General features: G+C 40.4%; 2 protein-coding genes across 2 annotated transcripts in view; both read left to right on the top strand.

Moving 5' to 3' along the window:
* The first annotated feature begins 14,952 nt into the window (after positions 1-14,952).
* Positions 14,953-30,156, top strand: LOC109466282 (orexin receptor type 1-like). Its single transcript, XM_019763989.1, has 7 exons — positions 14,953-15,115; positions 21,272-21,450; positions 21,919-22,156; positions 25,893-26,015; positions 28,169-28,463; positions 29,097-29,218; positions 29,711-30,156. Exons 1-7 carry the CDS (start codon positions 14,953-14,955, stop codon positions 30,154-30,156), a joined length of 1,566 nt encoding a protein of 521 aa, XP_019619548.1.
* Positions 30,157-61,195: 31,039 nt separating this feature from the next.
* The window catches only part of LOC109466281 (orexin receptor type 2-like), an 8,891-nt gene continuing 2,360 nt past the window's right edge, over positions 61,196-67,726 (top strand). Inside the window, exon 1 of the mRNA XM_019763988.1 lies at positions 61,196-61,403. Coding sequence (XP_019619547.1) covers positions 61,244-61,403 — 160 coding nt within the window. The 5' untranslated portion in view covers positions 61,196-61,243. The remainder of the gene's footprint in view (positions 61,404-67,726) is intronic.

Below are 67,726 nucleotides of genomic sequence, written 5' to 3'. Positions count from 1 at the left end.
ATTTTCTGTTTTTTTTTTTTTTTTCAAAATCAGTCAAAAATCAATACGCGCGCTGATGTCATCCATAAGAATTACTTGCTGCAGCCAAGGAGCTTGGAGCAAGGAGCTGAACCTCTTTGCTATAGCCTACACAATTTTCCGTTTCGTAAACGGTCGATGCCATTTGAAGCGGTCAATGCCATATCCAAGCGTACCATAACCTTTAATTAAAGTTTGCCGTTCTGCGATGTGGCATCGACCGTGTTAAAAAGGCGACGACCGTTTTTTTTATTGAAACATACAATGTCAAGACGCGGTGGCAACACACTCAAGTTATAATTATATTCATGTCGCCACCAGACAAAACATAATACTAGAAAGTATACAATCAATCTATAAACTACAATCAATCTATAAACTAGTGAAACACATACATAAACACCGACAGGAGCAATCAAGACACTACAAGAAACGATTTGATTCCAACAAAAATGTCCGCACATGCAGCAGTATTTGAGTATTGTACATTGTTGACAGAAAAGATGAACCTCTTAAAAGTAAATGTACCAGAATATCATTTGAAAGATCATCCAAGTCAGTAATAAAGCCAATCAGTGTTTTCAAGTTGCCAAAAAGGGTATTTCGCTGTTGAGTGTAGTTAGGGCAGTGTAACAAAAAGTGACTAATATTTTCACATGGGTGACCACAGGAACAAGCTGGACTTGAAACTAAATTACGAGAGAATAAGCTTTGATTTAGACTGTGTGTACCGAGGCGAAAACATTTTTACAGTTTTTGACGACCGTTTACGAGACGGAAATTAGCGTAGCCTACCTGTACGTCATTGTAACATCATACAGCAACTAGACAGTTACGAAAGGTGATTCACACATCCAACGTTCAGACGCGATATGATCTCGTTAAACCTGATATATCTGATGTCTTCTTAGTAGCTTGGGGGCGGTTTCACCCGAAGGGAAAAAAATCTACGTCACAACGACGTCAGAAGTGAAAATATGTCTCTTATCGTTTGGCAAAAAGAGAGATATTAATCCGCATACAATCGCTCCCTAGTGTCTGTCAGAGAAGGTTATTGTTGGCATGAAATTGTGTCTAACATTAAAACGTTCCGGGTCGGGCTCAAATGACGAACGTTTACTGTCAGAATCTCTCTGACAGACGTCATTCTCTAGGTGCCAGACCATTTGGAAACTATCCAAAAGATGATCTAACTTTTGCTAATCGTTACCATGGGAGTTACATACAGTTATTTGTTGTTGCTGAATACCTTCCAACATTTACCGTGTCATGATGAAATGACGAACGTTCACTGTCCGATCTCTGACAGACGTCATTCTCTAACTGCCAGCCCCTTTGGAAACTATCCAAAAGATTATCTAACTTTTGCTAATCGCTACCATGGGAGTTACATACAGTTATTTGTTGTTGCTGAATACCTTCCAACCTTTACCGTCGAAAATATACAGATGATATATGAATTGACCTTTATTACACATTTCTGCCATACTTGGCTAAGTACAGGTCACAAAAAAACAAGATGAATGGACACGGTTAACAGATACAAAATTAACTAACTATCGTTATATAAACTCAACTTCTCCTCGCTTTTCAGTTATTGTAGAGATAAAGGTACAGATCTGTTTTTCGATGGGTGGATTTACCATAAAGGCCTTCAGTTAAGCCCCTGTCACACAGCAGAGAAAATATTACTGAAGTGATGATAAAACATATCATGACATTCTTCTTGGTTGTACAAATTGAACAATTTCTTAGTTGGCCAAATTGAACGATGACACGTTACCTGAAAATAGACATATAGGATTTCAGCACCAAGGACAGAGCTGTTTTTCTGTATCTGCATCTGTATCTGTATTTGTATATCCCGTATTACCCCGGTCTAGGTAGGGTTAAAACCCCTGTCACACATAGCCCAATATGGCCTCCCGAACTAGGGCCGAACTCTCCCCAACCATGGTTCGGAGTAGGTCGGGAGCAAGGTTGGCCGGTGTTCAGCCAGGTCGGCTACTGAATGTTACAAAGTGTTTAATACGTGAGAGTGTGGACAAGAGGTTCGGCAATGGTTAGCTGGTGGTTGGCTGGTGTTTGGAATAGTTCCCTGCGTGGTTGGCAGTAAATTTCACTCAAATTTCACTCAAATTCAAATTTGATACGCATACAAAGGTAGTCGTGGCCTAAACTTGGCCAGACTGCTCCCGAACTTCAGCCAACCTTAGTCGGCTGGTGTTCGGGTAATTTTTTTTTGTATAATCTCCAAGCAGATCATACGGTGTCAAGGCAGTATCCATTGCCTAGACCAGAGTCCATTAGTGGCTAATGGATACTGACTTGACACTGTGTGATTTGGTTGGTATGTTCTGAATGTGTGACAAGGGTTTTTATGAAGTGTCTGAAAAGACTAGCCTCCTTCGCAGACTTCATGAGGTGGTAGCGTTAATTCATTTCGGGAAGCGACGCGAGTTATAAATCACTCTATGTTCACGGTAGAAAAAGTTCACGGTCTGAGAAAAATGGACATGTGCACGGAACTATATATTCACGGTGACGACAGGTGCAGGAAAAAGAAAGTCCAGGAAGTATTTGTTAACTGTAATGATAAAGCTCACGGTACAGAAGTGACAGTGAAAACAGTGAACATAACAATACTGTGAAATAATCAGGAATTACAGTATGCGGGGAAACCGTCTCTGCCCGGCAAGTCCCTCGGTCATAACTCGGTCGCTCCTACCTGAAATATAAAAAAGATAACGACACCGCCTCAGAAGTCTGCGAAGAAGGCACACAAGATGTCATGTAGAACGCCTCACACTCATGAAATAAGTGCGCGACTGGGAATAAAAAGAGGCGTGTCAACCGATTGCAAAGCGTGCTGACGTGAACGCAATACCCGATCATCGTACGTACCCGCGCATGTACACACACACACGCAGACTGGCGCGCCTCAATAAAAAGGCAGCGCGTCAATTAAAAAAGCATTACTTTACCTGGCTGGCGGCATATGGCGGAGCCGAGGGAAGGGTGACTGCGCGCGGTTCACACTTAGCTGCGGCGTAACGGTAGGCTCTTCCCGTTGTTTTGTTTCTAAACTACTGAGCTTTGTTTTAATGGATAATGAATGAAAGACCTTTAGTGTACATTTTGCTCATTGCGAACTAAGTACAGGTCACGGCCAAATATATCTATAGTAAAGCTACATATGTACAGGTTCTGCTTCTTCTCGCTTCTTAAGACAGTTGTAAATGTAAGAACAGATGGAGCTTATAGTACGAGGGTTATCGAGTTTCATGAGGAATGTGAATTTTTCTTTTTTATCTAACATTCTAAAACTAGGGAAATAATCTTGTATACAATTCAAGAGAATCTTTCTCTCATTATTATATAGAATACAGTCCACAATAAAATAACTCTCGTCTTCAATCTCATTTAGGTAGTGAATGAATGAATGAATGAAGACCTTTGTTATACGTACATACCCACTGGGTTAGTTTACATGTATAACCTCAATAGGTCTTGCTTATAAACCTGCCTTTCTGCACATGTACAAGTTCTCTAGTGTCACTGAGGAAAGGTAGTGGATGCTACCTCAAACGTCTGACCGTTTCCAAAAATCATATCCAGTTGCTTCAGTAACCGTTTTTTTTGCGTATCTTATCACCTGGATGTCTAACCTTCTCCGATGCACATATATATACATGGTTAAGCTATCACTAGTACCACAGCCTATTAAGTGAATTCGACTTCTCGCTTTTCTATGGTTGTGAAAAAGATAAGATTGTACCGTTTCTTCATAGTTAATTTGTTCCCACTAGCTATGGAAAATTAAATTATATCATATTATCATATTTGTAGGTATATACGATGTTATTTCTATTATGAATGGATTGTCTCTATAGCCGGTCAGATGATGCTGATATGTTTACACTTAATTTCTGCAACACGTTCAAGTAGTTGTTTGTTTGTTTGTTTGTTTCTGTATGAAAAAAATGTCGCGAAGAATTCCAAGAGTATCAACACTCATCAATGAAAACGTAATTTTGCTTAGTTTGAACTATCCATATGTGCGACTGAATGATCCAAACGTGCCATATTGTTCGCGTCACATGTTACAGGTGTTCGTTAGGAATCAAGAAGGCGATCTCAAAGCAGATTCATTCGGTGGCAGGGGACCGTAAAATTGGCCACCCGAGCTACCTTTTTGCTCCCCTGAGTGGCGTATTGGATAAAGCCCGGCCGATTTGGCGCTGTCTTGCCAATTTGTTGTTGTCTTGTCAATTTGATACTGTATTGCAGCCACTAAAAGATCTGCTTGGCGATTATCAAGGACAGTCTTTCGCGCTTGTCGCCGCCTCATCGTGTAGGTTTCTTCATACACTCCTGTAATGTTGACCGAAGGAAAACATATTGTTGTTTGCTCTGTTTCCTCTTCTTCTTCTCCCAAACCAATAAGGTCAATGACCTGAACCAGACAGTCTATCACCATGGTAATTAGTGTTGGGTTACATAATGTTGCAATTTTATAGTAGGAGGGATTTAGACTCCTGTCACACACAATGTGTTTGAGTAAGAATTAACAGAGGAGACCATATGCGAACTCAAGGTAAACATTATGCATTTGCTTCGCGAATGTTACGTTTCTAGTTAGCATCGCCTCCTCTCACTATCTCACAACATACTATCTATTAATAATAGAGACATCCAATGCAATTTCACGGTGGCAAAAATTGATTTTCAATTTTCCAGTCATTCTTTAATGTAGTAAGTTGAATCAGCTCTAAGCCAAAGGTACTGATATCTGTGAGGCAAAAATGCGATGTCTCTGACGGTAAACGGTTGCTTGTTTTGTATCGTAGGCTGGTTCTAGCTATTTATGGGTGGTACCCAAAAATAAAGGGACTGCTCATATGTAGCTTGTTTTGGAGCTATTTGAAATACCAAAAAAGTATCAAATTTGGTCAGAAATGGCAATTGATATCAATATCAGACAAATATTCTCATCTAATATTTTGCTTTGCCGCCCTGAAATTGCATTGGCTGCCTTTAAAGTTTAATTTGACACACTCCTTTTATTAATACTATCCATACTATTCTGTACAGTTTCTCGTTCGCTCAGTCACTAACAATTTTGCCAGTGTTAGTATGCAAAACGTGATTGTATTGACTAAAGTAACGTTTTAAAAGCTTCAAGCTGACGCAGAGTAACCACCAGAGAACTGTGCAAAGTTAAGTAGTCCTGTAGGGGCATATGCCGTGGTGGCATCAGTCTGGTAAGTACGTTAAGCCACAGCAAGTTAATTTTATGGATGACATCATCCGCAGACTCCAAATCTTATGCGATAGGGCAAAAAAAAACAAGGCGGGCTGAAAAAACAAGATTCCTACATTTTCAAATTTTGACATTATAAACCTTGTTGAACAAGAAATGATACATAAATTTACTGCCAACTTTTGAAACATCCATTTGTCACTGAAACAAGTTTGAAAATTTTCAATCATTGAACAAATGGTTTTGATTCAGTGGGAACATCACATGTACACAGCCACCGTCACATATAAAAGGAATAAAATACTTCACTGCAACAATTTAGTAGCAGTAAAAGACAAATAAGAGACTTGACAAAGACAAATAAGAGTCTTGTCTCCTCTCTTCAAATTTATCTGCCATCCACGTTCCGGCATGATAACAGGCATCTTTGCCCATTTTAGTCATTTTGATCACTGTCAGAGGTCGCCAAAATTTATTTTTGTCTTGTCCAAAATCGGGCGAAAAGCAATGCAAGCGCTGATGTCATCCATAAATAAAAAATCACTTGCTGTGGCCTAAAGTCGTCATCTGTCAGACGTCAGTCGGAATGTATTCCCCTAATATGCTGCACCAGAGAAACACATTCCCTCAACCATTCGGCCATTTGAACATATAGCTTGATTTATCGCGACTTAGATAGGCAAAAGGCATGAGAGCTACGAAAATTTCATATCAAATCTTGTCATGCTTGTCAGCATCGTAGCTACCAGTGCCCCGTAGAAAGTCACGCGTTCTATGAGACGATTTTTCAACGGTTTATGATATATTTTATGTCATGAAATTGCCGACGTACCTTCCCACAAGATACGACCCATTTCATTACTGAAGCACCAGACATACTCTGTTAAGGAAATGAACTTATTTGAAAATTAACCGACAAAATCTGATTAATATCAGAACCGGCAACATATGTAATTTGAAAATCGAGGCCATGTAAATGAATGCAGCAGAATGTTATCATGAAAGTTCATCTGTGTTGGTAGTTACTCGTACATGTTTAGAGTTAAAACTTTTGATCCAAAACGTTCTCTCACCTAGAGCTTTTGACCAGTCACTCTGGTCTTCCTCAGTCAACTGACCCAGTGAGACTTGTCACGTGGCGTCTTTGAAGTGTGACGTCAACACTGGGTCAAAGATATCTGGTAGACGATGTCGGCCCCCGTCGCGGTTAAGTGAAGGGTGGTGGGCCCTGATGTAAATAGCCTCTTTCACCCCTCTCAGGAAATAGTCTTGTTTAGTGTCCAAAATCCTTAACAGTGTCCAAAATCCGTAACACTGGCTTCAGGAATAGGAGACAAGTGTTTTCAAAAATATGCCTTTGCTTTGAGAAAAAAACCTTAATAAATGTATTTCAAACAGTACCTCAGATCACGCCGGTTGTCTGTAGGATATTCTGACGCCTGAGGGTGCCGATTGACTGGCGCTACAGCTCGCCAGGGGAGGGTCTGTTGTCTGAGAGATAATATCTTTGCAGAGAAGTGTTGGCGATACATGTCAAGTACGTCAAGGCCACAGCAAGGAAATTTTATATCCTTCGTACAGACTCCAAATCTAATGCGACAGGGCGAAAAAGAAACAAGGCGGGTAAAATAAACAAGATTCCTACATGTTCAAATTTCGACTTCATAAATCTTGTTAAACGAGAAACTATGTCTATATTGTGCCAAGTTTACTGGAAACTGTAATAACATCCCTTTGGCACTGAAACAACTTTGAAAAAATTTAATTAAAAAGTTTTTGAATTTTTCTTTAATTAAAAAGTTTTTAATCATTATATAAATGGTTTTGATTTAGTCGTATACACCGCCACCACTACATATAAAAGAAATGAAATACATCACTGCACCAAAGTAAAAGACAAAACATTAAATCAGAGCCTTGTCTTGTCTCCTCTGTCCATATCTATCTGCCATCCACCTTCCGGCATGGCAACAGACATCTTTGCCCATTTTTGTCATGTTTACCACTGTCAGAGGGCAACAAATTTTTTTTTCAAAATCAGGCGAAAATTAATGCGCGCTGATGTCATCCATAAAAATTACTTGCTGTGGCCTTATGAAAAACACTCTAACCGCGTGGTTAGAGCAGTACGGCTCTCTAGAACGATAGGAAAATACATTTATCTCCATCCTCCCAGTGGATAGCTGGATTATTAAGTTGTCGGAGAGTTGTGAAGTAATTTGTCGGCACGTCGTGCGCAACGTGGGGAACAAATATCAGCGGAAATATGATTTAGAGTTCAATATCAGAATCTCTTGTTAAAGATAATTTTTCCATATTTTGTCTGTGTGAAAGTGTTTCTTGAGTGACAATATTTTGCGCTACATATATTTTAGAGAAATACTTCCTATTGAACTCAAATTGAACCCGGGAGTCCTCAACACGTACAGCGTATGTATTCACATTTGACAAATCAAGTAGAAAAGATATCAAAAACTTTTGCTAGCTATTAGGAAAAGGCTAAATGTACTGTAGGAAATAACAGTAAATGTCAGTATCAGACAGATTTTCTAACCCAGAATATTTCATGTTTTGCCGCCCTGAAACGCATCGGATGTCTTGAAGGCAAGTTTTTTTTTGCGTGTGTGAAAAATGCCACAGAGCTCGAATATCGTAGAGTTATGAATGCAGCTGGTATTCAACAGTTTCAACTCACGGACGATATGACAAAACATGTCCGACGTTTTTATTAGCTCAACTAAGAGGCCCAAACTAATATCACTTCTCTCCAAGCAAACAAGACCCTGGTTGGCGTCGTGTGGCGTAGCGACAGCGTGCTCGACTCGGAACCAAGAGGTCCCGGGTTCGAGTCCTGACATGCCAGCGATCTTGTGACCTTGGGAAAGGCAATTTACACGACTTTCCTGAGTATTGTCTTGTCCTGTATTCGTCCTCTGCGTTGGCGGCGGCATAAAATAACTTGATATAACTTGAGTGTGCTGTCACCATGTCTAGTCATGAAATGGTAAAATGCATTTTGTATTCAGACAAAAAAAACTCAAGTGCAGGAACAAAATATGGTATTTTGTATATGTATATACTCCATGATGATTGAACCCACGGATACAAACGCTGCTATCGACGTCTTTTTAGTTCTAGGTATCTGCACGTCAGACTTAAACGTAAGTGACGGCGAAACTTTCCAACGAGATCGACTAATGTTTCTCACTCATCGATTGGGAGCGGCCATCTCCCCGAAGTGCGTGTAAACAGTGGCGCCGAGCACACTAAGGCCACAGCAAGTAAATTTTATGGATGACGTCCTCCGCAGACTCCAAATCTAATGCGAGCGGGCGAAAAAAACAAGGTGGGCCAAGAAAACAAGATTCCTACATTTTCTTCAAATTTTGAGGTCATAAACCTTGTTAAACAGAAAATGGTACTTATATTGTGTATTGTGTAAGTTCACTGTCAACTATTACATCATCCATTTCTCACTGACACAACTTTGAAAAATACGTATACAAGGATAAAAGTTTTAAATTAATGTACGAATGGTTTTGATTCAGTGGGAACATCACATATACACAGCCACCATCTATACATATAAAAGGAATGAAATACATCACTGCATCAAAGTAAAAGGCAAAACAAGTCTTGTCTTGTCTCCTCTTGTCTTGTCTCCTCTCTTCATATCTATCTGCTATCCACGTTCCGACATGGCAACAGACATCTTTGCCCATTGTCGGCATGTTGACCACTGTCAGAGGGCGACAAAATTTCTTGCCTTTTTTTTTCAAAATAAGGCGAAAATTAATGCGTGCGCTGATACCATCCATAAAGATTACTTGCTGTGGCCTAATGTATCTGTGAGAATTAAAAAAAGCCCAGCTAATGCACTTGTATCTGCGTTAGCTTTCTGAATGGTTTACTGTGGGGATTTCACCTTTACTAACATCACCTTTGACATTGACTTGGCAGCCCGTAAAATCCTCTAATTCTCCCGATCCCTTTAGGCAGTACAGGCTTTGAATGTGAATAAAAGGTAATAAAGATGCATTATGTGCTAACATTAGGACGATACAAACATAAATTTTCTGGTCATTTCTTCGTGGAGTAAAGTTAAATCAACCCAACTTCATTGCAAATAGGTACCATTTAGGAGGTGAGGGGGGCCAAAATATGACTCCTTACGAGTGTGTTTAAAAGACACAGCTGTCAGCCATGTTTGTTTACATTTTGATAGTTTGTGGTGGCACCGCAAAACTGAGTGCACTTGGTATAATCCCTGGTCAGCTGCGATAACCACCGCATAAACCGTTTATCTACATTGTTAGCGCATCTAACATTGTTGCCATACAGTGCATCGTCCACAACTGTCGAGCAATAAAAGTCATTCACTCATCCAAAGTCATAAATGTCTGTATCTTTGTCGACGTGTAATAAAATATGTAAGACCGTCAACGAAAGTCATGAGCGTTTACAGACATCGACCCCGGGAAAAATAACGAAAGGCACCGACTAAGTTCAATAAACTGGCGCTGGGGATTGAGACGAGTGCTTCAGGGCAACGAGCTGAAGCCATTTGTGTTTGATGTATGAATGAGCGCTATTTCAAATATCAAAGTACCAACACCATTTAGTGCTCTCCCATAAAAAAGAGACGTAAGTTACCAAAAGACGTCACCAAAGTAAAACGTACTACAACGAGCTCCATGCTTCATCGACCAAAGTATTAATGGAACTTGCTGTGAATGGAAAGTTGCTTCGAGTACTTTTCCCCGGTTAGATTAAGACTCTACGTGCCAGGATTTTGCAATCCCAGGCGACGTCCTTGGCGCCGGGCGGCAAAACGTTTCCTTTCTCACCGCTTCCCTTTACTCAAGGCCCTGGGGATCCGTGTGGAGCGCACTGTTAGATGATTGAACGTTCTAATTCCTGGATGTCATGTCTAATCCTCTGTGAGTGTGGAGCCTACAAATGCTGGAGAACTCTTAGGATAAAAAGGGGGCTCAAATTTGAAGACCATCCAGACATCGATCACTGTGAATAAGTTTCAGTGTTAGAAACGAGAATTCGGAGATCTCAGACCTCCGTGAAAAAAATAGATCTTGTGTGATGGTAACTGTGTGTTCTTCTAATTCACCATGTTGTCTGGAAGCCATGACTTTTTAGGAAGGGATTGCGAGAGAGGGAGAGAGAGAGAGAGAGAGAGAGAGAGAGAGAGAGAGAGAGAGAAGAGGACAGAGAGAAAGGGAGAGTGGGAGAGAGAAGGAGAGTGGGAGGGAGAGGTTGAGGGAGAGGGAGAAACCAAAAACAACAACCCATTTTTCATTAACAACCAAACAGACAAGTTCCAATTTCTAACCACCCTTCGTACAAACTTTATGCTCCCTGTCCTTGGTGCTGATCACTCGGTTGCTGTTACCTCCTCCCCCAGACATAACGAAAACAATGCCTCCATTTTTCATGTATGAAGGTAAGTCATGGAGGCAATTATGGATTTCATCTACTGATCTTTTTAGCAATGTCAATGAAAATAGCGACGAGTGACGTTTGATGAGTTAAGCCAACAGTAGACTCCCATAATACATAAATCATTAAGCTCCAGTCAGACTTCCTCCCAGTCGCGACTCTTCGCAATCAGAGGAGGAAATTGGCGGTGGAAATCGATTCAGAGTATTTGGCATGAGACAGGAACTCGTTAAATCATTTGTGTGCCGGTGACCATGAAAAAAAACGAATTAAAAGTTAACGCTGATTCGGTTGCTCACACACATGTGAGGACATAAAATTTCTACGCCTAGCTTGGCGTGGGTGACTACACAGGTCAGGATTTAAGTCGCTACATTAAAGACTTTGATATACTCAACCCCCACCGCGTGCAAGTGTAAAAAGAAATGTGTTCTGATGATTCCTCAACGACGTGACCACTATTTACCTCCATGAAAAATGGAGGTATTGTTTTTGGCGTGCCTGTGTGTGTGTCCGTGTGTGTGTGTGTGTGTTTTCGCACGGCCCTTAGGTCAGGTTGTAATGAATATGACTGGGTTCAGTCTGTTCCAGAGGGTGAAAGACATAAATCACAATGTCATTATAGATGGTAGCACGCGTTGTTTTACATGACCTCCTTAACAGCTGATGTTTTCCTTTTCACGAATAAGAAGAGAATTGCAAAAGACGATTCCAAACGGAGCCCTCCTTTTACGACAGATTTTCAACCCCTTCCAAAAAAGTTTTGACTTGTAAACATCATAGTTTCATGGAGATCTGAGATCTCCTAATTCTTGTTTCGTGTCAGTTTTGTGACGATGTTGTAACACCTAACGTTGACGGGCAATACTTACTTTATATACCGGCGACATTAAGAGCTATGCTGTTATCGGTTGAGGGGTGTTTGTTTATGTCCAAGCCTAATGGTGCATCGTTTTGACGACGCCGTTTGCTCAGAAGCTCGCTATACAAGCTCAGCAGCAGACTAAAAATGCACTCACTCTGCCACTCTCAAACCCGGAAGGAGATCCTTATCGTGAGAGAAAAGTGCATTTTCCTTGAAACAAAAATGAGTTCTCAAGTGCAGTTAATGGATAGAAACCTTATAACATCCGCCGCACTTTACAAAGAAAAGAGGTTGAAAGCTGAAGGTGTTTTGGCATTTATTTATACTCATAGTGGCACATGCAATCTTCAACCTGAATTAGGCCATGCTGATTGTATTATGTGGATGGCATCCGCGCGTGCAAGAATTTTTGCCCGTTTAAAAAAAAAAACGAGCAAATATATGCCATAGATTGCAAAAAAAAGGAAAACAATACTCATGCGGTAGAATTCCAAAATCATTTCCAAAGGAAAAGAGGAAAATGTGAAAAAATGAGAATGAAATTCTTTTTCATTCGCCATACCATACTCTGTATGTTTGGACACGTAAGAGACAACTTTTTAAGCATTCTTTTATTGGCACGCTCGCATCAGTTTTGGTGTTCCCGGATGATGTCATCCATATAATCAAATCAACAGGGACTAATTCAATACAAGCAAACTTATGCATGTAACATCAATGTACTATCAAGGGTCCACTACTAGACAAAAAACGGGGCTTATATTTAAGCGTATATATCTTCCGAAGATTTGAAAAATCAATAAAAAGATTTTGTTTCAGCACACACCAACACCTTTGCGAACGATCCCCCGTGTGATTTTTATATAGATTTCATGAAAGGGTTTTATATCCGCAGGATATTGTAAACTATTCATCAAAAAGTGTTTTGATAGATTCACATCATCAATCCTACGTTTATGAGGCTTTCATACAGCTGTTTACAGCAAAGTGAAAAGGGTGTAATATTTCTCCAGCCTTTAAAGTAATCCAATGGGATTTCAGGGCAGCAAAACTGGAAATATTCTGAATAAGGCAATATTAACACATACTGCTTCTCATTAGCACGTTTAAATCAGCAATTTGGGCATTTAAAACTGCAGAAACAAGCCCCAAGATGAGTCCTTTATTTTCTGAATAAGGCAATATTTACACATGCTGCTTCTCATTTAGTATATTTAAATCAGCATTTTATACTTTAGGCGTCTAAAACTGCGGAAACAAGCCCCAAGATGAGTCCTTTATTTTCTGAATAAGGCAATATTTACACATAGTGCTTCTCATAAGCACGTTTAAATCAGCAATTTGGGCATTTGAAACTGCAGAAACAAGCCCCAAGATGAGTCCTTTATTTTCTGGGCGGTACCCTAAAAATCAGCCAAGAATTTGGGAATTTTTGCTCCATGAGGGTCAATATACTCGTACACTGGGATAGTGTGGTTTCAACACAGTATGTAGATAAATGACTAAAATATTGGCTTTTAAAAATCGAGTTTCCTAGCCCTAAACACTGCACTGGGTGCCTTTAGTATTCACAGTGCGTGTTTCTGGTTGGCCCAACTACAGTTGTCAGGCGGTTCAGCCAGCAAGGCGGCGGCAACAGTAAAATAGGCGAGGGGCAGTCGTCTAGAACATATAGTCTCCCAGGAGACAAGCAATCCACGTAATACCACAACCAAGCGTACCAACCCTGAAGGTAGGAATCTATTGATGTATTTGAAAGCCTGATAGTTATCACTAGAGAGAAAGATGGCTTAGCTCTCGTATGTTTGGATGTACGTTTTGTCTATAAAACGTTGACGACCGTACCACAACCAAGCGTACCAACCCTGAAAGTAGGAGTCTATTGATGTAAATCATTTTATTTGAAAGTCTGATAGTATCACTAGCGAAAGATGGCTTCGCTTTCCGTATGTTTGGATGTACGTTTTGTCTATAAAAAGGTTGACGACTTTACCACAACCAAGCGTACCAACCCTGAAAGTAGGAGTCTATTGACGTACATCTTCTATATCGTTTTATTTGAAAGTCTGATAGTATCACCAGAGAAAGATGGCTTAGCTTTCGCATGTTCGTATGTACGTTTCGTCTATAAAGGTCCACGACAGACATGGTATTTATACATACGTTTTATACGTTATGACATCAATGAAAGGCGGCATCTTCAGTGACTGGAGGCATCTTCTGCATCTGTTCTGGAAATCCCTCTGTAGCAGAGAGCTTAGGTAGTCTCCTAATGGAGTAGTTGAACTAAAACTTCCCAAAGTAAAACGTAATTGTTGCTTTACATCTGCAGGTATTTCAAAAGCCGGACGGATAGTCAAAAGAAATGGCATTCTTAGTTTTTAAAAAAGACATAATAATAAACAATGAGAGTGATGGTTGCTATTTTATCGGTACAATCCTCTTGAAAGCAAATCAGAAAAAAAGGCCTTTCATGGTTTCCTTTCAAATGTTCTTATGTTCATCATCCTCGCCAGTAAAACAAAGCACATGGTTAAGTATGAAATATTAAGTACACATTAATGCCAATTTAATGTCCTAAAATGTTCTTTTGGTCATCATCCTCGCCAGTAAAATAAAGCTGGCATAGGTACACGACGTCAATGTGAACAAATGACCATGAATGATTTAAATATCAGGCTTGTATCTTTTGATGAAACTAGTTGACGTATTGTCGGTGCTAATGGTTTAGTGTTCTCCGATAGTCCCAAGTTGTGCACACGCTTAGGCCATGTTGATTTGATTATATGGATGACATCCTCTGGGAACCCCAAAACTGACGCAAGAGTGCGAATAAAAGTTGGAAAAAGAGTTGTCTTCATTATCAAATCTACGTGGTTATGAAGGTTCAACAAGTGACACAGAGTATGTTATGGCGAATAATCAACTCTTGAAATTCATTTCTTTACATTTTCGTCTTTTTCGTCTTTGATTTTGGCATTCTACGACATTGATATCGTTTTCCAATATATATTTTTTGCAACTTACGGTATAAATTTGCTCATTTTGAAACTGTTTTGTATGATTTACAGTATGGTTGAAAACTTTTCTTTTGGAAACGGCCGAAAAATCATATGCGCGCGCGGATGTCATCCATATAATCAAATCAACACGGCCTTATGGAGTCTCTACATAGGACCACAGTCATTCACGACTTTACTGTCTTCCCCTTGAGGTATCCAGATGTCCGGCTGGCAACAGCGGGACGAAAAGAGTCCACAACAAAGTGCAGGCGAACGAAGATAGAGGGCCGTGAACACATATCGTCATGAGCAACAATAGTACGGCAGCGGCCACGGAAGGGGTCTTCAACATGTCCGAGGACGTGTACCCCACCTGGCTGCTGCTGCCCACCCCTCCTGACTATGATTTTGAGAGCTATCTGCTGGACTACCTGTACCCGAAACACTACGAGTGGGCGCTGATCGTGGGCTACATTCTCGTCTTCTTACTGGCTCTCATTGGCAACGGACTCGGTAAGTCACATTTCTTCAATTGTGTTGTGTTTGTGTGTGTGTGTGCGTGCGTGCGTGTGTGTATGTGTGTGTGTGTGTGTGTGTGTGTGTGTGTGTGTGCGTGCGTGTGTGTGTGCCTCTCTCTCTCTCTCTATCTATGGGTCTCATTGACACATTTTTCAAAACCTAAAAGTTACGATCATCTCTCAAACCACAGAAAACGTTGTATCCTTGGCATTCGCATTCCAATTCATACATCTCGCAAAATGTCGGCCATTTCATATACTCCACTGCGCAAAGAAAAGAAATTAAACCCAACAACAACTATATCCAAAGTAACATTAGCATCAATTAGTATCATTTTTACTGTTTATTTTCTTATCATGTTCTTGCAATTAGCCCTCGGGCGCGGGCATGAATTTGCAATAAACTTTCATAAGATTAAGATAGTGTGGCCTAACTGTATAGATCTGTCATTACACGATGATAGCACGATACCAATTCATCTTAATGTATTGCTGTATATATGCTAACTGTTGAAAACGATGTCATTTGTATGTGTGTGGGCTAGTCTCAAGAAGGAAACGCTCCCCAGAGATACCATTTAATTACCTTGATTCAAATGTTCGTAGTGTCTGATTAGTGATAGCGTATAAAGTATTAAGTACACACATCAATGTCAATTTTATATGCGAAGGGCGAAAAGTATTATTAAACGACTCATGCATGTGTGAGGGTTGTTAAAGGCATCCAATGCAATTTCAAGGCTTCAGAGGATTTTCAAAGTCAATTTACTGATCATTTGTTCTTTTAATGTAATAAGTTGAATCAGTCTTATCCCATAGCATACTGATATCTGTGTGTCAAAACTGCGATGCCTCTGACGGAAAACGATTGTTTTTTCGTATCGTATGCTGGTTCTTAAAATTTATTAGGGGTACCCCAAAAGTAAAGGTATTCCTCACGTACACGTCACTTGTTTGGGGGTTATTTGAAGCAAAGTTATTTGACGAAAATGTCAAGTAAATGTCAATATCAGGCAGATTTCCTTATCCAGAATAATCTAATGTTTACCTTCTGTGTTTCTTCTTCCTCCTGTTTACCTTCGCAGAAGGATAACATATTGTTTTGCTCTGTTTCTTCTTCCTCTTTCTGTTCTTTTCCAAACAAATAAGGTCAATGACCTGAACCAGACGTCTGTCACCATGGTAACTAGTTTTGGGTTACATCGTGTTGCAATTTTATAGCAGGAGGGATTTAGACTCCTGACCATATATATGAATGTGTTTCAGTACGAATTAAACAGAGCAGACCATGTGTGTAGGTAAACATTATGCATTTGCTTTGCAAATCTTACCTTTGTAGTTTTTGTTGTTGTTTTGCGGCTTAAAAGTGCATGAATGTCTTTCAAAGGACAGCAGATGACAAGGGATTTGCCTGGTATTTTGCGGTCTACGGTAGGGACGTCTCAGGCACATTACCGAGAGCGAATCGCCCACAACCCAGCGCCGCGTCGTCTTTCCTCGCAGCTCGTGACCACTCTCTGGTACTTAGGATCACCGCGAAATGTCAAATACCAAATGTTCAAATGTTCGATAACGTGACATCGGGTACAGGTACAAGTACAGAGGTACGGCCTGTAAAAGTCAACAAATTAACTTTTTTTTACATTCCAACATCTAATCACAAGACGTGGTGACGGCACAGCCCAATTTTTTTCAACTTATATTAATGCCGCCACCAGCACAGGGGAAATTACAATGCTCATTTTCGCCTGAGCGAAGTGAGGAAAGTCGTTTAAAGTGCCTTTCCCAAGGGCACAAGATCGGTGGCATGTCAGGACTCGAACCCGGGACCTCTTGTTTCCGAGTCGAGCACTCTGCCGCTACGCCGCACGACTCCACAAGTACAAGTTTGACAACTGTGCACCGAATACTTATAATGAATAACTGCTAGGCTAATAAAAATATGATACATAGGTCTAAAATGACAACATAGGCGTCATATTGACGTACAATAGAGAGTAGTGTAATGGAAAGATCGAATCTCTCTTAAAATATTAAAAAAAACTAATAATAAAAATCATCAAAGCGCCCGTAAACTCTCTGGTAGAGGAAGGAAAGCCATTTGAGACTTCCTCTACTTTCAAAGACGATTATAGTCTAAATTAGAAAGACATTCATTACATTCCTTAGGTAGTTATCAAAGTAGAATTGTATCTATCAAAGTCATACCAAAGTTTTATCGAATCTATGATGATCTATGATGTACTATAGGTGAATATGGCTTCCATTCCAATGTAAGGCCACAGCAAGTAATTTTCATTCATGACATCAGCGCGCGCATTAATTTTCGCCTGATTTTGGGGGAAAATAAGAAAATTTGTTACCCTCTGATAGTGGATAACATGTTGAAAGTTGGCGAAGATGTCAGTTGTCATGTCGGAACGTGGATGGCAGATAAATATGAAGAGAGGAGACGGGACAAGCCTCTGATTTAATGTTTTGTCTTTGGTGCAGTGATGTATTTCATTCCTTTTATATGGATGTTCTTGCTGAATCAAAACCATTTGAACAAAGATTAAAAACTTTTATTTTTCAAAGTTTTTTTCAGTGAGAAATGGATGTTGTAATAGTTGACAGTAAGCTTAGCACAATATAAGTATCATTTCACGTTTAACAGGGTTTATGATGTCGAAATCTAAAAATGTAGGAACCTTGTTTTTCTTGGCCAGCCCTCGTTTTTTGGCCCTATCGCATTAGATGTGGAGTCTGCGGAGAATGTCATCCATAAACTTTACTTGCTGTGACCTAATAATGGTCATGGGCCGATTCGAATTCTAACCGTACTTCGAAGAATGGCGAATATTAACGTCGTTACCCAACAAAAGCCTGACCATCATTAGATTTTTTACTGTAACATAATAGTGTGAAAGAAGCCCTTGCCTTTGAGGATCACTGTAACAAAATTTCGGTATCCGGTAAGAATAGATGCATAACCATTGCTGACTTGTGAACTCATTGCACTGATGCATTCTGTCCTAATAATATGGCAGAGCTTGTCACAAGGGTGATGATCATGATATATACGGCGGATTTTCTATCAAACATGCCGCGGGAGTTGACTTCCCATCTGTATTAATGATTACATTCATCTTGCTGACTCTTTGCCAATGTCTGCCATCAACGTAGGTACATGAGTCCATCGGTTTGCTTGTTAGATGGCGAACAAATCCCAAGTGACTGGCGTCTCTCCGCACGCATGAATCCTTGTGGCACATTCTGAGGTCTTAAGGCATAGCAAATAATTTTTATGGAAGCCATCGGTGTGGCCTGATTTCAGGGGGAAAATTTGTTGCACTTTAACGGTGGCCAACATCCCGAAAATGGGTGCGTAAGCGTCGATCGGTTCAGAGACCACCAGGGATCCAGCAAACTTGCCGCACAATTGCTCGCGTTTAATGACAAGTGTTGACGGTCTAAGGTGTTTCATCGTACATGAATACCCAGTGTAGTGTACTATTTCTTGTTCTAGTTCTGTATACACAGTACAAGGACAGCTGTCGAATTCAGGAATGAAAGTCTTAGTAATATCATGTTTCATTGCCCCAATTCTCGTATAGCAAAGTTTATGATCTCAAAATTTGAAAATGTAGGAATCTCGTTTTGTTGCCCGCCTTGCTTTTTTATTCGCCCTTTTGCATTAATTTTGGAGTCTCCGGAATATGGCATCCATGACATTTACTTAGTGTGGCCTTACTAGGATGTAGCGTATGACAGGGGTCCATTTGTGAATGGTCCCTGGAGGTGAGACATCACATTTGAACAGACTCACTCAAACTGTTCAGGGCCAACCGACTGACGTTAGACCGAGACGGGGGGCGACTCAGGTTGTCTGGCACGTCTAATCCGCACCTTGTGAAGTCACGTGTCATTGACGTAACGTACCTAACGTTAAAGGTTGAAGGAGTCAAATTTGAAAATCTGTGTAAGTCCCGATTTAGTTTCAATATCAAAACATGAAATTCAATCATCAGTTTGTGTTACAAGACTCAACTTTGGTAACAAAGTTAAAAACCCCCAAGATATAATGGTAGCTGTTGAGACGAAGCCATGATTGGTATCATGGGAGCTATAAGCTTCTTAAAAGGTTTTAAAAGTTTTCCAGCCCGAGGATATGACACTACTTGAACTTTTCGGGGAAATTTGAGGCATATCAACCTGGGGTCTGTCTAAAGTGGAGTTTACGCTGAAAGACATGATGCCCTGGGGCTTGACTGAAGTATGGTGGTCACTCAGTTTACGCGATAAAAATATTTCTCAAGGCCATGTTGATTTCATTATATGGTTGAACTTCTCTGGGAACCCTGAAACTGATGCGAGCGTGCGAATGAAAAAGTTTGACAAAAAATTTGCCTTCATTATGAAATCTACGTGGTCGTCAAAGTTGAAAAAAATGGCAAAACACACAAAGTATAGTATGGATATAATAGACTTCATGTTCATTTCTTCACATTCTTTCCTTTGGAATTGATTTCAGCATTCGACAACATGTTAATATCATTTTCCAATATTTGTTGTAACTTACGGCATACATTTCTTCATTTTTGCAGCTGCTTTATATCTACGCTTTACGCTTTGGTAGAAAACGTTTTTTTAGGAAACGGACTTTCGAAAATTCGTGCGCGCGAAATTAAAGATGTCACCAATATAATCAAATCAACATGGCCTTACTCCATGACGATGTGTCCTTGGTTGCACTCACAAGTGTTTTCTAGAACTAAACTTTGCAGACAAGTGACATGTTATAGATATAGCGAGCACCTCAAACATACGGCTAATAGCCATCCCGAGGGGGGCTCAGATAGCGTACATGGAGTCAGGTTTAACATGTCACACGTACAGATCACCGTAAAACGAAATGAAACACGAAAAAGAGACTTCCGGTAAGTTGCCGGAAAGACGAAAAGCTGCACGTTATCACCGCCGGCGTTAACGATAATCGTCTGAAATGTGGACATAAAATACAGGCGTGCTTTGAACTCGGCAATGTGCACTTCTGCCTAACGGCAAGTCATTTCTTTAGAATCGTGGACTTTCTTGAAGTTGAAGGAGCCAGACGCTACAGAGTTGATTCCTGGTCTTACTAGAGTTTCTTGGCTCTATGTGTCAGACCGTAAAAGTACCGGTCACTGACTCACCGTGGTTTAGCAGGATCTATAGAATGGAAAGACGTAAAACATCACTCAACTTCTCCTTCTTCACACACAATCATGACTTTGGACTGCCGAACACTAGCCAGACTCCCCACAACCATGGTTAGGAGTACGTCGGCGCCAAGTCGGCTGGTGTTCGACAAAATCGGCTACATGATCTCCTTGACAGCTGGTGTTGTTTCTCTTATACGATAAAGAAAGATGTGTAGACACCATGGTCAATGAGAAGAGGACACAGTTACTATCACACAAGATCTAAATTTGTAAACATTTCATGGAGGTCTGAGATATCTCAAAATTCTTAAGATATAGGGATTTTCTCTTTATGTTACCGGTAATGTTTCTTACCTGCCTACGTTTCGATGTCGTCTGACATTTTCCTCAGAGCTTCTCGCCGCTATTTGTAGGTAATGTAGGTGGCGCTTTTTCGGCGAGAAAACCATCCCAAACGTGGCTGAGTTTGTATTTCCCCTCACCCCCTTCAGTGGCTTTTTGAGCCGAGAATGTACCTTGCCCCTATCGATATCATGACCTGAAATTAGACAATTTTAGTGCAATTTCTCCGTGTATTTTTGCCTTGATGCAGATTTTGCACCAACAGGAAATTTGTTGGGTAAGAAAGAGCAAATCTTAAACCTGTGTTTAATGTTTTCCTAGCTCGGAATTCTTGTCATGTTTACCAAAGTAAAACATACTGTCTTTGCTCTCTTTTTCTTCCTCTTCCTCTCCAAACCAGAAAGGTCAATGACCTGAACCAGACTTTCTGTTACCATGGTAACTAGTGTTGGGTTACATCATGTTGCAATTTTATAGCAGGAGGGGTTGAGACTCCTGTCACCATATATATGAATGTGTTTGAGTAAGAAATAACAGAGCAGAGCGAAGGTAAACATTATGCATTTGCTTTGGAAATGTTACCAGTTTCTATATAGTTCTTTCCGTTTCGGCCTTGTTTTCTGCAGTTTGCTTCGTGGTGGCCAGGAACAGCCACATGCGGACGGTGACGAACTATTTCATCGCGAACCTGTCGGCAGGGGACCTGCTGGTCACCATCATCTGTCTGCCGCCCACCCTGGTGGTGGACATCATGGAGACATGGTTCTTCGGAGAGACCATGTGCAAGATCATACCCTACTTACAGGTAAGTAAACGTTTTCCACACCTAAATAGAAGTCGGTTATAGCAAAATGTTGAACATTATTCCAGCACAAAGTTACACAGATCAAATTTTCAACGACCACTGTCGCCTTCATCAGGATAATGAATGAACAATCACTTCAAAAACGTAATCTCGCGAGAGTTACGGTTACTAGACACGTGACCTTATTCACACGAGACTTTACTGATGATACATAAATAAGGTCACGTATCCGTCACCGTAACTCTCGCGAGATTACGTTTTGAAGAGATTGGTCATATTGGTGTAAAAATATTGTGTAAAAAATGCCAGCAGGACAAGGGTTAACATTGTCTTTGCAGTCACCAAAAGATCTTGTAGGAGATTAGCAATTCACTTGGAAGCTGTACAATATTGTGTCATCTTACATGTACAACACAAACATCTTAAAAACTACTTAAGGTGAACGAATTTCGTTTTCTGTTCATGTAGATGGTGTCCGTGTCCGTTTCGGTCCTGACCCTTTGCGCAATCGCAGTAGAGCGCTGGTACGCCATCGTCCATCCTCTGAAGTTCAAGAGCACCAACGCGCGTGCGCGCACCATCATCTGCCTGATCTGGGTGGTGTCGCTAAGCATCATGGCCCCGCTGGTGCCCATGTACAAAACCAGCCGCTTCTACCCGGAACACAAGACAGACCTCATGACGGTGTGCGACGAGCACTGGCCAGGTCAGGATGCCCACATGTCAGCTCGTTTATTCGTTTATTTCGATACCCTTTAGTCCATGACGACTAGTCTTCCAGGATTCAAAACATATGAATATACTGACAACAAAATAAAAGAGAATGAACATACATAATCATCACAAATTATACACAGGTTAAACAAAACGATCATGACTTAACTTAATATATACAACTTACTGTAACTTATGTACAACTGGTGGATGGCCTTTTTCAATTGATGCAGACTGGTCAGTGTTTTGATACTGGGTGGCAGGGTGTTCCATAGATTAATGGCGCGGTAGAGAAATGTTCGCTTTTTGCTTTTTGTTTTTGGTTTAGGTAGTTTGAAACTGCAAGAATTGGAAAATCTAGTTGAATACTTGTGGGTAGAATAAACAGTAACAATGGTTATCTATCCCATTTATTTAGCTTTGGGTATCTATCCCATTTATTTAGTACTGAAAAGTATTGTCCATCAAAAAACGTGCTATCTATTTTTACATGGGGTAGCTATAGGTAGCCTGATATTCTATCCCATTATATCACCTGGAGTTCTCTATATGGTGAATTAATGGGGGTGCTATTTTCTGGGTGGTACCACAAAAATCAATCGAGGATCTTACCAGTAATTCGTTTTCAGTCACAATTTTCGGCATCTTGCTCCAGTGAATGTCGCTATACATTGGGACGGTGTTGTTTCAACTTAGTAGGTAGATAAGTGACAAGAATATTGAATTTAGATAATCTGGTTTTCATGATCAAGCCCTAAAAACTGGATTGGGCACCTTTAACCTACACGTAGGGGGAGTATGCCCAGGCAGTTCACGGTAAATTATGGTGACAAAACGGTTACACACTTTTTCCAAACGAGTGTTGATGTTTTATATAGGCCACAGCAAGTAATTTTTATAGATGACTTCAGCGCGCGCATTAATTTTCACCTGATTTGGGGGAAAATTGTTGCATGTCATCTGACATTGGTCAACATGCCGAAAATAATGGGCAAAGATGTCTGTTGCCATGCCAGAACGTGGATGGCAGATGAATATGAAGAGAGGAGACAAGACGAGGCTCTGAGTTAATGTTTTGTCTTTTACTTTAATGTAGTGATGTATTTCGTTCCTTTTATACGTGATGGTGGCTGTGTATATGTTATATTTTAAGATGTAGGAATCTTGTTTTTTTTTGGCCCGCCTTGTTTTTTTTCGCCCTATCGCATTAGATTTGAAGTCTGTGGTGGATGTCATCCATAGAATTTACTTGTTGTGTCCATATGTCTATATATTTCTACTTCCGTCATGCATAAGAACATATACACAGAGGATCAGCCCCGTCTAAACGTGAATCATCTCCTTTATGATTCACATCATTCAGATGGCCGCTGCTCTGATGTCAAGGAAATTGCAACGCAGTCGTTTCCATAATCTCTCCCATTCAACTCAAATTTAGCAAAGCTCTCTTTTGAGATTTGTATTGCCCTTTCCGCTTGTTCATACGTCAGCGATTCAATCCGCGCACGGACGCAGTGGGATTCTTAGAACGGATTGATGGTTGAGTTTCTTCCTCAATCAGAGTTGAAGCTCTGCCGCGGATAGGTTCAAAGAGAGTCGTGATGGCAGATCGTGAAAAACCTCGGGGCAGTTTTCTGGCAGAAGCAGTCCAAGTCTTGTTATTATTCAACACGACGTCTATATTCTGCACTCGGAATACCTTATATCTTTATCTAAAGGCATCAAAAGGCAATTTTAGATTGGCAAAACTTGGAGTTTCAAAGTCAATTTTCTGGTCATTCCTTTAAAGTCATCCGTGCTTTTAAAAGGCTTGGAAACCAGATTTTTCAAGTCGATATTTTGGTTACTTATGTACATACTAAGCTGAAACAACAATGTCCCAATGTACAACGACACTCATGGAGCAAAAATCCCCAAAATTCTGACGAAAAAAACAGTTACTGGAAGGACCTGAATTGATTTTTAGGGTACCACCCTGAAAATAAAGGACTCATCTTGGGGATTGTTTCTGCAGTTTTAATTGCCTAAAGTATGAAATGCTGACGTGTGCTGATGTGTTACAGTATGTGTCAATATCATACAGATTGCCTCATTCAAAATATTTCTAGTTTTGCCGACCTGATATTGCATTGGAAGTTGAATCAATCCTATCCCACGGCATACTGATATCTGTGAGGCAAAAATGCGATGTCACCGACGGAAAACGGCTGCTTGTTTTAGAAATGGCAGAAATTTCAACATCAGACAGATTTCATCATGTACGGGGAAATTGCATTAGAAGCCTATAAGATGGTATCAGTTCATAAACGTACATCAAGGAGATTTAATCATTTAACCCTCCTCAGTGTACCTCAATGTCAATTGATCTAGAATCCTTCAGCTTTATTCTTGTGGAAAAAAGGATTTCACTGAGCGAAAAACAGAAATTGTAGATGTTTATGATCTTAAAGTCGCAGGAAAAAATTCGAGAGCATTCCTAATCTGTATGGATCTGAGCCTGATGGTCCTGATGTTGCCGAAAATTACCGTTTTCTTCAAATCGACCATGCGGCTGCGAAGTAATTTCTCTAACGAGCAACAATGTCAACAATATTTGTCATTACACGAAGCCAGCTGCCCTGGGAGACCGTTAACTACTACGGCCACAGCAGGTTAATTATATGGATGACATCCTCCGCAGACTCCAAATCTAATGCGAGCGGGCGAAAAAAAACAAGACGGGCTGAAAAAAACAAGGTTCCTACATTTTAAAATTTTGACTCAATCATTGTACAAATGGTTTTTATACATAGGGAACATCACATAAGCACAGCCAGCATCACGTATCACTGCATTAAATTAAGAATCAAAATGAGCCTTTTCTTGTCTCCTCTCTTCATAGTTATCTGCCATCCACCTTCCGGCATGGCAACAGACATCTTTTCCCATTTTCGGCAAGTTGACCATTGTAAGAAGGCAACAAAATTTCTTGTTTATTTTCCAAAATCAGGCGAAAATTAATGCGCGCTGATGTCATCCATAAAAATTACTTGATGTGGACTAATTGGAGATTCCCTGGGGTTTTAGGCAATCATAGCCTAACCAATATTCTTAAGTCGTCTCGGAAGATTGGCGACGCAGTTGGCGTGAAATTAAATGTCAACCGTGTCACATCAAAAAGGAAACGATTGAGACTTGTTTAAGACTTCCAATGGTTGTCAATTTCAAGAGGTGGATAGATCTACAGTTTACACCACGCACAGGTTTACTATCATAATGATACGACATTGCGAAATGTAGGAGTCATACTGTAGCTGCGTTATGAAACATTAGGACGATACAAAAGTCAATTTCCTGGTCAATTCTTTACAAAGTAAGTTGAGTCAATCATACTGCAGAAAACACACAGAGCAGATACAAATTACGAAATTTCAAAAATGCGATTAAGGATAAAAGGCTTTACATGAAATTTTGAAATTTAAATGAAATATTATGTACTCGGTGTGAAGGTAAGTACAATCATTTACAAGACAGTTCAAGACTAGTTGTACAGTTGAAAAGTGTAAGTCCAATTTCTTGTATTGGAAATTACAGTTTAAATTTGCTTCATAATAACTTTTACCAACCAAGGACATTATACAGTATAATGCCCTTGTACCAACACAGATGAACTTCCAAGATAATGTTTCTTTACAGCGACATTCTCTTCACACTAACGAAATAAATCTGTTGTCTGACTTCATAACTAGATCCCATTTACGGAAAGATCTACCACGCCGCGATCGTGATGGTGCTGTTTGGGATCCCGATCGTCCTCATGATGGTGTCCTACTGTATGATCGTGTGGAAACTCTGGAGCGACCAGGTGCCAGGTATGTGGTAACGTCCCCCGTCACACATAGCTGAATATGGCCTCCCGAACACTAGCCAAACTCCCCCCCAACCATGGTTAGGAGTAGGTTGGGAGCAAGGTTGGCTGCAGCTGGTGTTCGGCCAGGTTGGCTACTGTTCGGCTGCGCCAGCCGAATGTTTCAAAATGTTTCAAAACAATCGAGTGTGGACGGGAGGTTTAGCCATGGTTGGCAGTCAAATTTGACTCAAATTTAACTCAGATTCGATTCGCATAGTAAAGTGACCTAAATCTGAACAGTCCTTGGTCGGCTGCTGGTGTTGAGGGGAAGGTTATGAATGTGTGACGATCTTCAATGCCAAAATGCTTCCACCCCCACCCCCAAAAAAATGTCCCACCATTTTGCATGTAGTCAATATTGTAAGCGAGAAAACAATTCTTGCTAGAATCCTATATGCTGTCAAATTGTTCTGCTTTGTTTAATTGCTTCTGTTGGTAAACTTTTGTTGATCGCAAGCTGTAATGAACATGTAAATATAATGGAACTCAGACGACAACCTACACATGTGCTTTAGAAATGACCTCTCCCAGAGTGAGTGTGTTGCTGTGTGTGAGTACTAACCCTGCTCTCCGTTCTATCGCACAGTGATGCTTGCTATGCGAGTTGCTGGTGGCGAAGTAGTTCGCTACAGGAAACGAAAAGGAGGTCTGGTTTTGCCTTATAGACCCAAAGTTTCGTCGTGTCTATCTTATCTATTGGAGTTCAGTTCAGTTCAGTTCTTTTTTATTTCAAATGACCTTTCTTTTTACGTTTACCTTCGCAGAAGGAAAACATATTGTTTTTGCTCTGTTTCTTCTTCCTCTTCTTCTCCAAACAAATGACCTGAACCAGGTGTCTGTCACCATGGTAACTAGTGTTAGGTTACGTCATGTTGCAATTTTATAGCAGGAGGGACTTATGCCACCATATATATGAATGTGTTTGAGTAAGGATTAACAGAGCAGACCATATGCGAAGGTAATTTTGATTAGGTTTTTTTTTTCGTGAGATGACTACAGTCTTCCTTAGTACTGTCAGGAAATTTGTAGTTGTTTTGAAAGAGTGATTGTGACGCTTTTTTGACATTATTGATTACCATCCAATGCCACATGATCCAATCCATCCATTTCTCAGGATGCATAGCGTCAGGGTTAAAAATCCCCAGATTGCACCGCAACATTACAAGGTTATAGGCCACTAAAGAGCCTGTCAATGCACCTTTCCCCAATCCCGGGAAGCATAGCGCCAGGGGTCGATATTATAAGCTGTGTAATGTCAACCTTCTGTTGACATTTGAATGTCAACAGATTTTTTTGAGAGCCAATAGACTTTCGATAGTTGAGATACTCATATGCGTACGCCACCATTACAGATGAGGGCAATAGTTCACTTACCGAACCGAAATGATGATGATCTGTTGACAGTTTACAGCTTATAACGTCCAGTGACTTACTACGGGTCGGATTTGACAAGAAATAGAATGTGACATTCTTGTGTTTTTATAGTAGAAATTGAACATAAGGTTTATAACATCACTCTATACAGTGGTAACATTATTATCATACCGTCTGTTAATAGAAAAGGAATTACTATTACTTGAAATAATTCAACAGATGTTGTATTATGTAAACATTTAAGGAGAACCTTCATTATTTTAGATTCTGTCATCAACGAATGTAAAAACACCACGGGAACACATGATTCCGACCCCCTGGTGCTATGCATCCTGGGAATTGTTACCCCTGGCGCTATGAATCCTGGGAATTGTTACTCCTGGCGCTATATATATATGCATCCTGGGAATGGGAAATGGTGAATACTCCATTGGATCTGCTTGCTTCTGTTTCCCATACATTTTAATCTCCATATAAACTACTACTTCATCAGCCATTATAATTTTATTCATAGATCGGTATATACGTGTCAGATTCTTTTACCAGCTTCATCGCAAAACCTTTTTTTATACTGTTTTTTTTAAAGAATGATTTTGTCCTGTTCCATCATGGAGGTAGAATTTCAATTCTACCCCCATGGTTCCATAAACAACAGAGTCAAGCACATGTTGGTCAGGTTTCTCTCCAATTGTTTTCCTTTCCTCTTAATGTCTTGTGGAATCCGCTCTTTTTTACCCTAAGGCATCTCGAGTTCCACCAGCCTGCGAGCTCCCAGCCGCTCCAGCGACTCCCAGCGCATCAAGACCCCGGTCAGCCGCTCCACCTCGGACAACATCGTGCTGTCGACGTCATCTTCGGCCGCGGCAACCGTCGTGACGGCCTCGTCGTCCTTCCACTCGGGAACTGGCTCCATCGCCGACAAGACGGCTGAGAACACGGTGCAGTCCCGCCGCAAGGTGGCGCGCATGCTGGTGGCCGTGGTGGTCGTGTTCGCGATCTGCTACATCCCGCTCATGATCCTCACCTTCCTGAAAAGGTAGGGTAATATACTTTGCTATGCACCTTTGTTTTATTCCAACATTTCATTACAAGACGGCACACTCAAGTTGTTTCCACTTATTTTATGCCGCCACCAACGAAGAGGACAAATACAGTACAGGTCAATACTCATTTTCACTTGAGGAAAGTTTCCCAAGGGCACAAGATCAGTGGCACGTCAGGACTCGAACTCGAAGATGCACTTTCTGCAAGTGTGGTAGTTTCACATTGTACCAAGAAGAATTCGAAGACTCGATCAGACCTCCATAAAATATAGAATTTGTGTAATTATGACTGTGTCCCCTTCTCATTCGCCAAGGTGTCTACAACTCTTTATTTAACTTGCACTGGAAACAACCCCAACTGTCAGCTTTCAAGGAGGTCATGTAACATAAACACATGCGAAAGCAGCAAGCGCTAGCAGAGGTAGACGTGATTAAGGACTTTCTCTGGGACAGACTGAACCCAACCTTATCTATTACAATCTGACCTGAGGGCCATGCGGAAACATAGACACATACACGGACACACACACACTTACCAAAAGCAATACTTCCATTTTTCATGGAGGTAATGACGGATTGAATACCTTATTCAGTAAAAACTAATATTGTTTGTTTGTTTGTGACAGAGTGTACGGGTTCTTCGACGTCACGAACAACAGACAGGGTGTGTACGCCGCCTTCATGGTGTCCCACTGGCTCCTGTACCTGAACAGCGCCATCAACCCGCTCATCTACAACTTCATGAGTGGTGAGATACATCAGCAAAACTGTATACCAAACATGTGTTTGTGTAGACTCCCGAACACTGCTGATACATCCACCCCCCTCCCACACCAACCATGGTAAGGAGTAAATATGGAGCAAGGTCGGCTGGTGTTCAGCCAGGTCGGCTATTGTTCTGCTGCGCCAGTCGAATGTTTCAAAATGTTTTATACATTCAGGGGGACGGGATGTTTGGTCATGCTTGACTGGCGTTTTGGAGTAGGTCAGCAGTGATTGGGTCAAGTTCAGGTCTGGTCAGACTGCATGCTCTCAAACTTTAGCCAACCTTAGTTGGTTGGTAATCGTGGAAATGTTCTGTGTGTGTGACCCGGGCTTATATTTAATAGTGTTGTCCATTTCTCAGGCCACTTCTTACCAATATCTTGAAAAAAACATTGTTCTCTTGTCAAAGATTATAAGACAACATTCCACTGCTTTATGTTGACAAGACTTTCTTCTGTGATTTTTTTTCCCAAAGAGAAATTTAGAAGCGAGTTCAAGGCGTCCCTGCCCTGCTGTTTTCCTGAGGCCGCTCGGAAGAAGAGGGAGGCGCGAGGCATGACGGTCGGCAGACCGACAATATCCCGGATGCACACCACAAGGACGACGGGAACGACCGAGCTGCTGAGCCGCTTCGAGTCCACCACCAGATATCCGAGCACCTACGAGTTCGCCTTCGCCAGGGATCGGAACGAGTTCGGGTTGAGTCGGTTCGACACTCGACCGATCCCGAAGAGCCCGATTCTCCCACACGACACCATGAAACCACGCGACCTGCCCAAGAGCACATACGAGACGACTCAACAGGACACAGACTTACGAATGATCAGCGAGCACACAAGCGAACCGACTGCCGAACCAGCTGAAATATCTTGCATCGTCCCTGCCCTTTGTACAAATGACCTTCCAAAACAAATTGAGTAATGCCCCCCTCCCCCTAATCTGTGGTAATTTTCTTGGACTGATTTATATTACATTCTGTACTCATTATGATAACAGATTTAACTAAATTGTAGAAATAAGATCCTTCTATCGACTCTTTTAACAGTGTGAAGTTAGTATAACAGAAGTGTGTAGTGCGTAGGCAGCCTTTTAAGTCACCATTTGGCTTGAGTGAACCTGGGATATTCTGCGGTCTACCTAAGGTAGTGCCTGCGACCTATTTACCTGTTTACAAGTCTATCCACGTAAAGGAACATGTATGTCATGTCAAATAGAAATATTAAAGAGTCATTAAAGAGTAACGTATTCATTTGTGTGAAAATTGCCACCAAACTTGACCAAAGCAAGTCACATCAGACCAGTGACAGTGCGTAGTGATTGAAACGTTACGTTTGTGTTAATGGAATGGGCCACCCAGCTGTCTGAGGATTTAATAAATAATAATAAATAAATAATATCATGGAAGTTCATCTGTGTTGGGGCCGACATCGTCTACTAGATACCTTTGACCCAGTGTTGACGTCACACTTCAAAGAAGCCACGTGACAAGCTTCACTGGGTCAGTCTACTGCGGAAGACCAGAGTGACTGGTCGAAAGCTCTAGGTGAGAGAATTTTTTTGTGTTGGATCAAAAGTTTTAACTCTTAACAAATAAATAAATAAGTAAATGTGGAATTGTAGACTGACCTGGCACGATGTGACATTCACTGCCAGCCGGAATATAAGAGACCTGGGTCTGTATCAGGTCATAACTCACAAGTTATAAACACAGTTGAATTTAGGTGAAATTGATCACTGTAAATAGCATCACAAATCCCCAATACTGTGACAGGACTACTACTCGTACATATCAGTTCCATTGCTGAAGGAGCTTCGGTAAAGTGGAACAAACTCGTTCAGCCCATGGAAATCAGCACTGAATACCAGTGCGGTAAAAGGCGTTACTTTTGTATATTTGTGGTGAGAAGGAGTGAAATTCTGTTCTAACGATATCATGTACAGTAACATAGGTGGGCAGTGGGTCCAAACGTCCAGTAAACCAATGTAGTATATCACATTGATGTTAAACCTTAGGAAACAACAGTTTTGTTTGAAATTCCCAACAAAAATTGGTATTTTTCGTCTTTTGCTCTTCAGCGAACTAACACTTTTTAAAGATAAATCGAAGAAAATAGAGGGTATTAATAAGATCTAAAAGATTACTATTATACGTACTGCAACAACAGTTTTCCCATTCCCAGAATGCAAAGCGTCAGGGGTTAAAAATTCCCAGCTTGCATAGCACCAGGGGGTCAGAATTTTGTGTTCCTGTGGTGTTTTTACATTCGTTGATGACAGAATCTGAAATACTGAAGGTTGCATGTTTATATACAACATCTGATTTTTTTGGAGCACTGACAGAAGGTACAACGTTACCACTGTAGAGAGTACACAAGTTCCATGTTTACTAGAAAAACAAAAGAATTTCACATTCTATATATTATCAGATTCCACCAGTAGTAAGTTACTTAAGTTAATTTTGAACAAAAACTGCTACAAGTCTTTAAACACACAGGAAAACAGTATAACGTCAACAGAAGGTCCTATATCGACCCCCTGTCCCAATGCATCCTGGGAATGGGAATTGACAGGCTCTTTAGTGGCCCATAAGTAATATTACGGTGACGTCACGTAAATGTTTATATGAAGTCCTGTATAGAAAGGCAATGTAGTGTAGTGGGTCTATCCTAGTCGTGGCTTGTCGTGAAATATTCAGTTGATCTTGTACACGAAGAAATCTAAATCTATGTTTTCTGCTGTTTCATGTTCAAGCATAAGATTGTTGTTATCATGGCTTTTTGGTTATGTCAAATGTTCACATGTATTATGCTTGTGTAGATGTCTTTTAAATCAACTATACGTTAAATCTGTGACTTCTGTGCTCGTGCCGAAACGATTTTGTCCTTAGTATTATCTACTAATTCTTTGTTATCTATATGAGTATGTGAAATGGATATAGCTTCATTGTATATGCCGTATCGGAGTCTTCGTTTGAAACAAACAGGTATCATTCAAAAGATGTTCAATCCAACGTCTGCTGTAGATATCCGTGCTTATCTATTTATTACATGAATAAAATGTTAAAGGCATGCAATGCAATTTTAGGGCAGGAAAGCTGAAGTTGAATCCACATTATCCCATAGCAGACTGATATCTGTAAGGCAAAAATGTGATGTCATTGACGGAAAATGGTTGCAATTGCTTGTTTTGTATCGTAGAATGGTACCCAAAAAGTAAAGAGATACCTTACGTAGCTTGTTTTTGGGCTATTTCGAATGCTTCAAGTATGATGAAAATGTGCTATAAATGACAGTTGATGTCAGTATCAGTGTCAGTATCCAGAATTTTTTGTTTTGCCGCCCAGAAATTGCATTGGATGCCTATAATTAATACATTTCTGTATCCCATACCGTAGCGTAGCGTCAATGTTTTGTGAAAACGTTATGGTATATACATATATAACGAAGGCAATGTCAATTGAGATACCGAGTATTAGGTATCTGAGTGGCTAACATCAATGGGCACCACCTATTGTTCTTTCTCCGAACTGCAGCAATCAATGCGCTTTCATTTCGTTCAAAGAATCTCTGATGATGTTAACTACCGCATGGCCTTGTCGACTGTAAAGTCATTCTTAATAGATGTTGAAAATATGGTATGCTGTATTGTATCATGCCTTACATGTTGTATTTTTGTGACGATGTAAAAGTATTTGTACAAATAAAATGACAAAACCCATCAGAATGATATCATGAATTGTTAACCTTAGGTTACGTGGTAGGTAATATGGTCGTGAAAGAACAGCACGTTCCAACAGTTAAAATCTTACCAATTTACCAAACAGTTCATAAAGAAGATAGAATTATCAATTTGCGGTGGTAAAAAATGAATCTGGCTCATGAGAGACCAGTTATGTTGAAACGTGTATAGAATACAAACCTGAGACTCTGAGTGTCCGTGAGTCAGAATGGGCGTTCATATGGTCCCTTAAACTCTTCCAAGGAGGCAATTTCAGGGCGGCAAAACTATAAAATATTCTGGATGGGGAAATCTGTCTGATATTGACAATTACTGCCATTTCTTAGCACATTTTAGTCATCATTCCTTATTTATAAAGCGTTTAACAGTCCAAAAACAAACTATACGTGATGGGTGTATTTTTGGGTACCACCCATAAATAACTAGAACCAGCCTATACGATACAAAACAGAACAAGCAACCGGCATCGCATTTCTTCTTCACAGGTGTCAGTACGCTATGGTTGATTGAACTTACTACATTAAAAGAATACCCAGAAAGTGACTTTAAAAATCCAGTTGTGCCACCCTGAAATTGCATTGGGTGCCTTTAAGATAACCCATGACATTGTGTATTATTCATTGTTAGCATCTAACTGAAGGATGCAGCGCGTGTTAAAATCATGTAAATCTAATCTCAAGTTCCCTTTACAAAGTATTTTACCCTGATGATAACCACCTGTTTTGGTCACGTACGATCACGAAAGCAAATCTGACGAGACTTGCAAAGTTGAAGTCAGGGCATGTACTAGAGTTATCTCTCCCTTTCGTTCAAACCGATAAGCTACGCAATAAATTACCCTGGGAGCAATATAGTCAAACTGCATAGAACACTTCAGCGGCAACTAGTTATTTCCATTCTGTAAGAAGAGATTGACAAGACTGTTAAGGAAAAGACGAGTGAGGTACGTCCACACAGATTCGTCGTTATCAGTAACACAACGGATATTCCCGGGTTTTTATCAGTTCAAAGTAAGTTCATTTTGCGCGGTAGAGAGCCTCCCGAGCAAGGGAAGGAAGGTGTTGATGTTAGTTTATCTCAGGTGTAGATAGCCTCCGCCGTACAAGCGCCCATTATGTAGCTATATAGGTGATCGAAATCTCCACTCATTGTACGTGGCAGGTAGAGTGTCAAGGTGACTTGTGGGTCTATTAGGCACATATGAGTCTATTCGTACCTTCTCCAATTGCAATACGCTTCACTATACAATATTAATTTGCATGATAAGGCCGTCCAATGTTGCAGCTCCATGTTGTGGTACGGCAAAGAGTACCCAATGGTGAGTGCATCCAAACCAACAGAAAACAGCCCTTTTCTTAGTATGTGTTGGATAAATGCTGGCATTTTCAAGCTGGATATTTATTTCTCTTTCTATTTTGTTGACAAAACAAAACTCGGCTTTTAGTCTTGTTTTGGTTGCCCGGTAGAGCTCTAAAAGTAATGCCATCTTGTTATGTTTTGGTGGTGTACAGGGGGTCAGAGTGTTCAGAGTGCTCTCAGTGTTCCCGTCTATCGTATATTTTCGCCAGTTAAAAAAAAGTGATTCTTGGACTAAGTGGACAATTTGGAGGTTGGACTACCCTGTCAATGTGAGTTTGCAATTATTATAGTTGAACATCAAGTAGGTGATTTTTGACAGCTCAGTTCTATAATTAGTTGTTTACCATATATTCCAATGGAGGGCTGGAAATGGTCGTCTGTTGCCGGTACCTTTCTGTGGCGTTGGGCTAAACTGTAATGCACGCCAGATGCACACATAGCTGAGAACGGTAGGGGGCGCTAGTGCCCCTCGGATCCGACACCTTCATCGCTAACACATCGTGATGATATTCATCATGTGCCTCTCTGTAGCCTCTACCAGGCTTCGGGAAGTGGCCTTAAAAAGAGGAAATTGGCCAAATAGACAGATTATGGCAGGAGATTTGGATAAATTGGTATTGTCTGACGATGAGGAAATGGCATAACAAGCCTGCTGTCCAGTCTATCGTGGTTAGGGCTGGTTCTCTTCGGGGCTGCAGAAGCTCTTCGCCGACCGACTCAGCTAGGTTTCCCGGTAGGTTTTGCACGACGGGAGTTCAACGGGGCTAATCAACTCCTGCAGTATAAAACTCTATTAGCAAAGCTCCTAAAGGCGTAAAACTCCCACAGGACGGCCTGTTGAGCTGGGAGTACAAGGGAAAACTATTAGAGCCCCGAAGATAGCCTGGCACAACTGAGGAGTTAATTGCAAATTTTGAACGCCTGGTAGAGCTCTAAACGTAATGCCACGTTGTTCTCAGTGTTTCCATCCATCGTACTTATTTTAACCACAATAGACTGGATATTATGGCATGGAATAACAGAATATTGAATTACAAACTTTTTATTATACTTGCGGCCGAATCAACTTTGGTTATATATCCCATTTATTATTGGTTCACCACACCACTCATTCTTTCCCTGCCATGTCGTAAAATGTGGTGAACCCATCGCTGTATTTGCTCCAAAGCAAATATTGGCCTTTCTAGTTTAGTAATTTTATTTTCAGTATTGTCCTTAAAAACGTGCTAACTACTGTTATACATGGGATAGCTGCAGGTAGAAAATTCTACCCCATTATACCACCAAGAGTTGCAACATTCTGCACTGGTGCATCCTAAGCAGTCCATATGGTAAATTAATGGGATAGCAACCCTGCTAAATACATGGGATAAATAATCAGATCTGTCAAATCTGTCGTCACCCACGTTAGGACAGCCCTAGGCCTTCCAAGAAAGGTACAAGAACTGTCCCATGACCACTTGCGATGTGCCATTTAAGCAATAGCTGGGAGTGAAGACAGCAAGCATGTCATAATTTAATACCTTGAAATTATAATTTCTTTGGCAACGTGCGTGGGCTCATTTTGATATTTCTTAAAACAAATTTTAAAGGTCAAAATCCACCACTTCGTCGCAGTGTCTACAACCGACGGATCCGAACAACTGGTGAGTAATATAAAGAGGTAATTGTTTTTTTTCTATTCCACTGTAACTGCCACCATGTTTATGTGAAGATGTCGCTTTTGTTAGCTTGTGTCTTCCTCACAAAAAAAAAAACACTATCTGGAATGATCAAAAATGGTGAAGAACTCATGAATCAGCATTGTCAAAATATCTCTTCCATATGGTACTTATCAAGACGCATTGCATCATCATTGCAGCCAAGCGCGAAGCGTTCTCTAAGACTTCCTTATTAGCGACAGGAAATACAACGTTACAATACGCATTAGGCCACAGCAAGTCAATTTTATGGATGACAACGTCTGAAGCCTCCAACTTTAATGCGATAGGGCTAAAAAACAAGGCGGGCCAAAAAGACTACTGAAATTTTGACATCATAAACCTTGATAATATGAACAAGAAATGGTACCTATTGTGCTAAGTTTACTTCAAACTATTACAACATCCATTTGCATGTCACGGAAAAATAAAAGTTTTTAATCACTGTACAAATGGATTCAGTGAACATCACATATTAAAGGAATGAAATGAATCGCTGCATCAAAGTAAAAGACTAAACAATAAATCAGAGCCTTGTCTTGTCTCCCTTCTTCATATATTCATCTGCCATCCACGTTCCGGTATGGCAACAGACCTCTTTGCCCGTTTTTGGCATGTTGACCACTTTCAGGGGGCAATAAAATTTCTTGCTTTTTTTTCCTTTCTAAAATCAGGCGAAAATTAATGCGCGCGCTGATGTCATCTATAAAGATTACTTGCTGTGGCCTTAAGCTTACTCTCGCCATGGGTGACGAATCTGTTGGGTACAGGCGCCGATACGGCTGTCTAATAAAATCACCGGGTCTGTGCATACAACAAGCATCATGGGCCACCAGCTATTCTTAAGCTTACCAGACATATTCAACAGAGCGGTGCTAAAAAAAAAACGTCACAAACGAATGATTGTCTAGCCGTGTTTACATATCCCCTGTTGTCTGTTACTTTAACCATTGTGTTGGGTCTTTTAGTGCTGTAACTGTATCGCCCAAGGTCGTATAGAAATTTTATCACCAAATACACAGTGAACCAGTTTTTCCTTTTAACCTGCGGGTTGCCTACCCACGGCCTACACGGCATCCCCGTTCGGTGATTATCTGGCCCCAAACACGGTCATCTGGAAAGGGCGGCCCTTACTTGATTGGTAGCGCACACAGGTGAACTCTCGCGAGGGTAGAACACAAACAACTTACCGGGCGGAGTTCCGCGGGACGCCGGTAAACATTCAGTGCACGTCTGGGTTTTTTTTTTCAGACGGAGTGCAGGGGGCGGCTTTGCTGAGAAACTGACGGGAGCCGGAGGGAGCCTAGGAGCGCCTCCTCTACTCCACACACGCGCTGGCGGCCGCTCGTCAGTCAGCTACAGCAGCTACAGGTTGTCCGAGGTAAGCTCTCCTGGTGGTCATTCTACAGATTCTTAGTATCGACTATGGGGTAAAAATGAACGTAAATTGTACTGTTAGAGGATGACTTGGTTGTAACTTTGGCTTTAAAAGGCATCCAATGCAATTTTTAGAGCAGCAAAACTGTATTATCGGTCAATTTTCTGGTCATTCTTTTAATGTAAGTAGAGTCAATACCATCCCATAGCACACTGATATCTGTGACGGTAAAATGTCGTTGATGTTGCTTGTTTTGTATCGTAGGCTGGTTCTAGCTGATTCGCGGTCGGTACTCCAAAAATATAGAGACGTTTCACGAAGCTTGTTTTGGGGCTATTTCAAACACGAAAATGCGCTTAAGAAATGGAAGTAAATGTCAAAATCAGACAGATTTAGTCATACTGAATATTTTTGCTTTTGCCGCCCTGAAATTGCATTGAATGCCTTTAACAACTTCCAACTATCACCATTTAATTTCACAATACATTTGTATGTGTTTTTTCAATGTGCCAGCTTCAAGTTCTAAAGAAGCTGCCATTTTACCAAGCCATGTTAGCTTTTAGTATTAGTTTCAGTACAACCTAAGCTAAGAATAACATTGTGATCTGGGTATATTATGTTATTATTTATTCATTTATTTATTGCATCTTAAGATGACAGGGTGTACGTAGCCCATTCAGTTTTGTCAAATTGATTTTCAGTTGGGGCCCAGAATTCATAAACATTAAAATATATTAGGTACAAATATAAAAAAGGAAATAGATTTGTGACATGATTGTTACATAGGTAACAGATAGGATCGTAATGTCCAAGTAGCACAAATTAACCAAAGTTTACATGAACAAAAATACATGTGATGCATGAAAACATATAAAATGAAGTCAACTTTATTGCTCAACAACTGTAACTGGTACAACGTATCAATTAAGAGACAACAAGGGTGGGTACAAACTATACAAACTATACTACAATACAATTCCAGCAGGGCTAATTCATAATGATACTAAAGTTAAGCTTTTGTGCATTATTACATTCTATAATTCAAAAGATATATAAGTTATTTACAATATATGGCGTCGCTTTTGTAGTGATTCAGATATAATTTTCCAACGTACACATATTTATTTTATTCATTATCTATTAATATTCATTTATTAGCACATAAAAGTTATACAACATATTACAATGGAAATAAACGTGCAAGGGGTGGAAGAAAAAACAGAAATGCTTATTTGATATCCTCCCCATCATGATTTTACAATTTCTACAGTTATATCAAATGGAATATAAATAACAATGAAGAAGTAATTAAAAGATAATAAACAAGTACAATGAAAAAATGAATCAATTAAACAAAATAATCGCGTTTGGCATAAGCAGTGAAACGATACGTTAAACCAAACAAAATAAATACGTTTGGCTACAAGCATATGAAAATATAACAAATCAATATATCAATCAATAAGTACATCAAACAATATAATGTAACGTAACGTAACGTACACATACGAAAGCCAAAATGTACCCACGCATCATGATATTGTACAAGATTTATCGTTGGAATCCAGCATGGCAATAACGCTCAATTGGCCATGGAAATGAACCATAAACATTCTCATTTGTCTTATCTGAGGACAATCTCCTCAACAATTTCTCAACTGCCGTGGCGGGAAGTGTGACAAGTACTAACAACATACGTGATCTGTCATAAAGAAAGTTTAGGCCATGTTGATTTGATTATATGGATGACATCCCCTGGGAACCCCAAAATTGATGCGCGCGTGCGAATAAAAAAAGTTTTGCAAAAAAAAAGTTGCTTTCATTATGAAATCTACGTGGTCATGAAGGTCGAACAAATGACACAGAATATGGTTTGGCGAATAATCTACTCTTCAAATTCATGTCTTTACATTTTCGTCTTTTTGTTGGATTTTGGCATTCTACGGCATTGGTATGGTTTTTACATTTTTTTGCAACTCTCGGTATATTTTTGCTCACTTTGCAACTATTTTGTAGGATTTACGGTATGGCCGAAAATTCATGCGCGCGCGGATGTCATCCATATAATCAAATCAACATGGCCTTAGTGCAAATGCATTCCCGATGGCTAATTGCAGGTACAAACAACATGTATGAAAAAGAAAATACAATAATGGTATGAGACTCTACGTGTAGCATTATACTACATGTACATTCTACAACATACATGGTACTATTTTTGCTGGCTTTGACTTCTTTTGAGGCAATGGAAGACGAATTTATTCACTTCTTCTATAACATGTGGGTCGCTAGTTGTCATAGAACCTAGTAGTATGTACAGTATACAGTCTTTTATGGTGATAAATGGTGTACTGAAAACATTTGATAGAAAACGTGGCAAAATTCACGGGAACTCCTCACACGTCTTGGCGCTTCCCTGTGGTAAGTGGGGGTCACACTACATAAAACTTCCAAGCCTTAGAGACGAGCTAGATTACGCTATCTGCGTTTGAATGGCGATGGTTGCGATTATACTAGCTCCAATCTGAGATAAAACTAGACGGTTTTGATGGACAACGTCTGTTCGTTTTGGAGTTGCACGTCCTCGAATATGCCCAGGTTGCATAACTGTTTGTTGTAGTCATTATCCAAAGCTAATATCACATATTATCCTTTCGTCATTTACTATCTTGCATGTACGTACATGCATCGTTGATGGATATTTGAAAGAGTAAGGCATTTATGTCCTACAGTACTTTGGCAAACTTTCAGCTAGGTAAAAATATAAGAGAGGTAAAACATGCTTCGCTTGCTGAGTAAAGAGACTCTTTTTACACAACTAAGTCTTTTATTCAGCCGACGTTTCAGTGACCGTCTGTCAACCTTCCTCAGGGCAATTCTGACTGGTTCACGTTGCACTGCACCGCAGGTGTCGTTCGCGGATTCACGGGCGCATCGCTTACTAAAACCCGATCCCTTATTTTTGAATGTCGCAATAATAAAACTAGAGTTCCACGATCACATACCTTCGCCAAATGATGTTAATCTTTATGACCGAAAAATTATATATTATTCCCCCAGATTATGCAGTACATAGGATCCTCATTTCTTTTAACAAAAATGCCATTCTAGCATGTCTAGGTCATGAGATGTCAAAACCGGTCCAGATGCAGTACCATAGGAAGCCGCTAGGGGGCCCAAAATCTGACCATTTCCAGGTCTCATCAAGACCTACCCACCTACCAAATATCAAGTCAATCTATATAAGCCTCCTGAAGTTATCGTGTCTACAGACACACACACACAGACACACAAACGAACGCCTACGAAAACAATACCTTCTTGGCGAAGGTAATAACAACGTTTAATCGTATATTCATCGCCGGCGACCACTACTAGCTCATTGGCATACATAAAAGTCGAGAAGACCTGCTTAAGCAAAACGGACTACGAAACGCACAAAGCAAAACGACTCCTGTTATTGCAGCCGAGTTTTTACAGTGCCTTTCAGCCAGTAAATTTGCCATCTGTTGCTGTGGTAAGCTGAACGCCTTAGATAAACGATTTTTGCTCCTTTTCCACCGTGTAAAATGTCAGCAGACGTGCGGGATATCCTGGCGAGTGGCCAGGTACGGAAGAGCGGGGCGTGGGGTCGGAACACACCGGCACTGTGGCACTGCTGTATGCGAGTTGGTTATCGATCTTGAGATATAATTATGCGCTAGATTATGAGGAAAACATATGTTTTTATTAACATTTTCCATGTACGGCCTCAGCAAGTAGTTTCTCGGTTCACTCACCAGTGTTTGGGCAAAACTAATAATTGTATTGACTAAGATACGTTTTAAAAAGCTTCAAATTGACGCAGAATAACCACCAGAGTACTGTGCAAAGTACTCCTGTAGTCCTTGGTGGTATGAGTCTGGTATAAGTACGTAAGGCTATGGCAAGTAAATTTTCTGGATGACATCCTCCGCAGACTCCAAATTTAATGCGATATGGCAAAAAAAACGAGGTGGGCCAAAAAAAACAAGATTCCTAAATTTTCAGATTTTGACATCATCAACCTTGTTAGACAAGAATTGATAAACATATAAAGCACTGGTGTAACTTGTAGTGATCACAGCGATCGGGGCATCTAGAATGGTAACATGTTTGTTTAGCTGCTTCAGCTGCTGCGCTCACTCTGTTGTGTCGCTGCACTGCGCTCACTCGGTGGCTTTATTCGGTGGTTATAGCAACTCTCAAGGCTTTATCACACCATATTGACCTCGGGGCGGATCATTAACCCTTAATCATAGTTCGCCTGAAGTAACCACCACCTACCATCTTTTTGCTTTATTTTACAAGTGTAGGTACTAGGTAGTTTCCTTATCTAGTCTTTGGGTAGTTGCGGTTCAAACCCATCCCACGTGCCCCGGACGAGCTTTCCGGTCTATGTAGAACCAAGACTAGGTCGTTATCATCGGTTCTTCACAGAGACCGTATTCTGTAAAGCTGTGAACATTTTGCTGAAGTAACCACTGTACTTCATCTTCATCTGCTTGCCATCTTTTTGCTTTTAAATATTCTTCAACAAGTGTAGGTAGTTTCCTTATCTTTAGGTAGTTGCGGTTCAAACCAGTCCACGCGCCTCGGACGAGCTTTCAGGCCTATGTAGAACCAAGAATAGGTCTTATCAGTGGTGCTTTACAGAGTGCTTTACCTATTCTGTAAAGCTGTGAACAATTTTGCAAGCGTTACAAGACAAGAAAGTGCGGTTCTTAATTGCCGCAACATCACAAAACCCATTTGTTATCTCAATCTACATCTGTAACCTCAAAAGTGGTCGGTTATTAGAATAACCAACCACTTTTTGGACCGTACCATTATACAGGGGGCAGAGCACTAACAGTAGTATTAAGGCTTGTAGTAGTTATTTTCTAAAAACGTATTGTAGTTTATTTTGAATAATTTAAACACAATTTAAAAGATGTAAATGAAATTTAAACAGATTACACATAATTTCTACACCCCCAATAAAGTGGTACAGCTTTTGCAGACTAGCCCACCGAATGGTTCGTCTGTGATAAAGATACCATCAGAACCGCCGGCAGTAATAACACAAACAGACACACAGTGCGGCAAAATCCTTCCGTCGATGTTATAGACGTGAGCCTACTGTGAAATTTCACAATTATATTTTTAAGACCGCCCATAAGGATGACGGCAATATACCAGCTTCAGTAGATTGTCTGACCTCCGACTAGGCAGGAACCGTAGATTTATGATGCAATGTCTACCACTTATAAATCCACTGACATTCTTCTCTAGTCATATATAACAAACGATGAAATAAACTTTACTTTTTTCCAATCCAGCCTTCTTTCTCTACATTAGCCAAGATGCCTCCTACGACTTATTTTAGAGCACACTGGATACTGTCGTTTTTTAACGTTCGATATGGCTCAAATTGCTGTTACTTTGATGTTGTTTTAATGTTATTTTAATGCTGTTGAGTACGTCTTAATATAAATCAACAACGATAACGATAATGAAACGACGCAGTGTATGTATTTTATGTACATAAGCGAATTATTTTTGACACTATCGAATGATTTACTTCTGCTATTTGCTAATAATAATCATCTTATAATCTTAACTGGTAGAATAAATCAAATCGAATTAACTTTATTGCTCAACAACTGTAACTGGTACAATGTATGGCAAAGACGAAACAAGAGTACATACATGAACTATACTAAACTACAATTCTAATACATAACGTAATGGTAAAAGGGAAATGGCAAAACCAACTCAATTGTTTCATTTAGACCAGAAAATAAGTTTACCATTGGACATCGGTACCCCACGACACACATAGCGGTCAAGGTGAAGTTTAAGGAGATTATATGCCGAAGGAAATCGGAAGGCCGTGAAGATGTCAGAGATTGGTTTCATTGATCTTCCAGGTGTTTCAATTGTGTGTGGGCCGACCCCAGGTTATCCCAGCACGTCAATAACCATAGGCTACTGGACGGGAATATATATCAAGCTACTTTATCTACTGCCGCTACAGCAGGCTTACACCATCTACACTCCCATCAGTACAGCAAAACAGGGCGGGATGCAGGATTAGATAGAAGTGTTGGAAATGACCTTGGCTTAATTGTTTCACATGAAAAGCCCCTGTCACACACAGCCAAATATGGTGTCCCGAACACTAGCTGAACTCCCCACAACCATGGTTAGGAGTAGGTCGGGAGCAAGGTTGCCTGGTGTTCGGCCAGGTCGGCTACTGTTCGGCTGCCCTCGACGAATGTTTCAAAATGTTGTAAATATTCGGGTGTGGACGGGAGGTTTGGCCATGGTTGGGAGTAGGTGGGAGTGTGGTTAGTTATTTAAATTTGACTCAAAATTAACACATTATCACATTCCATTCTATTTGAATATGTAGAAAGGCAGGCTTGGCCTATATCTGGTCAGCCTGATAATGAAGTTTTACCACCCTAAAATTGCTTTTAACAGTACTTCTGTGGTCTGTTGAGTTATTCTAAACACTTTCTCTCACTGAGCTTTAGAGAGTCCCTCCCGCCCCCTATAGTGTACAAGACGGTAGTAGCAGATAATTGGACTCTTGAGTCTATGACCCTTGCTCTTTTGTGCCGTTTGTTTTAGAATCCAAGAAGAGGGATAGAAAGGTAATGAAGTCAAATCTTCAATGGCCACCTAGAGAATATGCTTACGAGCACTGAGTAAGGATACAGAAGAGGAAATGTCCAGGTGAAGTTTACTCTTCGTTTCCTTTGTTTTTAGATTTAGAAACGTGAATGAAAGAAAGAAAGAAAGTGATCTGTCCGGTACGTTCGAAATCTGTCTGAAATATCATAAGACTGCTGAAAAGGCCAAGATTACCACATCAATAGAGAGCGCTAGAAAAAAAGTACTGCTTCCAGCTTCGAGATGCCTGTTTCCTATACATTTCCACAAGCAAGGAAAGGAAACCAAAGAAATAATAAATCTGATGACATATTTCATCCCCCAAAACATCTGGAAGTGCCTTTGTACGGACTGAAAGCCGTCCTATTGTCGCAGAATGGGATGACATGGGGGTGCAGGGATGCGGCATTGACCGTGACTCAGTAGCGAACGCGATTCTAAACCTGTGTGTAAAGATAAGCGCGGTTCCTTGTTCGCCCTGTATGCAGCACCAATAGCTTGCGGGTACCTCCGTGACACGACAGTGCTCCACGTAATACTAATGTGGCCCCCACAGGACGTGACTGGATCACGGCATTCTTCCCGCCTTCTTGTTGCTGAACAGGTTTACGTGACGGAGCCTGTCACGGCTAAACGTGCTCAGTTCTATGGATTCCTTTATACCGCCTATACACTCTCCCACGGAGGTTATAGGCGAGTACTGCAATAGATGAGTTTCCTTATTGCAACCTAAAGATGTAAAATCAACGGAATTGTTTGTATTTTCAACAGGAACTTGGAGGCATTTTTATCAGCTTTCTCTAACGTAGCAGCTCAGCAAAATTTATCAATCACTTCGTAGGTTACTGTTCCTCTGATTTTTTTCCTTTCTATACGAATCGAATTTGAGTTAAATTGGAATAAAACTTTTAATATAAACCACGCTCCATTGCTGAACCTCCCGTGTATCTGGTATTACATATTTTATTTTTTATTCTATTCACATGGATTTTTTTCGAGCATTAGATAGGAAGCATTTCTTGTGCTTATGTGAATCCGCTGCTCATAAAACATGATACAGATGTAAACACAAAGATGACATAAAATATAACATTATTATTACACATCTGGAACCAAATTCTCTACATTCTTGTCAAACCATTTTGTATCCAACGTTAACGTTGAAGATTGGCTCAATAGACTGTGATATTTTGGATAACACTGACTTTTTCTGGGTCTTATAAGGTGATTTGTGACGAAATCTTTCACAGGATTCAGTTGAATCTCGGCAAACATTGATGTTGCAAATCTGCTTAGAGTTCGGTTATTATAATTATATATGCATCTTCTGTAACTTCCTACATGTTATAAAAGGTTGGTGATGTAGGCACTGACTTTCTGACGGTAAAACATATCTACTACCTCAGAAACATCCACAGCAGGAAAAGTTGGATTTACCAATGGTAGTAAATACCAGTAACGTCGGGTAATGCTTACTTTATAAAGAGTATTGGTAATGGTAGTAAATATCAAGTTGTTGATAACAGCCCTACAGCTGTGGATATGACTGAACAGTCCCATACAAGAATGGAAGTGATGGCTGGGAATAAATCTTAAATAAAATATGCATGGAATTGGTGAAAATCTTGTTATTATTGTTAACTGTGAATTGTATAACAGTTTATTTATTGTGCAGTTGAAACTTTGGGCATTGCCTGTCCTTGGTGCTGAAACCCTGGCTATGGTACCTTTGGTACTAAAACTACTGTAAATAAAGTTATCGTACTTGATTTTAATTGACTCTCATTGTAAAGCCATGTTCTGTATACAAAGTAAACATCACCATTGGTAAATTCAACTTCATGCAGTGCTCAAAATGAAAATGCTTGCAAACTGCACTGTAACAAAACCACCCTTTGACCCACTCAACACAAATGACACCACATTATGCACTTTACTCCTTACCGGTAGCCCCTCCCTACTAATTGCTGTATTTTCGACACTATTTTCAATTTCATCTCCCAGCCTAGAATATTTAATATTTAATTCATTTCATGTTTATTGGTGCGCCAGCCACTTTCATTTCATGTTCGTTACACAATTTGTATTTGTTCTTTCAACCTGTATTTTGTTAGCCTACGTAGCAGGCTTATAGAACTGGGGGTCTTCGGCTGTTTTCCGATTAGCCCAGTTCTCAAAAAACGAGATTAATTCAACCAGGCCGGCTATATTGTCTATATGCAATCAGAAAATAGCACATAAAAGCTCCCAAAGACCATGAATACCCCCAAACCCCCAGTTTTTGGCATGCTATGGAGGCTATATTTTATTTGTTTTGTGTTCTTGAGCAAAGGATCTTATAAGCACGTTTGTGCTTGCTATTCAATGCTCATAAATCCATGTAAATAAAAAGAAATAACTGTTACTAAGGAACGAAGCATTGGTATTCTTCAGAACGTCTCTGCGTTGGTTCCTCCGATGCCTACTTAGCAACTCCCTCGGCAAGTAAAGGAACATGGACTGCTGTTAAGTAAGATAATGAAGTACTACAAAATCGAAGTCTATGTTGTCCCAGCGCGAAGCCGCAGACGTAATTATTTCCGGGATGAAAGATTTCCATCACGCTTTCAAAACTCCCAGGAATTTTCCCACCAACAGCTTATGAACACGCCAATGGCTTCTTGCAATCTAAGTTGCCGTAAGTGTGTTTTTGCGAACTTTTTGCTCAGACTTTCCTCAGGCAAGAGGTAACGTGCGGGATTTGGGAGATTACTACTGAAAAGCTGCCTTGAAAACTAATATCCCCGCCCCAGAGGCTTCGTTTAAAAGCAGTTTGAAGTACATCGATTTCTACAGCAGTAATTGCTTATTAATCTACAGGAAAAGTCTTAAATCTGCATCACTGTTGGCATTTGACATTAGCAATAACTCAATTTATGACAGGGAGTCACGTAGGATGTAATCAAGCTGAGCATACATTTGCTGTTGCTCGTGTCACGTATCGTACTGTGTATAGCAAAACACATATAGTTCTTTTAACTATATTATATTTATAGATACTGATTTTATGTCAGAATGAAAATGAAAATCCACCGAATATAGAAGAATTTTATTGACACGACAACTTGTACAGCGATTTTTACAAGGTAAAATATCATAGTCTGTGTGTGTGTGTTTGTGTGTGTTTGTGTTTGTGTGTGTGTGTGTGTGTGTATGTGCATGTGTGTGTGTGTGTGTGCGGGCACGTTTGTGTGTGCAGGCACGTTTGTATGTGTGTGTGTGTGTGTGTTTGTGTGTGTATATGTGTGTGCGCGCGCGCACGTTTGTGTGTGTTTGTGCGTTTGTGTGTGCGCGTGTGTGTGTGTGTGCGCGTGAGTGTGAGTCGGTATGTGTGCGTTTGTGTGTGTGCGTCTGTGTGTGTTTGTGTGTGTGCGTAAGCGTGTGCGTCTGTGTGTGTGTGTGTGCATTGGTGCGCGTCATTACACCTTTTATAGCACAAACTACTCTCTTTTTTTTATTAATATCAACTTAGCACAGTACCTTCTGTCGTTTTATGCTATTATAATACAGGGTCCCTGACCCCCATTTTGAAGAAAAAAAAATTCACCCATGCCACCATATGAAATTTATGAAGCAATCGTAAATAATAGGTTAGAATCAAGGCATTGCGAATTGTATAGTAATCAGTGGTTAAAATCAAAGCCATTATACAGTACAGCTTTCACCTGAACGTGATCGCTGTAATAGGAAATAAGTCTCCATAGAGAATACAAATGTATGAAGTGTGCAAGTTAGGGTGCGCGAACAACCATATGGTACTGTCTATATAATTAGTTACTATCGTTTTCTCCCAGCCAGTACAAAAACAGTACCTCCAGTTTTCATGGAGGTAATAAACCTTGTCCAGTTGTGATATCTTTGACGTCAAGTCGCCTAAAGTGTATTCTCCCTTTTAGAACCTTCATGTACGTGGATTCACTCGACAGATTACACAAATAACTACTGGGAACGAATCTCTAACAGCGTATCGAACAGGTGCAGACATGGAAAATTGAAAATTTAACTCTCTGGATAGCTGTGGTGCTCTGCCGTAGTGACATACACTTTAGCACTGAGGTTTGAGGCCAAATCCAATTCGAATTTAATTTTCCGCCTGTGGCTGAAGGTTACCATCTAGGGATGCCTCCAGTTTGACAAGGTCTTTATCTGGCAGTATTGTCCTTTATAGAATCCTTTATAGAATATCGTGGTTTGAGCGGGCTATCTTCGGGCTTGTCGTGCAGAATCTACCGTTGAGCCTAGTTGGACTCGGCGGCTGGGATCGCCTACAGGCCCCCGTAGAGAGCCCGCTCAAACCACGATAAGACTGGACACCAGGCTATCTACGTGTACATCGCTGTGTTGCTGTTACAGTAACACTTTGGTGCACTCAACATCGTTAGGCCAGTTCCCTTGAGGTTTTCGGCCTGTGGGTTATTTTTTAAGTGGCAGTGCTATTCTCAATAGTAATGTTAATCAGACAACCACTAATATTCAATTCGATAAGTGTGGAGGGATATTTCAGAATGGCAGTTAACTTTATTGCCTTGAGTAAGGTTCACAACAGTTCCTGCATCGACATGGTCTCAAGGGCACACATCGCCATTGCTTTGCATAGTGATTGACCCAAAATGAGATTGAACATACTTTTTTTTCTCTTGAAACGTTTGGTGCAGTTTGGACACCTGTGGGCTAGAGAAGGAACAGGTAGAGTCCATTTTGCTTTCCTACGTTGGTCAAGTTTGGTTTATTTCGCAAAGTTTATTGAGAGACCAGAGCGGATGGATACATGAGAAAATGAGGTAAAACGTAGGGTTTATTTGCTGTTGTCGGAGTTTGAGCAGGTCAACCCCCTGTTTTCTTTGTGAGTCTGGGAGACAGACCCTTGTGACTTTCTGTTGCAGAAAAATATTGAGATCGAAATGTGGGAATTTCAAAGTACTTTTATGAGTCCTTGTTGTAGTGTATTGTAGCCTTCAATGGCCAAACTTATATAATGGTAGTACCTGCCCTGAAATACAGTAACATGTTGAAGCCATGTGCAGTCCTTACAATTAGTCTTCATCAATGACGTCCTTCCTGCTTGTTGACCCGGGCGGGGATAGGGCATGGCTCGGCATCAAGCTTGTTAAACTCGTCCGGGTACTGGCTAGAGAGATTGTAGCCATTAATTGCCCACCTTTCCAGTCATTATCCTGACCCGCAGACCCTCGTGTCTAATCAGGCTGACCCAGCGGGATCTCTTTATCGTTTTTACCAGAATGCAAGATTGTTTTTCGTCTCTCTCTCTCTCTGGTAGTACTCGCTGTACTCACGGGTGTTTTTCGTTACATGACCTCCTTGACAGCTGTTGCTAAGCCTTGTACGATAAAGAATTGGATTGCAAAGGAGATTTCAAACGGGTTACGACGTTGCATCGGTAGTTGTCTACTAGTAGGCATTTTTCATGAATTTTTCAACCACTCCTAAAAAGTCGTGACATCAGATTTTTTGAAATATTCCAACATCTTATCACAAGACGTGGTGACGACACACTTAAGTTTTTTCAACTTATATTAATGCCGCTACCAACACAGGGGACAGGATTGCAAAATGAGATTTCAAAAGGGTTACGTTACATAAGGTAGTTGTCTAGGCAAATGTAGCATTTTTCATGAAATTTTCTCTCTGTTTGTGTGTGTGTCCGTATGTGTGTCTGTGTTTCCGCATGGCCCTTCGGCCAGGTTGTAATGGATATTGGGTTCAGTCTGTTCCAGGAAAAAAGCCATTAATCACATCTACATCTGGTAGCGGTCGCTGTTTTTTCGATACATGACCTCCTTGACAGCTGGTGTTGTTCCCCTTGTACGATAAAGAAAGACTTGTAGACACCATAGTGAATGAGAGGAGGACACAGTCACCATCACACAAGATCTAAATATTTCATGGTGTTAATACTTGTTTCTGAAGGGACTGCTATTTTTCTGGCGACTTAAAATAAGCTATTTCCTTCCATTCCCATAAGCCCCTGTCACGTTCGCTGCAGCCCGCCGGCGCCAATAGGACTCAGTACACTGCAGACGTTACAAGTTAGGCCATGTCGATTTAATTATTTGAATGACATCCCAAAACTGATGCGAGCGCTGGAACAAAATAAGCTGCCTTCATTACGAAATATACGTGGCCAGGACTGTTGACCAAATGACTAAAAACAGTATAAAGTGGCGGACGATAGACTCTTTATTTATTTTATTCACAATTTGGAATTGATTTTGGCATTCAATAACATTGCAAATTAGTGGGGTCGTGTGGCGCAACAGCAGAGTGCTCGACTCGTAACCAAGAGATCCCGGGTTCGATTCCTGATATGCCACCGATCTTGTGCCCTTGCGAAAGGCTCTTTACACAAATTTCCCAGTATCCTGTCTTGCATTCGTCCTCTATGTTGGTGGCGACATAAAATAAGTTAATATAACTGTCTAGTCATGAAATGTTGGAATAAAAAAAAAACATTGCAAATATTTCTTTGCAACTTACGGCAAGTATTTGCTAATTTTACACCTGCTTTGTCCGATTTGCAGTATGATCACAAAATATTTTTTGAAACGGACGAAAATTCATGCGCGCGCGGATGCCCTCCATATAATCAAATCAATATAAATATCCTTATTATAAGCGTTACGTAAAACGTTGTCAGCACATTTTTCATTTGGGAAAATCTGATTTCCGTTTCGCTGACATTGGAATTCATCATTAGTTGAAATAGATCGTTTGATTATGATATATTAAGCAGACCACATCGTTATCAGGCTAGGAAAACGGTTTCACAAAATGACAATCCATCACTACTTAATGGGTGCTTTCTGTAGATTTGGTCCTTCATTTTCATGTTCTGTGACATAAGGCCACAGCAAGTAAATTCTATGGATGACATCCTCCGCAGACTCCAAATCTAATGCGAGCGGGCGAAAAAAAACAAGGCCAACAAAAAAAGATTCCTACATTTTCAAATTTTGACATCATGAAATGAACGACGCATGTAATGCATGAAATGTAGCGACGAGTCTTAAAATCCTAGGTCTGCACATTCAGAATAACTTGCACTGGGACTCCCAAGTCAAGCAGATGGTAGGAAGAGCTTCAAAGAAACTGTTTCTCCTTAAAAGACTGAGAAGATGCAACCTATCCCACAAAGACCTGATTTCAATCTACACTGGATACATCAGACCCATACTGGAATACGCTGTCCCGGTATGGTCACCTGGCCTCACTAAAGCTCAAATAGTGAAGCTTGAACGCGTCCAGAAACGTGCCTGCAGGATCGTGCTTGGTAACGACTACACCGGTTATGCGAACGCCCTTCAGCACCTTGGACTGACATCACTGATGGACAGAAGGGAGCAGTTGTGCCTGAAGTTTGCGCGGACGCTGATGGAGTCTACATTCAGAGACTGGCTCCCGAGGTCGAGGGGGGAAATATCTGGTCGAAACACTCGCAACAAGCAGAAACTGAACACACCTCTCTGTCGGACCAACATACTGAAAAACTCTCCCATTCCATACCTTGTAAACCTTCTCAACAAGGGACAGTGAACTCTGAACTGTACTCTGAACAAACTTTCTGAATTTCGAATCTAAAGTTTACCCTGCACCTATCTTGTTGTCAATCTACGCCTAACTACGAGTTTTTAATTGATCTTTTTATCTTTAAGAGATGCCAATTTGTTTTATATAGAAATTAAGAATTTACTTTTAAAACTGTAAATACCCACAGATTGTGTATAATAATATAAAACGAGCTCAATGGTTTGTAAATACCAACGCAATTCAGACTTTTGTCTGCCATGTTTGTATTGAAAATAAAGTTTCAAAGTTTCAAAGTTTCAAAGTTTAACCGGCTTGTTAAACAAGAAATGATGCCTATATTGCGCTATGTTCATTATATTGTTAAGTATTACAACGTCTATTTGTCACTGAAAAATAAACGTTTTCAATCATTGTACAAATGGTTTTAATCACATATAAAATGAATCAAATACATCACTGCATCAAAGTAATGACAAAACAATAAATCAGAGCCTTGTTGTCTAGAGATCTCCTCTCTTCATGTTTATCTGCCATCCACGTTCCGGCATGGAAACAGACATCTTTGCCCATTTTCGGCATGTTGACCACTGTCAGAGGGTAACAAAATTTCTTTCCAATTTTTTTTTCAAAATAAGATGAAAATTAATGCGCGCGCTGATGTCATCCATAAAATTACTTGCTGTGGCCTAATACATCAACTTTAAAGAAAATTTGATTTCACTTACAGGTAAAACATTTTGAAATTCGCAGTCCTTTTGGCCACGTGTTTTTTTTAAAACAATGGCAGTTTTGTCAAAAGCGCAGGACACGTATTCTTTGAAAGTTCGCTTGTCATACCTCTATTTTGGTAATAAATTTTAGTCCGAAGTCTAAGAGAAAGATCACATTTGCCAGCAAAACGTTAGTCTAAATAGCGTTGGATTTACTTTACTTCCGTCAAAAGATACGACGGTAAAGGCATATTAAAGACATTTTATTTAGCAATGGAATACTGTTGGTTTTTACAATTCCCCGTCAACCGTAGAAGCTGCTACCAAGAGTAAACATTTTATCTAAAATTGGTAATCTTCTAAAGGAAGTTGCTCTTCCTCTAATTGTGTAGATCTAAATAAAAACTGCATCTTGTCGTCCCTATGGATGTGCGATGTTCTCTCCTATTATCCGTGTATTTGGTCGGTTTCATACTTCATTGATATCTCCAGGCTGTTGGCATGATAAATCTGGTTATAGTTAGGCCATGTTGATTGATTATATGGATGACATCCGCGCGCGCATGGATTTTCGGCCGTTTCCAAAAAAAAAAAGTTTTCAACCATACTGTAAATCGTACAAAACAGTTGCAAAATGAGCAAAAATATACCGTAAGTTAAAAAAATTAATAGATAAAAACTATACCAATGTCGTAGAATGCCAAAATCAAACGAAAAAATACGAAATTGTAAAGAAATGAACTTGAAAACTAGATTATTCGCCAAACCATATTCTGTCCCATTTGTTCAACCCTCATGACCACGTAGATTTCATAATGAAAACAACTTTTTTTTTTTGCAAAACTTTTATTTTATTCGCACGCGCGCATCAGTTTTGGGGCTCCCGGAGGATGTCATCCATATAATCAAATCAACATGGCCTTACGGAATATGACTACTAAGAAGATGATGAATACACATCGTGCGGTGCACCGAGGACAGGTTTTTATGCTGGCCTTTCCAGGGCTGTGATAGGAATACGTAAGATACACTTTGACATTCTTTGCTATTCCATTCTGTAAGCTCTTCGCCGCTCTATGTTGACGTTGTTATTACCTCCATGAATGAATAATGGAGGTACTGTTTTTGGTCTGGATGATGTTTGGTTCAAAAGTGTGTGTGTCCGTGTGTGTGTCTGTGTTTCCGCATTTCCCTTAGGTCAGGTTATAATGGATATGGTTGGGTTCAGCCTGTCCCAAAGGAAGAAAGCCATCAATCACGTCTACATCCGGTTGTACTCACTGTACTCACACGTGGTTTTCGTTACATGACCTCCTTGACAGCTGTTGCTAAGCCTTGCACGATAAAGAAGGGGATTGCAAAAGGAGATTTCAAACTGGTTACGTTTTTTGCATCGGAAGTTGTCTAGGCAAATGTAGCATTTTTCACGAAATTTTCAACCACTCCTAAAACGTCGTGACATCAGATAGTTTCATGATTCATTCCTGTTCTGAATGATTAATTTTACTTTATCCATGATAAGAATTTCAATCACTATCCTTATGTACATATATAGTGTTTTGTATCATCGCGTAGGCCATACCTGACACATCTGGTATAGTCAGAATTACCCGGGCTTTTTGTCAATGGCCCTTGGAGACCATTAGTGGTCCATAGGCTCGTTTAGTCCCCCTCTAGGCGAGTTGAATCAGCGACACACGTAGACTATTTCCCCATCGTAACACTGGGATGTCCACCGGAGGCATCGCTCCAGTGCCCCTGCCCGGCTCTAGAAAAGAATTACTAAATGTTTGTGTCATGAATTCGATATTAGAAATGCCATGAGGCAGAACTCCAGTCGGAAGCTCTGATGGAAGGTGTCTGATAGACACCAAAACGTCAGCACTTAGGTGAGAAAATTTGGTTGTGTAAAAGAAAACTCCTGTATCCTATACTTTACCAACCTGATGAAATTATTTTCGGATGCCATGGCCAGTCTGTTTCCAAGAACAAAGCATATTGAAAACTTCCAATGCAATTTCAGGGTAGAGACACACACACAAAAAAGAAATATTCTGGATGAGGAAACTGATATGATATGGACGAGGAGTCTGATATTGACATTTGATGACATTTTTTTCTTAACACATTTTCCTCATAATTTCATACTTGAAACTTGTGAAATAGCCCACCAAAACAAGCTACGTGAGGCGTCTCTATATTCTTTGGATACCACCCATACATGTAAATAGCTAGAACCCATACAAAATAAGAAACCATTTTCCGTCAGTTAAATCGCGTTTTTGCCAATTACAGATAGATATCAGTATGCTATGGGATAGGACTGATTTAACTTACTAAATCAAAAGAGTGAACAGAAAATTGACTTTGATGCTGCTTTCTTACATGCTTGATAATAAAGTTTTGCCGCCCTAAGATTGCAATGGATTCAACTTACTGCATTAACAGAATGGCCAGAGAATTGATTTTGAAAATCCAGTTTTGCCGCCCTGAAATTGCATTGGATACCTTCAAAACATCGAGCAGACCATTCAGCCAAGTTTGCAAGTTTGTTAGTCTTGTCACGCCTTCACCACCAAATTGCCGCAATAGAAAAGTTGAAGAACTAAGGACAGTCGTAATCTCCAAGCAGATCTTTTGGCGGCTGCAAGAAAGCATCAAATTGGCAGGGCAGTATCCATTTGCCACTCGAAGTTTGGCTGGCGTAACAGAAGATACCAGTACAAAACGAAAGCCCGATAGTAAAGGTTGACTTTATTCCAACACAAAGATTACACGGTTTCAACGACCATTAATAATAAATGGTTTTTATTGTCCAAACAGTACCCATGCAGTCGCAGCCTTGCGACTGAATTGATGCAGGGTATCACACAATAATCAATACAAATCACAACAATTACAACATTCAAATAATACAAATGATACACACAGTCGCAAGGGTCTGTGCGGCTGCCATTCGGCGCCACAAGATGACCTCAATACGACTTTCCCCAACCGAAGTTAGGTACCCATTCACACCTGGGTGGAGTGAGGAAATTCGTGTAAAGACGTCGGGGCGCATGTTCAGACATGTACCGGGTATGACTCGGAATCGAACCCGGGTCTACCGGTTCACAGTCTATTGTTCTAACCACTACACCACCCGACGCCACGTGACCATTGTCACCTTCATCAGGATAATGAATGACCAATCACTTCAAAAACGTAATCTCGCGAGAGTTACGGTTACGGACACGTGACCTTACTCACACGAGACTTTACGGATACGTGACGTAAGCAATTGATCAAAAGTGCCAGGGAGTTTATATCGTCCACCGTCTCTGTTAAGTAATGGCTGGAGTGCCCTGTGTAAAATTTGATCCCTGTGTAATCTTTGTGTTTGAATAAAGTTCAACATTTTACTATGATTACTACCAACACAGACGAACTTTAATTATAATTTTAGAAAGCAGACCATATTTGGTAATATGTGACAGAAGCCTTCCTATACTCTCGCCCGCAAAAGTTCCTTCATAGTTTCTGGCCGGACCACGTCCTCCGGACAGAACAGACAGAGGTCATTCCGGGCCGTGACCTCTTGGTCAGTCTCCATCCATCATACCTATAGATCCCCTTTACGGAACGGTAATGTGGAAACCTTTAAAGTGTCAGCTACACCATTATCAATCAGATAGCCGTTTCACGCAGAATCTTATGGAGAATCTCTCTTTAGACCTTAGAACTGACTACGTGCGAATGGTATCTTGATGAGATTTCAAGTGCATATGGGGCAAGTAAATGTTGCTCTGACAGTGGTCAACATGCCGAAAATGGGCAAAGATGTCTGTTGCCATGCCGGAACTAACATGGATGGCAGATAGATATGAAGAGAGGAGACAGGACAAGGCTCTGATTTATTCTTGTGTCTTTTACTTTGACGCAGTGAAGTATTTCATTCCTTTTATATGTGATGGTGGCTGTGTACATGTGATGTTCCCACTGAATCAAAACCATTTGTACAATGATTGAAAACTTGTTTTCCAAAGTTAGTCACCAGAAAACACTCCCCTTAAACGCAAATATCATTACGAATACAATCAAGGAGTGCTTAGTTCCAACTGCACACATATTTTCTTACCGAAAGTGACCTGTCGAACGTTATATGTTAACTAGTTCCTGCAGTACCAAAATAAGCTGCTTGGAGGCCCAAACTCACGCCACTTTTTTTCTGAGAACAACACACATACAAACACACACACAAACTTACACACACAAACGAAAGCCATCGAAAGCTCTAGGTGATAGACCATAAATTATTGTGTTGGATCTTAAGTTTTAACTTTAAAAAGGTAACGTATTGGTGAGTTCTTGTAACGTGCTGTCCAGCAATATGGAACGTCCAGTTACATAACGTAATTTTGAATGATACGTCTGTCTGGGGACTTCAGCATCCATGCCATAATAAGTTGTGAGGTTATGAGGTTGCCCTCCATCGTTACCGACGCCAGTCTAGTGTGACAAATATGTTGTCTTCACTTGAATGGCCCCTGCTTGTGGAGAGGAGGCGTAGAGCTAGGCTGATCATGTTTTTCAAAATTACAAACAATATCGTAGCCACACAGATGCCTCTTGTCACTAAAGGGCTGTCAACTGCATCACGCACAGAAAACAGTCTTGCCTTTCACCCTCCATTTTCGCGTGCAGACTACCACTTAAACTCATTCTTTCCAAGAACAGTCAGAGATTGGAACAAACTTCCAGAACACATAGTCAAAGCCAAGACCCTACAAGCATTCAAAAATGACCTAAATAACCTTTAGTCTCCCATTCACAGTACGGGTACTCACCGCTACCTGCAGGGTGGCGGACAGGGAGTAGCGCCCCTGCCCATTGAGGAGCTGGGTCCCTCCCTCCTCTTACTCACCCCATACAAACTTACAAGAAAGCGACCACCCCTCACTCCCCCCCCCATGTCATGAGCCTTCAACCTAATGAAGTTTGACATGTACTTTGAAGAAGAAGAAGAAGAAGAGATATTTCCCACTGTTACAAGATAGACAGATACTTTATAGTCGGGATTCTTTGGATACTTCCAAATCAGACTGAGCCCCCGGGATGTCTCCTGGGCACGATAACGGGGGATCTGGCACAATCTGTATGGAGTGTTTCAGACATTCGTGATCCGTTGATTAGGACATGTTGATGCTATTATATGCTTGACGTCTTCTGGGAACTTCAAAACTAATGCGAGCGTGCGAATAAAAAAAGATTGGCGAACAAATTTGCCTCCATTATGAAATCTATGTAGTCATGAAGGTTGAACAAATGATAGTAAACTCTAAATAATAAACATAAACAATAATAAACTCTTGATTTTCATTTCTTAACGTTATCTGCTTTTCCTTTGGAATTTGTTTTCGCAAACTATGACATAAGTATCGGTTTCCAAACAAATTTGACTAAGAACAAAGTATGATTTGTCGAACAATAGACTCTTCGTGTCCATTTCTCCACAAGTTGGAATTTATTTTGGCATTCTAGATCTATACGGCATTGCAAATATTTCATTGCAATTAACGGCATATATTTGTTCATTGTGCAGCTACTTTGTACGATTTACAGTTTGGTCGAAAACTTTTCTTTGTAAACGGTTCGAAAATTCATGCCCGCGCGGATGTCATCCATATAATCAAATCAACATGGCCTTAGACCAAAGCCTGTGTGAGGGGCAAAATGGAACATTTGTTGATTTAGCTTTGTTGTCTATAATTGTGTATCCCGTGGATTTTCTCAGGAGATTTTGCCCCAGGCCACAGCTAAAGAATCGCTCTACTTCTTACTGTACACAGACTTGAAAAATGGCACCCATAGCGCACCGGAAATTCAACACCAATTTTCAATATTACTTCTTCGTAGGTGGGCCCCGTAATGTTAAGACTTAGGACTCATCAAGAAAGTTGCTTAATACCTGTTATATACAGGAAAGGAAGGATGAGTGTAAATATCTTTCTTTTTTATCCATCGGAAGCTTAGGTCTCAGAAACATAACAAATTACATGTTTCCCTGGAGGGTATATTTAAAAGGATAAAACTAATTCCTGTAAAAATCGTATTTCCCAAATTGCCACTATTTGTCCGGGAGGCAAATATATAGTGGCAGCCTCCGATAAGGAACATTGTACACAGCTAACAAAGTGGAGTTTTCCTCTCGCCTGTTAAAGGCATCCAGTGCAGTTTTTAGGGCGTAGAAACCCAATTTTTCAAAGCAAATATTCTAGTTATTTATCTACATACTATATCTACATACGTTATCTACATTATCTCATGTATATTGACCCTCATGGAGCAAAAGTTGCCAAATTTCTGACGGAAAATGGTTACCGGAAGGCCCCTGGGCTGATTTTTAGGGTACCACCCAAAAAATAAAGTACTCCTCTTGTACTGGTTCATGTGATGGGTTTGTACTAAATTTCATTCCTTTCATTTCTTTCATTTTTTATTTCAGGTATGAAAAACAAAACTCACAATGCATTAATTTTTTTACCACCTATATAGTGGCAATGGTTTCTGAAAAATTGTGCTTATGATCCATACTTCTCAAAGTCTGAGTGGTGCAGGTATAACTTGTCTGGTGCAGGTAATTTTCAATGTTACCACAGGTTGCATACTTGTAACACATATCAAGCTCTAGGTGTCTACAGGTTGAGGTAAATCATGCATGCTGCAATTCGCGATATTAAGGCGTCTGGTACACCTTTATTTAGAACACATTCTCGCGCGACAGGATGTCTGCACGTGCGTCATCGCAATTGACTTTGACCTATCAATGTTCCCATCTTAGTGCTGCGGAAATCCCCCAAATCGTTCTGAATAGCACAGCACGAAAAACAGATATTCAAGCCAACTTTACGAACTGCGTAAAGAGATATTAAAGTAGGTGAAATATTTCCAGCAGAACGATTTCGGAAAGGCAGCTGAAAGAAAAGAACAATCTGTCCTCTTATATATCTTAGTGCTGCAAAAATCCCTGAAATCGTTTTGAATAGCACAGCACGAAAAAAGACATTCAAACCAACTTTACGAACCACGTAAAGAGATATCAAAGGCGGTAAAATTTTTCCAGCAGTCTGAGGAATTTCGGAAAGGCAACTGAAAGACAAATCTAACAATGTTTTAACGTTTTCCACACGAGTAAATGTCACGTAAATAAAACGTCTTTCTTTCCGTTACGTACCTTTTAACAAGTGCTTGAATAGAACGTAAAAACAAAATCAACTAAACAAAAGCTTCCGAGTCCTAATACATACGACATTAATATCCATCTACAATTTTGACTAGTATTAATATAATTATAACGCTCACGCTTACCAACTTATAGGTATTCATGAGTGAGTTGAATGTTTCATACGGTGACATACCAATAGAAGAAAGGACACACAATTACTGACGGTTCCAATAGAAAGAAACAAGGGCTTGATTTTATTCAGGGAATCAAATAGTCACCTATGCTGTTTTGACAATTAGAATGAACTTAATGATATTCTTTCGCGTTTGATTTCCGAACGAAATCTCACTGGTGCCAGATAGAATTTTTTCAAAGCTTATTGAGTCATCACGCCTGCAAGGAAAGAGACAGGAGATTCAGAAAACAATTTCTCTCTCTCTCAGTTCCTCTTAGTATGTGATGGCTCTGTCCCTACTCTCCAAGCAGACGTTTGGGTTTTGTCTTATTATTGGCGTGTTTTTAGGCTTTTTTTTATCGGGGTTTCTTTTCTGCACTGGAATTTTCCAACGCTAATTCCAGTGTAAAAAAGAAACCCCAATAAAAAAGCCTTAAAAACACGCCGAAAACCCAAACGTCTGCTTGGAGAGTACCTGCTCAGGGCTAGGTGAGAAATTCTTCTCTTCATCTGAACTCACTGCACGCCTTGTTTAAGTTGGAGCGTGTCAGTATCCTAAGGTCCGTGACACTGGAATTCTTGGAAGTATCACCGCCCAGGCTATACTGTCAAACGGATATGAAGCGCCTTTCACACAAAAAGGAGCTCTAAACATACTTTAGATTTCATGCGATGCGGAGAACTCCGAGAGACACAAAGCATATGGTGTCAGACGGAAAGATTTAGGGGGTGAAAATGAGTACGTGGAATGGTTACTACGACGCGAATTGGTATGTCACCCACGTTCTGCCTGTGGGATATAACTTCGGGGGTAGAACACAGGTATGAGCGCCATGAATACGGCTGCTAAAACTGTCGCGGTGTGTGGATGTCTTTTGACACAAGTGATGGGCCGTTATCATTATCCAATGTGCATCGTGGGGATGACAGTAACGTGAAACGTTTCCGTGTTTATCGGTGCTATATTGCAGGGAAAGGGGCGAATAATGCATTTTTGTGACACTCTACGGAGTGCTAGCTGCGATGGTATACACACGAAGTGTTTGGTCTCGTTTAGATGGAGATATAAAATCCTATCACTTTGTTGTGTGCTATGTTGTACATTTTGATCAATCAGTTGTTTCATCCATTGATAATACCTTTCGCATTGGATGTTTCTATATATTGTCCAGTTGATGTAGCCTCCTGTGCAGGCCTCCGGGCGGATGGGAGTTTTGATACTGCATTTTGTAGACTTTTTAACGCGTTCTTTTACCGACCATCCTACATACAACCAGCTGCCCAGAGAAGGTTTGTACCCGCCACATACAAGCGTTAAAAATTCTACAAAACGCAGTATCAAAACTCCAATCCGCCCGGAGGCCTGCACGTATATAGGCTATACAGTTAACGATCGCATTTTCAACGTAAATTTCGACTTTCCCTAGCGGCGGTGGAACCATGCAGGATGCTGACATCTCCGGTGAGAGTTAGCGGGAAGAGATGGACAGTTTTCAGGAGGAGGGGAACATCACCACCCCGACGACTGACTACGACCTGATAGAGGCGCTATGGAATTCCATCTACCCAAAACACTACGAGTGGGCCCTCATCGTGGGCTACATTCTGGTCTTCATCTTCGCCATTCTGGGCAACGGCTTGGGTACGTAGGTCTTTCTTTCTCTTTGTTTTTCTTTTTCAGCAATCTATCTCTCTGGCACAGGTAGTTAGGCCACAGCAAGTAATTTTATGGATGACATCAGCGCGCATGATGTGCTGTTCCCACTGAATCGAAACCATTTGTGCAATGATTGAAAACGTTTAATTTTCAAGTTGTATCAGTGACAAATGGTTGTTGTACAGCTGGCAGTAAACTTAGCACAATATAGGTATCATTTCTTGTTTAACAAGGTTTATGATGTCAAAATTTGAAAATGTAGGAATCTGTTTTTTTTAGCCCGCACTGTGTTTTTTCGCCCTATTGCATTAGATTTGGAGTCTGCGGACGATGTCATCCATAAAATTAACTTACTGTGGCCTTATCACATCTGATGAACACGCATGTAGCGCCACTACTTTGTGATACCTTTATGATATACAAATCGATTTATGTCTCAAATAACCCAGCTGTCTGAACAGGATTATTATATTTCAGCGAGACTTGGTCACGACTCCCACGATTCAGTGCCTTCATATATATACTATTACACCTTCCTGTCTGATCCTAGATCCTACAAACCCTCTAATATGTTCCGTATCTGTACACCCGCCCAGATTTCCTGTCTTTAATAATAAGAGTACCCTTGGCGGAAATGATGGGCTTATAATTGTGTAGGTCCTTGTACGAATCACTAACGCATCGCCGGCTTCATTGCCTGCCCGACCTGAGGGAGGATGGGGATTTGGATATCAAAGCTCCCCCATGAATCTGACAGACTGTGTTAGCATGCCTACACACATTTGGTAGGTTGGCCGTTAAGCGTATTTGGTGCTTATCTATATAGAGCCGTTTTTCGCTCTAAAACGTTTGCCAGCCGCAAGCAATTTAAAGGCATCCAGTGCAGTTTTTAGGGCTTGGAAACAGGATTTTTCAAAGCCAATATTCTAGTCACTTATCTACATACTGAGTTGAAACCACACTATCCTAATGTATATTGAGCATCAAAGAGCACAAATACTTAAAATTATGAAGGAAAATGGTTACTGGAAGGACCCTTGGATGATTTTAAGGTACCACCCATAAAGTAAAGGATCCATCTCGGGCTTGTTTCTGCAGTTTTAGATACTCGAAGTATGAAATACTGATTAAAATGTGCCAATGTGAAGCAGTTTGTGTCAATTTCATAAAGATTGCCTTAATCAGAATATTTCCAATATTTTGTTGCTCTGAAATCGCATCGGAACAACAAGAGGAAAATGTACATGTAGCAGTTAAATTTTACTCAGATTTGACTCAGCTTTAACTCAAATTCGACACTGGAGAGTCGGCAGAAAAGCAGGTTTATAAGTACGAACTTTTGATTGATATGCAAATATAAATGGAGACAATCTGACGAAAGGTAGTGGATGCTATCTGAAACGTCTGACCGTTTCCGAAATCATGTCCAGTTGCTTGAGTAACTGTTTTTGACGTATCTTATTACCTGGTGTGAACCTTCACCGACGTAAAACTACCGGTGTTTCGGTTTGCACTAAGAGGCGTTGACATGGACGGTTGGTACATTTGAAACTTTTTTCTCCTCCTGTAAAGGCAACCGACCTTCAGCCACAGACAAATTGACTCCACTTATGAGAACCATTCGCGCAGACAGATCACTCAGAAACATAGTGAGCGACGCTTCCGCCTCTTATTACTAAAGCTAGTCAATTAGCACAACCCAGAATAGAAATCAACTGCAGTTGTCTTCCTTTGAAGCAATGATAAGCTGCTTGTCAAATACTTAGTGGGAAGGTTTTTCGACGTGTCTAGAATTTTCCACGAGATCGAAATCAACCAGCTTATTTCTAAAGCTAGTCAATTAGCACAACCCGAAATTGCTACAACTGCAATTGTCTTGATTTGAAGCAATGATACGAAAGCTGCTTGTCAAATACTTAGTGGTGAGGTTTTTCGACGTGTCTGGAATTTTCCACGAGATCGAAATCAACCAAAACTAGGAATAAATGGTTGTGGGTGGAGGGATTATACGAGCCATCACAGGATTTGAAAAACTTTTTTCTCACCCCCCCAAAAACAGTTACTCAAGCAACTGGATATGGTTTTGGAAACTGTCTGACGTTTCGGGTAGCTATAGCATCCCAAACAATTGTTTCCCTCTGAAAGTGGTCAACATTCCGAAAACGGACAAAGATGTCTGTCGCCATGCCGGAATGTGGATGGCAGATAAATATGAAGGGATAAGATAAGGCGCTGATTTAATGTTTTGTCTTTTACTTTGAAACAGTGATGTATTTCATTCCTTTTATATGTGATGGTGGCTGTGTATATGTGATGTTCCCACTGAATAAAAAACATTTGTACTATAATTGAAAACTTTAATTTTTCAAAGTTGTTTCAGTTACTAGTATATGAATGTTGTAATAGTTGGCAGGAAACTTAACACAATGTAGGTATAATTTCTTGTTTAACAAGGTTTCAGTGATGTCAAACTTTGAAAATGTAGGAATGTCATTTTTTGACCCGCCTTGTTTTCTTTGGCCCTATCGCATTAGATTTGGAGTCTACGGAGGATGTCATCCATAACATTTACTTGCTGTGGTCGTAGTCACATTAAGAATAAAATTGAATAGACACACAGTATTAATGTCATCAGCTTTTGAGACGACTCACAAAATTTCGGACGCACTAAACGCATTATAAAGTTTAGTAGAAGCCACCTGAATAGCTATATGTCCCAATTATTTGCGTGGTATGAATATGGTTAGCCGGGGAGCATGAGATTGTGTCTTTAGCTGACCAGACAGGCGTTGTCTGATAGAAGAAGAACTTTATTGCACGACAATTGCACATGGTGCAATGTATGGCAAACTACATGAAGAAAGTAACAAACAATAAAATAAATGTGTTGAATAAGACGTTATGTCGAATAAAACCTAACATATCTTAATAACTCAAACAATAAGGGCTAACACAAGTCTTTGATAAAGTGTTACAATCGAGTGGGATAATCACAAGTTTCGGTATTTTTTCTAATAACAAAGCAGTCCTTTGTATAACTACCTATTTTTGCGTTGTGGGAACCATTACATGTAAATATATATTCAAATCTGTCTCCAACATCGGGACTCTTGAAATCTGTAGCACTTGATTCGAGAAATAGCTTGTTCCGTAAAATCAGTATGCTCTTAATCAGTCTAAAGTGTGTAGTGCATAGCATGTAATGTTACTGCATGTATCTACTGGACCAAAAGCAGAAACTTTAATCTCCAAACAGATCTTTCGGTGGCTGCAAAGACAGTATAAAATTGACCAGGCTGTATCTATTTGCCAGACAGTTACCATTTCCAACCCAAGGACTGTAAAAAAAGGTACCAGTAGTACAAAGAAGAGAGATCGTTAAAAACGAATAAGTATACACGCCAAAAATAAGCCGAAGCCAAAATCTCTGCTTGGAGAGTAAGACAACCTTCAAAACAACTCACGATGACTGCATGGCCATGGTTATTGTTGATAAAACGAATATTTTCTGTGCGAAAACCAAATTAAGATGCAACAAACCAGTTGGGAGAGAATAATGAATGAAAGACCTTTATTGTACGTTTGTGCTCTTACAGGCTAAGTACGTGGTATGAATAAAGCAAATTTTAAAGTAAACATTACAGTGACATCTTACTACAACTATTCAGACTAATGTGAACTACTTGTTCAACTTCTTCTAGCTTCTTAATGCAGTTTTAGATGTACGAACATAGGGGACTTATAATACATGTTTTTTCTGATTCCGTAAGGAATAATTTTTTCTGTTTTGTCTAAATGTCGAGGAATTACACCGAGGAAATCTTGTATTCAATTATCTACAATTGTATTTCTCTCAAAATGTCTCAGATTTGTTGTAAGTCAACGTAATACTCGGCATAAGTCAGTTAGGCCACAGTGATTTGATTTTATAGATGACATCCGCGCGCGCATTGATTTTCGCCTGTTCTCAAAAAAAAAAAGATCACCTCCTCCGAGATTCTGGCCTGGGTGCCATCCTTCGTAATCCATGGTAGCCGGCGACAATAGGGAGCCGCCGGCGGTAACAACGGAGGACGGTACCCAGACTACTGAAGCTCCACAGAACTCTAGAACTCTGTGCCGACTCATAAATGTCGCAAAAGGCAGGCATATGCCGGCTTGCCGCTATGTCCTACCGCAAATTCACAATCCCAGCTTTATATTCCTGTGGTACCGGTTTAGCAGCATTTTTTCCGGCTGGAGGATTTTTTTTAATTCGCCCGCGCGCACTAGTTTGGGGGTCTTCAGAGGACGTCATCCATAAAATTAAGACAGTGTGGCCTTAGGCACTATCGATCTTAGAGATGAAGTCATAATTCAAGTCACATATTGGGCAGATTCCCTCCCGAAAGTGCATGACATCAAAGGGAATTCCGGATCGGCCTAACGAGCGGCGGTTTTACGGGGTTGTGTGGGGGACGTGCCCTCTGCCACCCACCGGCTGTAATTGGGATCAACGGGTGGGAGTCGGTTCGTCACGACGGCTCGTCATCATGACCTCTGTATTTCGTGAAGGACAAACAACAGAAAACTGCTTCAGCAAATATGGTCAAACTTTTGCTAATCTTTTCTTGTGTTACTTAGGCCACAGCAAGTAATTTTTATGGATGACATCAGCGCGCGCATTGATTTTTGCCTGATTTTGAAAAAAAAAGCAAGAAATTCTATTGCCCTCTGACAGTGGTCAACATGCCGAAAATGGGCAAAGATGCCTGTTGCCATGCCGGAACGTGGATGGCAGCGGAATATGAAAAGAGGAGACAAGGCTCTGATTTATTGTTTTATCTTTTACTTTGATGCAGTGTTGCATTTTATTCTTTTATATGTAATGTTCACTGAATCAAAGCCATTTGTAAAATGACTGAAAACTTGTGACAAATGGAACGTTGAAATAGTTGGCAGTAAACGTAACACAATATAGGTATCCTTTCTTGTTTAACAATGTTTAGTATGTCAAGATTTGAAAATGTAGTTTTTTGCCAACCTTGCTTTTTTTTATATTTCCCTCATTTCTATGTATTGCACAATGAACAACAAAATGACATTCATCTTTAATTTTATCTAAATTACAAAATTGGCATCTGAATATGTGTCATTAATACAACTTAATGAGAATTCGTTCTGTCATTATGATAGAAATCGGTCGCCATGTTTCCGCTGATTCTTCATTAAGGTATTGCTGTACGAATTTCAAAGTTATCTATATCATAAAGGTATGTTTCCTGTTCATAACAGTTTTTCAATTCTTATCATTTCTATGCTTTTAAATTAAAGTTTTTCAATTTGATAAGAAAAGACAGCTTAGAATTGTTTCTAATACAACTAAACCACTCTTGTATATGCGTATCTTGTAGCCGATGGCGAAGTTGGTGTGTAAATATATCAAAACTAGCACTACACCTTCTCGATCGCATATAAAAGAGAATTTGGGACTGGCCACAGGCTATCCTCTGGCCTCCAAGTTAGACACCCTTTCCCATAGACGAAATGTTGCCTCTCTATCCCTCTTTTACAGATATTTTCATGGTCATTGCTCTGCAGAACTCACCCAACTAGTTCCACCACTCACTTTTAAGCGTTCCACTAGGTTCTCCACTAGCTCACACAACTTCACAGTCCAAATTCCTTGTTCGAAATCTTTTTACAGTGACAGTTTCCTTCCCCGTTCGGCCAAGCCTTAGAATTCCCTCCCTGACAAGTGTTTCCCACCAACCTACAATCTACAGGCTTTCAAATCAAACGTTCACCGCCATCTCTTGACATAGCCATGTTTCTCTCATATTTCAAGTTCAATGCCGTGAAGCGGTCGTATAGGCCTTGCATTGAATCATTCCTCAGACTATTTCATATCAGTGATACAATATTTATGGAACATCACCAGCAAGTTGATGTTAGCTACCTGCATGTAAACTCCCACAAGTGTACTAAACGCTCCATGGGGGCGCACCATCGGCAGGAAGAGGACCCTTCAGCTCGTTTGTTCTCTAGCTTCTGGCCTGATTAGTTCTTAACGTGCTGGGTGTGGATAGACTCACTGACTGACTGACTGATCGTGTGTACGTGTCTGTCTTTTCGTAGCATTTACATTTTCTTGCACTGAAATATATAATGATGTGGAAATAGATGATACGTATATTGGGCCCTCCTACAGGTTCAGTCAGTCAGTGCATTTTCAGGGCAGCAAAACTGGATTCAGTTCAACGTCAAATTTTTCTGGGCATTCTTTTAGCGTAGTAAGTTGAAGCAATCCTGTATCATAGAATACCAAT

This window comes from Branchiostoma belcheri, unplaced genomic scaffold (assembly GCF_001625305.1).
Source record: "Branchiostoma belcheri isolate BF01 breed outbred unplaced genomic scaffold, Haploidv18h27 scaffold162, whole genome shotgun sequence".
Classification (NCBI taxonomy): domain Eukaryota; kingdom Metazoa; phylum Chordata; class Leptocardii; order Amphioxiformes; family Branchiostomatidae; genus Branchiostoma; species Branchiostoma belcheri.
The sequence above is the reverse complement of the archived record's forward strand: the minus strand, read 5'-3'. Positions and strand labels throughout refer to the sequence as shown.

What these genes read in the sequence shown, in the direction of transcription:
- LOC109466282 (XM_019763989.1), top strand. Translation starts at nt 14,953, where the DNA reads ATGTCCGAGGACGTGTACCCCACCTGGCTGCTGCTGCCCACCCCTCCT. An exon ending in GTGCGACGAGCACTGGCCAG is followed by an intron (nt 22,157 to 25,892) that starts GTCAGGATGCCC and finishes CTTCATAACTAG; the next exon opens with ATCCCATTTACGGAAAGATC. An exon ending in CATCTACAACTTCATGAGTG is followed by an intron (nt 29,219 to 29,710) that starts GTGAGATACATC and finishes TTTTTCCCAAAG; the next exon opens with AGAAATTTAGAAGCGAGTTC.